Source organism: Eriocheir sinensis, chromosome 33 (genome assembly GCF_024679095.1).
Source record: "Eriocheir sinensis breed Jianghai 21 chromosome 33, ASM2467909v1, whole genome shotgun sequence".
In the NCBI taxonomy this organism is placed as follows: domain Eukaryota; kingdom Metazoa; phylum Arthropoda; class Malacostraca; order Decapoda; family Varunidae; genus Eriocheir; species Eriocheir sinensis.
Genome location: NC_066541.1, coordinates 7,969,318 through 8,040,921, shown reverse-complemented (window position 1 = coordinate 8,040,921; position 71,604 = coordinate 7,969,318). Strand labels below are relative to the sequence as shown.

At 43.7% G+C, this 71,604-nt stretch overlaps 3 protein-coding genes and 1 long non-coding RNA gene across 5 annotated transcripts in view; 2 read left to right on the top strand and 2 right to left on the bottom strand.

Annotated features, from left to right (window-relative positions):
• LOC127006677 (uncharacterized) overlaps nt 1-1,161 on the top strand; it is a 21,647-nt gene extending 20,486 nt beyond the window's left edge. The window contains exons 16-17 of one of the 2 annotated variants that reach the window (XM_050876867.1): nt 242-419; nt 732-1,161. In XM_050876867.1, coding sequence (XP_050732824.1) covers nt 242-415 — 174 coding nt within the window. In that variant the 3' untranslated portion in view covers nt 416-419; nt 732-1,161. Of the gene's footprint in view, nt 1-241; nt 535-731 lie in introns of those variants that run through there. The other variant, XM_050876866.1, reaches the window with a different exon arrangement.
• A 5,053-nt stretch (nt 1,162-6,214) lies between these two features.
• On the bottom strand, nt 6,215-17,848 carry LOC127006678 (uncharacterized). The gene is made up of 16 exons (XM_050876868.1): nt 17,682-17,848; nt 17,295-17,490; nt 16,191-16,328; nt 14,991-15,122; nt 14,472-14,714; nt 13,946-14,106; nt 13,318-13,485; nt 12,796-12,910; nt 12,117-12,280; nt 11,684-11,779; nt 11,200-11,382; nt 9,984-10,085; nt 9,459-9,596; nt 8,995-9,183; nt 8,218-8,314; nt 6,215-6,872 (listed from the first exon to the last, which is right to left on the bottom strand). The coding sequence occupies exons 1-16, from the start codon at nt 17,682-17,684 to the stop codon at nt 6,682-6,684; spliced, it is 2,316 nt and encodes a 771-aa protein (XP_050732825.1). The 5' UTR covers nt 17,685-17,848; the 3' UTR covers nt 6,215-6,681.
• A 1,835-nt stretch (nt 17,849-19,683) lies between these two features.
• LOC127006676 (uncharacterized) lies at nt 19,684-38,260 on the top strand. The gene is made up of 16 exons (XM_050876865.1): nt 19,684-19,833; nt 20,416-20,676; nt 21,892-22,029; nt 22,794-22,928; nt 23,949-24,009; nt 25,185-25,369; nt 25,976-26,109; nt 26,799-26,966; nt 27,868-27,982; nt 28,667-28,830; nt 29,662-29,757; nt 30,712-30,813; nt 32,247-32,486; nt 34,644-34,826; nt 36,756-36,867; nt 37,797-38,260. The coding sequence occupies exons 2-16, from the start codon at nt 20,442-20,444 to the stop codon at nt 37,889-37,891; spliced, it is 2,163 nt and encodes a 720-aa protein (XP_050732822.1). The 5' UTR covers nt 19,684-19,833; nt 20,416-20,441; the 3' UTR covers nt 37,892-38,260.
• A 4,902-nt stretch (nt 38,261-43,162) lies between these two features.
• Nucleotides 43,163-59,377, bottom strand: LOC127006675 (uncharacterized). The gene is made up of 2 exons (XR_007759692.1): nt 59,216-59,377; nt 43,163-51,581 (listed from the first exon to the last, which is right to left on the bottom strand). It is a non-coding gene; the product is annotated as an uncharacterized LOC127006675 (long non-coding RNA).
• Between the last annotated feature and the right edge of the window lie 12,227 nt (nt 59,378-71,604).

The following is a 71,604-nucleotide window of genomic DNA, read 5'->3' as shown; positions in this document are numbered from 1 at the left end:
GGAAGTCTGATTTTACTCACCCTTCAATCAGCTTAAAAAAAAAGGTGAGGTGAGCAATGCTTTCTTCAAGGTATATTTTCATACAAAATTATTTGAATGTAAAATAGTACAGTTTCACACCTCTTACAGAAAAGTAAATGAAAGGTATATTACATTCCTTTCTCTCACACCGGGGGACTGGACGACACTGTGCTGCCCCATACAGTTTAGTAAATTCTCCATTGTCTTGCTTACTTCATAGATCATTATGTGCGGCGGACCCACGATGGCCATCTCCTGCCTCCACTCCCTCCGCACACTTGGCTATGGCTCTGACAGCATGTTCATCTATGGCCCATTTGGAACTGCACAAGTGCAGACTGTGTACGGGCAGAACGTGAAGCTGTCCTCTCACTCCTGCGACAACGTCCTCTGATGTGGTATCTCATGTCTTGAGATCACTTTGCAAAGGGAACTACATTACTTTTTAACCTTGAAAAAATGTTTCCCTTCCTAATGGAAAAAATAAATAAATAAATAAAAAAAAAAAAAAAATTCAAGTTGTAAGAGGCACACCACTTGTATTATTTAGATTGAGTATTTCTGTTCTGGATATAATATTCTCCCAATCCTGCCCTGCCTGCTCCTTGAGACATTTCATATTCATAGCCTGTGTTTTAAACATTTAGATTGTTTACCATATTAACCCCTTGACTGCATACTTCCTACCTGAAGACCTCACCAATCTACAGGAATGGATCAAAAAGTGGCTGCTACAACTCAATGAAGAAAAATGTAAAGTCCTGCATCTTGGGAGGGAATATCCAGCATACCAGTACCACATGGGAAACACTCCACCACAGAGGCAGAGGAAAACCTGGGACTATATTATGTTACCAGGCTACCAGTGAAAGCCAAATCCATGCCAAACGCAGAGGACGGATTAATCATATCTACAGTAAACCCAAGCCACTCACAATAATAGGCTAACATTTACCGGACCTAACAGTAGATTTTATGATTTTCATTGTCAAACAATGCAAAAGATAAATTTACATATTACACATATATTTATAAATTTTACTTTAATCTCTTGGTTAGTTAAGGCATGATATTAGTTACTCATCAGCATCTAAATTTTTCACCAATTTGTAATTATTAAATATAATAATCCTTTAAGAAGTATGTTTATTTATCCTTTGATTATTTATTATAATTTTTTTGTTCACTTGGCACAAAGTGTAATACTGAAATATCTTCACTCTGTATTGTCCCTTGGTAGTATATACAGCAACCACACCAGAGCGACTGGACACACCTGATATTAACACAATCACAGACGAGGAGAAAGCATAACACACAATATAAGAGTTTTAGAAAAGGGAAAATATTGAAAAGTTATGCAGAAACAGGCTGGAAAGAGGCAAAAGTGCATGCCATAATGGAGCAAGGATGACAAGTTTTCAAGGAACCTGCAGGCTCCATAATGTGTGTGATGATTATAAGGGTGCCAGGGCTTTTGCAGGCCCCCTGCCCAAAATATTTTATCTGACAAAAAGCTTCCTCACCATGACATGGAGGCTGTTAATGTCTCCACATTACCTACATTGTAGTGCAGCTGACTTGCCTGATGGGCGAGCCTCCCGTAACTCACTCTGCGATTGGGGTACCTCTTTGGCCGACTGGTTAAGGAGTGGCTCCTGTCTTGGTGGTCTCGGGTTCGATCCCTGGCGCCGGCAAACTTTTCCTTGTCTGGATTAATTCCTCGTGTGTTTCCTTACACGCTGTGGTTGTGTTGGAGTATAGCAAAGAGTAAATTTTTGGCGTTTCAACATTACACTGCATACCGTAAGAAAACTGACCTGCAAAACCTCCTCAATAACCACTGGGGCCTCCTTGAGCTCTACAAACTCGTCAACCCAAAACTTCCTTCTCGACCTCCAGAATTAACTTTCACCTTGACCTCCATAGCCTCTTCCTTGGCTGCCACCATCTCTTCAACCTAAAGACAAAGGACCTATTCCAGAAAATAGATTTATGTAAGAAAAACACTTTTCAAATAATAAGTCACAACCCACAATGCATGGCAAAGGAAGGAAAAGAGGGTTTTATTAGACTTAATTGTCAGTGCCAGACAGATAAACGCTTGCAAGGAAATTTAAGATTAGGAATTGAGGAGTGTGGCAGGGCAAGTAGACTAGGGAAGCTGTGAAGAGAGGACAATAGTGACTGGCATGGATATCTGACTGAATGAACCGCAGAACAAAAATAAAACAAAAAAAAGTTAATAAAAAAAATGTGGCAGAAAAGAAAGGGCGATGCAAATTTTTTAAAAGACAAACTGCAATATGTTTCTAGGGCAGAAAAACGTATAGATGACAGGCGAGTCTTTTAATTACTATTGGCGGTGAAACAACAACTGATACAAGTGCAGTGCCAGATCAAGATGTTAACACTATATAGCGTAACCCAAACGACTATAAAACCGGTCCTTAGCCACAATCAGTCCTTTACAGAGCAATAGATGCTTAATCCTCTTGGCCAAAAAAACAAAAAAAAAAGAATAGTACCCACCGCAGAACACAAGTCACAAAAACAATGGTCATAAAAACAATACCCACATAAACAATACCCACATAAACAATAGCCACAATAACAACAGCCACATATACAATAGCCACAAAAACGACAGCCACAAAACAACACCCACATAAACAATAACCACAAAAACAACAGCCACAAAAACAACACCCACATAATCAATAGCCACAAAAACAATAGCCACAAAAACAACAGCCACAAAGCAACAGCCACAAAAACAACAGCCACAAAGCAACAGCCACAAAAACAACAGCCACAAAAACAACAGCCACAAAACAACAGCCACAAAAACAGCCACAAAAACAACAGCCACAAAGAAACAGCCACAAAAACAACAGCAAAAAAAAAAACAGCAACAAAACAACAGCCACAAAACAACAGCCACAAAAACAACAGCCACAAAGCAACAGCCACAAAACAACAGCCACAAAACAACAGCCACAAAACAACAGCCACAAAAACAACAGCCACAAAACAACAGCCACAAAAACAACAGCCACAAAACAACAGCCACAAAACAACAGCCACAAAACAACAGCCACAAAAACAACAGCCACAAAGCAACAGCCACAAAGCAACAGCCACAAAAACAACAGCCACAAAGCAACAGCCACAAAAACAGCCACAAAAACAACAGCCACAAAGCAACAGCCACAAAAACAGCCACAAAAACAACAGCCACAAAGCAACAGCCACAAAACAACAGCCACAAAAACAACAGCCACAAAACAACAGCCACAAAACAACAGCCACAAAACAACAGCCACAAAAACAACAGCCACAAAACAACAGCCACAAAAACAACAGCCACAAAACAACAGCCACAAAACAACAGCCACAAAAACAACAGCCACAAAGCAACAGCCACAAAACAACAGCCACAAAACAACAGCCACAAAAACAACAGCCACAAAGCAACAGCCACAAAACAACAGCCACAAAAACAACAGCCACAAAACAACAGCCACAAAACAACAGCCACAAAAACAACAGCCACAAAACAACAGCCACAAAACAACAGCCACAAAACAACAGCCACAAAACAACAGCCACAAAAACAACAGCCACATAAACAAGTCATCAAAACAATAGCCACTGAATAGCCACAAAACAACAGCCATAAATACAATAGCTACAATATATGATAGCCACAAAATAGCCCTAAATCAATAGCAACAAATACAAGTCACAAAAAACAATAGTCTCAAAAACAATAGCAGTAATAAGTCACTTTTAAATTACCTTTAACAATATCACTAATTATTATTATTATTTTTTCTGGGGACATCAGCCCCCTTGAACAAAGGGACCGTCTCTCTCTCTCTCTCTCTCTCTCTCTCTCTCTCTCTCTCTCTCTCTCTCTCAAAAAATCTGGAAATCACCACAACCAGTCTGAGCTTTGAGAGAAGACACATGGTAAGGTTGGGGGCCTACACTAGAGGTGCGCGTGGCCTCGGTGCTCATCTCTGTCGAATTAGCCCTTGAGGCTGTGGTGGGTGAGAGCCCATCACCCTGGAACAGGGCCAGTGTGACATCCGGATTGCCACAGTTTACCTTCACCTGGTGTCCCAGACACCCATTTATTGACCAGTCCGAAAGGGAGGATGAATAGCAGGGTGAGCTGTACGCCGACTGCCCAGGTCGGGATTCGAACCCGGAGTAGTGCAGGAAACCGATCGAGTTGTTACTGAAAACGGATACTTTCGGAGGGTAGCGGAGTGTGTGAGTTACATTCCGAGACCAAGAAACAGGGAGATAAGCTCTTGTGGTATATCCTGCACATAAAAACTCCCTAGTTAGCAAGAGTGCTGTAAAATCAAACCAGAGCAAGGATAACTCCACTGTAAAGGAACAATGATGATAATGACTGTGCGCCAGTCTCACAATCCAATGCTGGTTAACGATGTGTTTTAAAGGTTAAAGGCATTTTTTAAAGTTAATTAAATATTTTCGAAGGTTAACGATGCGCTTAGAAGTTAAGGGCATGGAAAAATAATACTATGGTGGAATTTTGAGTTTAACGATTTAATTAACTGTTTTAACGTAAACTGCCGACAATTGATCCGTAAAATTAACGGCTTAAACTGTGTTAGCCTAGCCATTAATGATTTGTTGGTTGACGTTTTGGTTAACGATGCTCAACATTGGATTCCTTGTTCGTCATTGATGCAATGAAGGATCTGAAAATGACTCATAATTCGTGTCTTAGCGTTGACTGAAATGAAACGTGAACTTGCTGAGGTAACGCCAAGGAGGCTATACCGTTAACTACCGACGTGTCAGGGCCCATAAATTATCTCAAACACCTTATAATCCTTTTCCCAAGCTTAAAAAACAGCATTACCACCCGGACACGCACCGAAAACCCATTTACCACGTACCGCGAATTACCGGCGTGTCAATAATATCCATAATAATTGTCTAATACCTCTCTCTCTCTCTCAAAAAAAAAAAACGCCAGGACACGTACCGAAAACACGAGTCTATCAAGAGCCAAGTACCGATAACTGCCGACGTGTCAGTCACTGCCCATAATTACTCTACCTCTAATACTTTATAATCCTTCCCCGACGCATAAATAAACAGCATTATTATTCAAAACACGCCAAAAACATAGATGCACATTACTCTCATATTACTACTATTCAATATTTTCTTACCTTTTTTTCCCAGCCGATCTGCGTGGCCCATCCGTCTCCGCTGCTGCCGTGGGCGTCTCTGAGCCTGATTGAGGTTCCCGGTGTCTTGTTTCTCCGCGTCCTTCTATTTCTGGCAGTCCGTTTTGTTTACTAACCAAAAGGCGGATTGCTATGAACACGGAACCATGTGCTCAGCTGGTCGCGTAAGACAATTTTGTTTTTAGAAAATAGCAAGATGCTATTTCCCGTAAATTTACTGATGAATTACTGCATGAAGGCTATTTATTGGTCCTTTACTTCAGTTATTACAAAACAGAGCGTTGTACTGGATTCATTGATGTTTTCCAATGAAAGAATAAAACTAAGCCATTCCGTGCTTGAAAACACTGGAGGGACAGCCATGTATACCCGACCAGCTGTGTACACGGATCCGTACGTGTTCATAGAAGGTTTGTAAACAAAACGGACGGCCAGAAATAGGAGGACGCGGAGAAACACAACACCGGGTCCCCGGCAGCGCGTGAGGAACGAACCCTGAACCCTCAAAACATATCTGCTGCCTCGAATTCGTGAACCAGTGACTCGGCGGGAGCTTAGAATACGAGAGCAAAATTTGAGGTGTCTTTACTGTGATGTGCTGGGTGAATAGTGCACTGTGATTTATGAGGTCGTAGTCTATACAGCTAAAGCATATGCCCCCAACTTCACCTTTAGTCAATACATCTGAATGGAAAAGGTAAATTGCAAGGAATCCGGACAGCATGAAACCTTAACTGGTGCTTCGCCGCGTGACTGTCGCTGTGTAGGCTACTAGTGGTTGTTGTTTAGTTCCTCGCCTCAAATTCTTTCTCATTACCTTCCAAAGGGGAATGTATTGCGCCCTAGTCCCCCGCCCCCGAGATGGCAAACACACACACACACAAAAAAAAAGAAAAAAAAAAAGAAAAAATAAATAAATAAATAAAATAAATAAATAACGCATTAAAACCTTCACGTCTACTATGGGTATTTATTATGTCTTAGTACAATATTTTATCAGATCTACAATAAGACGTGAACTCATGAATTTGCCGAAACATTTGATTATGTGACCTGAAGTGAATTTATAGAAAATATCAGAGAAATACTTCGGGCAACAAGACAGCTTTCACATACATAAACTAAAAAAAAGCGTATATTAAGTACTATAATAACTAGACTAGAAATATAATGTTGACTTGCAAATTAATTGTGATGTATGTGGCCTTAATTAACATATTACACACATACATCAGGGCCTTGAGTTGGGAGGGCTAACGGAGGTATTAACAGTTTTATCCGTATTGGTGATGTTACTTACTAGTATTATAATATTAACACCTCCATGAGACGGTCCCTTATCACCTACTGGCCACCTATTTACGGTTCACACACACACACACACACACACACACACACACGCACGTCAAACTCAGAACCGCCACTAAATATCAGATGCCGTCATGTCCGAGTTGATGTTGATGGTGTTGGAGGGCGAGAGTGGCGACTTGCGAGCCATGGTGACCCTGGGCAGGCCCGACTGGGTCCCCTCGCGTCGCTGCCACGCCATGCACACCACCACGCCCACCAGCACGCCCACCACCAGAAGCCCGATCGCCAGCCCGGCCATGTCCCCTGCGAGGCAAGACGCGGTATACACTACGAACTGATGACGACTTAGGAGCCACACTCAGCTGCTACTGCTATTACCACCACTACTACTACTACTACTACTACAACTATTTCTACTATTATTACTACTACTACCAATCCTCCTCCTCCTCCTCCTACTACTACTACTACTACTACTACTACTATACTCCTCCTCCTCCTACTACTACAACTCCTCCTCCTCCTGCTACTACTACTATTACTGCGGCTACACTATAAAAAAATATTACACCCAGCTGGCATCACTTAACACAGTTCATACCAACTCAGGAGCTAAACACGTGTCACTAAATTATCGTACTCAGAACATTGCATTTATGGGTTTCAGGCCCTAAACTGTCATACCAGCACAATAACGATATTCAGTTAGTTATTATTAAAACCGTTGATCACTGAAGTTTTTTTTTTTGCGATATTTATTAGTCAAAAACCGGAAAATACAATGTGGTGAGTACTAGAATCTGGTAACGCTGGTCCTCAGTATGAAGTTGACTGTCGTTTTGCGCGCTCAAGCGAACACAAGGAGGTCTTCACCATGACCTAGAAAGCACCTCATCTAGCACTATTATCAGGGTAAAGAGGCAGGTCATGTGCGTGTAAGTTAATTGAAAGGTTTGAGTTTTGACGGAGAGGAATCTTTCTAAATACAAATCCTACCTCGTGAGACAGAGAGGGATTTCGTGTTTTAAACCAAATTTATTCAAACGTTAAAGCTAGAATTTTGTTGCCTCTGTCAAGGTCATTAACAGAGTAGACTTGGATATACGTTCCTGGGGATCTCATTGTCTCTCTGAGAATATGGGTTTGAGCGGTGTTTTGATACTGTTTGAATAGTTCTTGACCTCATCCTATTTTTTTTCTTTTGCAGTAACGGAAGCAGCTCGAAAAAAAGAAAAAAAAGCCAAGCGCTGCTCCTTTAATAAGAAAAAGCTAAGCGCTGGTCGTCTAAAAATAAAAAAAAGCCAAGCGCTGCTCCTTTAATCAGAAAAAGCTAAGCGCTGGTCGTCTAAAAATAAAAAAAAAGCTAAGCGCTGCTCTTCTAAAAAAAAAAAAAAAAAAAAAAAAAAAAATGGCCAGAAGAGAAGGGCAATTTCGCGGGGACAAGAAATGCATGAAGCCTCTTTGCCATCACGAAGTCTTAGATTCTCCTTGCGTCATCAACATGATTATAAACTCTACATAAAAGATTCCACACCCTCCAAACTCTCAAAACTCTGATGCATCTTACACGGACACGAAGGAGAGCTCGTCTGGCTCCCTGAGTGGCGTGACTACAGCACAGCCAAGGCAAGGGCGAAGAGAGACTCACCTGGGCCATAGCCTTGGTCAGTGGTGAAGGTGTAGGTGTCGTCTTCGGCCCTCGTCACCTCTCTGATCGACTTGGCGTGCAGGATGACGTACACCGGCTGCAAGACGGACAGGAATGCGAAGAAAAGGAGGAAAGCGATGTAAAAAAAGGTGGTGAGAGTTAAGAACACAGAAAATTAGAAGAAGAAAAAGAAGAGAAGAAGACTTACCCTACAACCCTACACCCCTTGTCATCGCTTCCTTTCCTTTTCTACTTTATTTGTCACATTCGTACCACTTCCTTCGTTCCTCTTCTTTCTCCACACTTTTTTTTTCAGCAGGAGAGGCGGCTCAAGGGAGGAAAACACAACTATGCGCTGCTCCAGTAACAGAAAAAAGAATGAAAGGCTAGAAGAGAGGCGTTAGTCACTGGCGTATAACTTCCTTTCCTCCTCCTCCTCTGCACTCATCGCTATCTATGTATGACTTCTCCTTCCTCTCTTCGTTCTCTCCACAGCTAATCGTTTCAGCATTCCACGGTTTCCCTGTCCTCGTCATTATCTTCACCTTAACTATCTACTTTTATTATTCCTTCCCACTCCCCAACTTATTTCAGTAACTATTTTCATGCTTTCCAACCCTCGTTATTGCTTACTTATTTGCTTGATTTAGATTCATCTAAATCAACTTCCCCCCCTCATTATTGCTTACTTATTTACATGTTTCTTCTCTTCATCTAAGCTAAGTCGCACCAACCCGCCCCCGAGGTCAAAGAACAAGTACCCACAAAACATCTCACCTCCACCGATTGGTAGATCCCTTCGAGGTGGACGATGATGATCATCTTCGAGCTGGCGACGGTGGAGACGATGAGGTTGGCGGCCGTGTCGAGGTCATTCTCAAGCTTGGCCCCGGGCGCGTCGCCGACCACACTGGGCAGCGGCAGGATGGTGAAGAGCACGTACGTCTTGCCGTTCCTGTACTCCATCTGGCGAGGGCAAGGGGAGAGGGATGAACAGGAGCCACGGATGGAAGGGAGAGAGAGGAACAGGCGCCACGGAGAAGGAAGAGGGAGGAACAGGACCCACGCAGAGGCGGGAGAGGGATGAACAAAAAGCCAGAGAGAGAAGGGAGAGGGATAAACAAAAGTCTGAGAGAAAAGGCAAAAGGGAGAGGGGTGAGCAAAACAACTGCGGCCGTGAACATACATGGAAAAGCGGTGGAGGAATGCAACGTTGGGCCAAAGCAGTAACAGTACCTTACCACTTCTTTGTTTATCCTGAGCGGCGAGACCACCCCCACCTCCGCCAAGGCCAACTGCGTGGCGTGAAGGAGGTTGTCTTCCAGGCCCTTCACCTGCTCCATGGCGTCTGAAGGCAACTCCATCAGGAAATCTCTCTTCTGAAAGGAACAAAACATGTGTTGTAGGAATACACTAAATTGTTGCCATAGATATCTGAGGAATACTTTTTTCTTGAAACATAATTATCACAATATTTATCTGTTGTACCTGTGTATCTGTAATCAGTAAAGACAACATGATTTTTATCCCGTTTAAGAAAAGAATCTTGCTGTTCGCTATATATACTTAATAAATTTTGTATATTTTTTGGAGGGCATACTTTGAGAATGAACTTTCTGGTGAATCTGAGAAATCAGGAGAAAAGTCATTGACGTTTCACACTCATACAATTCGATTGTTACCAAGTTTTGCACCACTTCAATAAACAGATACAACGAGCATCTAAACCAGTACAGCACCACGAGAGGGGACATGGCGTCACTGACCCTGGCGCCTTTGTAGCAGAGGGAGATGTCGATGGAATGCGTGAAGGGTGGCTGCGTCTGGTAGTCGAAGATGTTGCTGATGAGATGGGGAAGACCCGCTGCCTGAGGGAAAAAAAAAAAACACCAATGCTTTCAATAGGAGTAATGGTGATGGTGACGGTGGTGGTAATGGTGATGGTAGTGGTGGTGATGGTGGTGGTAATGGTGACGGTGGTGGTAATGGTGATGGTAGTGGTGGTGATGGTGGTGGTAGTGATGGTGACGGTGGTGGTAATGGTGAATTTTTTTTTACATCCCCGTCTAAAGCGCCGGTAGGCTTTCTTCAGGGGCCAGATGGTCGGCCCAAGCCCGTCATGGCGCAGGCAATTTTTATAGTGGCGCCAGTTATGTTTTGGCTCATGCTGCCCCCGGAACTCATTCTTGGTTCACTGGCCGGGTTCTTCTAGAGTCCGGGTTGATGGGTGGTCTTCTGGACAGCATGTGGGTAATCTTAGGCCACTCGGCGGTGACTGAAAAATCCCAGGTGGTAGCGTGGGGACTCGAACCGACGTTGTCCATGGCGTGGTGAATGTGAGCCCAGCACGGTGGTGGTAATGGTGATGGTGACGGTGGTGGTGATGGTGACGGTGGGAGTAATAGTGATTGTGGTGGTGGTGGTGGTGGTAGTGTGGCGGTGGGTATACGGTGCCCAATAACACAGAACATGTGTGATGCGAATGGATAATGGAGACAGTATGAAGGAGGAGCTAGTGGTACGATATATCATAAGTGCCGTGCATAATTTCAGTGTTTGCAGAGCAGGTGTTTGATATCTTGTTCCAAGATATCAAATTTAGGGTAGGCGGTGGCTGAGTGGTTAGCGTGCTGGGGTCACATTCACCGCGCCATGGACAACGTCGGTTCGAATCTCCACGCTACCACCTGAGATTTTTCAGTCACCGCCGAGTGGCCTAAGACTACCCACATGCTGTCCAGAAGACCACACATCAACCGTCCAGTGAATCAAGAATGAGCTCCGGGGAGCAGCATGAGTCAAGCAGAACTGGGGCCACTATAAAAATTGCCTGCGCCATGACGGGCTTGGGCCGACCATCTGGCCCCTGAAGAAAACCTATCGGCGCTATAGTCGGGAATGTAAAAAAAAAAAAAAAAAAAAAAAAAAAAAATGCTTGGGCAAACCGGTAGTCCCCAAACTGAATCGTGAAGACTGACTTACGATGTTGAGGTACCGCTCAAGCTTCATGGGAACCGAGTCCAGGGACACATAATCACGAGCAGTTTTCTTCCTGGTTTGCCCCGCCCCTGGCATCTCGCCGGCCCCGCCCTTCATTGCCCCTGGCCCCCGGGTGTCCTGGGCAGTGCCTAACGGACTCCTGATGGGCTCGTCAAACACCAGAGGCTGTGAGACAGAAGGAAAACAGAAGCATACACATTACTATTTTTTTTAACTCAAAATCAACTATAATTAACGGTACTTGTTATTCCTGCCTGCATATTATTGACACTGATGACTGTTTACTATGCGAAAGCTACCATAGGTACAGTATCCACGAAATCGGACACGCGTGTGGCTGCAGGTTGCCGTTGCGCGATAATGCACACTTCAGACTCGGGTGAACCGACTATAGTACCACAACATGCACGAGCGAGGTGGCACGTGACACAACCAACACTCGGGGTCCTGAGGTGTCAGTACTTACGGAGGCGTAGTAGGCGACGTAGTTTTCCTTTAGCAGGAAGCCCAGGAGCTCCTTCTGGCCCACCCACACGTCGGCATCCAACCCTCGCGCATCGTGCTGCTCCACGCACAGAGACAGATAGGTATAGATAAATACGGATATATAGATTATTGACAGCAGGAAATATCGCCCAAAATAAGTATAATGAACAATACAATAATAATGACCTAAATAAATCACACACACACACACACACACACACACACACACACACACACGAAAACAAATGACACGAATATAACAAACAAACAAACAAACAACAACAATAGTAACATAAGGCTCATCTATCGGTCAGTGAAGAATAAAATAACGCAAAACAGTCCACAAAAAAATATCTCCACCAAACCAAAGAAACACGCAGGAGGAAACACAAGCACTCCTGGCGGCGCCTCACCAATCCGTTGTACTGCCACGGCTCGTCCAGGTCCACGAAGAGCCATGGCGGGAGCAGACTGACGGTGCCGTTCTCGCCCACCATCACGTCCCCGATGTTCGTGAAGTTCTCGATGGGGTGCATGTCGCAGACCCTCAGGTGCTTGTACACGTCGTAGGTCAGGCCTGGAACGATAGAATGGAATGTCGGGAGAATGGAGGATAGTGAGGAGGCATGTTTCTGTTTCTGTCGTCTCCGATGATAGAATGTGCTTGAGTTCATGTCCGGTAAGGTGGACATGAGCTGCATCAATGTTTCGTTTTTTATAGTGGAATGAGAATAAATGCTCTCTCTCTCTCTCTCTCTCTCTCTCTCTCTCTCTCTCTCTCTCTCTCTGGTTCAGAAACTGGTTGCACAACACAAGTAAAATGATGGTGGAATGTGGTTAAAGTTTTGTCCAATAGGTGGATATGAGTTAGGTGAATGTTTCGTCTATTAGTGGAATAATAATCAATGCTTCTTTAGTCATTTAGCAACCCGACAGCACAACACAGGTAACATGTTGTAGGTGGAATGAGGTGAATTAAGATTTTGTTCATAAAGGTGGAAATTAACTGTATGCATGTTTTGTCTTTTTGGTGGAATAAAACAGAATGCTTTATTAGACTCTTCACAACCTGGCAGCACATAACATGCTCACCTTGGGTGAAGTCTTGAATGCGTCTCGTCTCAAGCTCGTAACGGTACTCCTGGCCGAAGATGTACCACGGCACGAAATCGATCATGGAGATTTTCGAATCCCAGTCGTAGTAACCCTGAGGAGGAGGAGGAGGAAAGATTGATGGGATAGCAACTTTTGGTTTTAGACATTTTTAACTAGTAGGAAAACAGAGAAGTGAAAACAACAATTACGAAACACGGATTGAAAAGAATAAGAAGGAAACAATACAATATAGAGGGTGAAGGCAACTGATGACAAACAAACACAGACATAAAGAAGTGAGCAAAAGGAGAAATCAGTCAAAGAGAACAGGATATCCATCACTATAACAAACACAATGAGCTAAACAGAGAATAAACAAATGAGAAGCGAATATGAACAGGAGGAGGAGCAAGACCAGTAACATAAGGGATGAAGACGATTGAGACAAAGAAAATGAGATAGGCGAATATGAGCAGAAGGAGAAACCAATTAAGAAAACTGAATAACACTAAGACTGACGTAGTGGGTGAAGGCGACGGTGAACTCCACGTTATGGGTCTGGTTTTCGCCGTTGGGGAGGGAGAGAGTGAAGGGCGTGACGGTCTCGGAGTTGTAGGAGAAGAAACGCGGCATCTTGGGCGGCTCGTACTGGCTGACGCGGCCCTTGCAATACACGTCTGCGGGAGGCTGGAGGGAGGCAGGGTGGGTTAGAGGAAGGTCGATGTTGAAAGCTCCTCCGGCCATTTACGATCTCGGGGTCATATTCTCAAGCATTCCTGTCCCCAAGCACACACACATTTGACAAGGATTTCGTAGGAGCTGTGAGCTTTTCCATGGGTAGTTTTGTGACCCTGGTGGTAATTTGCTGAAGATTCTGTACCATGAACGTATAAAAAATACTCCTGAGTAAGCAATCAATCTCATTTTTGGCCTCTGGAATGAGATGATGTGAGAGGCAAGAGCGTCTGAGAATATTGACCCTGGGCTTACATAACGTCATCACACATTCTCATGGGAACTATAGTATGAGAACTTGTAACTAACTGCCTAACTATAAATCATTTGACAGGTAGGAACAATAGTAACGAGGCCAAACGGTTGTCACTTTAAGCAACTTTCACTTAGCATGCACGGGTGGCAGACTCACCTCGAGGATGTCGATGCTGGGCCGAATGTTGCTGTAGAACTCGTAGAAGTCGTAGCGCTGCATGACGCTCCTCGTGAAGTAAGGTTCCACCCTGCCGTCGGATATGACTTCGATGGCGAGGGGCACCTGACCGTCGTTGCCGTCTATGGTCCATTTGGCCACTGTAAGGCACACCAACACTCAAGATGAAGATTCAATTGCACATAAATCGTCTCTATCAATGTACAGCTCGCACGCATACAAGCATAACTACTCTTGCAATACACAACTCTTACACACCATAATTCTTACCTAATACGGATTATCTAACCTTCGACTTTACCTAAAACGATTAATCTACTCATTGACTTTACCTAATACTAATAGCCTAACAGTTGGCTTAACCTGATATCAATAACCTAACCGACGACTTTACCTAATATGGATAACCTAACTTTTGCCTTTACCTAATACACAAAACCTAACCGCCGACTTTACCTAACCCTCGGGGACCAGCCACCCTCCCTCCCTTATCCCTGCCACTCACATGGCCAGTAGTAGGTGATGAGCGCCGTGTTGCCCTCCTTGCTCTTGATGCACACGTCGAACTTTTCGCAATCTATGCCGCGGCAACTCGTCCTGCCGCTGTACTCGTAGGTGTTCTGCGTCGCCCACTCCAGGATGCCGCTGATGCCGTAGTAGCCCGTGTTGCCGTCCGCCTCGCCCAGGCCAAAGAGCTGCCACAACTCCACGTGGATTGCGTCGAGTGTTTTGGCCTTACACGACTTCTCTGAAGGGAAAAATGATAGTTATATATATATATATATATATATATATATATATATATATATATATATATATATATATATATATATATATATATCTATATATATAAAACCTATTCGTGGACAGCTGAAATTTGAATCTTTGAAGAACAGGATGGAATACAACACAAGGAACACACAAAGAAAAGAAGACCACAATGTGAAGACTAGTTATCCTGTACTAAACTTTAAAAAAAGAGATAATGATGATGTATTAAATGGGTCTGTCTCCCCCGTCTTACTTGGGTCGCAGTTGCCGGCGCCTTCGTCCTCGCAGGTGGTGTCTGTGGTGATGATGAGCGCCTCGTCCTTGGTCAGGCTGTAGTGGATGATCTCCTGCTTATCGTACGGCCGGTCGGCGACGATTCCCTCCCCTGGGCAGGGATAGACTCGCTGACTGGTGGCTCACGAGGTGGATATTCTAAGAGCTTCAGCACATAAATAGTTAGGCCGCTGACTGGAAAATGAATTGACTGAAACATAGACGCCTCCAACAGATGATTAGATAGATACACGTAGATACTCAGACAGATAGACTTGTTGGTTAGTGGGTGAAGAAAAGGCTACACAAAACTCTATCAGATAAGTAAACAGTAACGCAAGTTGATATTCAAATGGAAGTTAGATGAAAAGCTGAGAGATAAAAAAAAACCTGTAACAAAAGCTAAAAGATAATTAAAGAGAGATAATTTGATAAACGTGTGAGCTTATCAATCACGCATCACACACTGCCAGCATAGAAATCAGGAGTTTGTTACCAGAGAATAGAGAGAAATTAAAAGAGTAGTTTTTTTTATTTAATTCAATATTGATCCCATACCAGCGTAACTAGGAACATTATGAAAGACTGATAGAAGTCGGTCTGTCCTCACTGATATTAATAAAAAAAAAAAAAAAAACGAAACTGCAGAAAGACGAAAAACATCCCACTTCACGAGGAACAGAAAATAAAACGTAATAGTAATGGCGATGATTTCGTTTGATATCATGAGCACCAGCCAATTTTTATTATACGTATATCACCTTTATCTGTTTGTCTGTTGTCTGATAATTGCTGCTCTCTCTCTCTCTCTCTCTCTCTCTCTCTCTCTCTCTCTCTCTCTCTCATATCCCTTTTCCTTGCTCTCTCTACCCATGAATTCCCCTTTTCTTTCTCTAATACACTCCTGTAACCTCACTTTTTCCCTTTTTTTACCCCATTTTCCTTTTTTTCCCTTTTCTCTGCAACCTCCCTCTTTTCACCTCCTTCTCCCTTCTCCCTCTTTTTCCCTTTTTCTTTCCATTACTGCACTCCTTACTCTCGCTCTTTGTACCAACCGTCTCTTTCTTTCTGTCTCTCCCTCTTTGTTACTCCAATCCCTCCCTCCCTTCCATTTCGTTCCTCCCTCTTTGTCAACCCATTCCCTTCCTCCCTCCCTTCCCCTTCTGTGTCTCCGCCTTACTCAGCTCATAACGCAAGATGCCCATGTTGAGCTTCCTGTCGAAGGCCTCGGCGCCGTACAGCACCTTTTGCTTATCCTCCTCCTGGTGAGTCAGCTCGAGCTCCGTAGTGAAGGAGTGGGGAAGCGTTGGCAGCGGCACTGTCGGCGGGGAGGGAAAAAAAATAGGGTTATAAAGGGATGCAACTGAGTGGGAAAATGGAAATAAATGGAGGGATAGGTAGTGGGTAATGGAAATAATGAGTGGAGGAAAAAATACATAAACGGAGGGAAGGTTAGTGGGAAATGTAAATGGAGGGATAGGTAGTGGGTAATGGAAATAATGAGTGGAGGAAAAAATACATAAACGGAGGGAAGGTTAGTGGGAAATGTAAATGCACAGTGGGAGAAATAGATAGACGAAAGGGAAATGTAAATGAAAGGAGGAAAGGAAAATGCTTATAAAGGGATGAATCGGAGTGGAGTAATGGAAATAAACGGAGGAATGCTGAGTGGGAAATGTGAATAAACCGAGGGAAGTATAGATAAACAGAAGAAAATGTATGATATCAGAAAAAAAAATCTGAAAAAATATAAAGAAAACTTCCTGTTTCGAAATTACAGAAAAAAGTTCAAACAAATGAAAAACAACAACAGTACTTATCAAGGTGGGAAATGTGAATAAACCGAGGGAGGTATAGATAAACAGAAGAAAATGTAAATAAACGGAGGAATGCTGAGTGGGAAAATGTGAATAACAGAGAGCGATGCACGGGAGGACAGGGAAATGATGGAACAAAGGCTGGAGAAGGATAGGGTAGGCAGAGGATACTGGAGACAAGGTATTTAAACAATCAACACAACTGTAACTCCGTGATTCGAAACACCATGAAGCAACTGACTATAATCATGAATCATTTGACCGAGTGACATCATACGCTTGCTTCATCATCAAAATCACCGTAATAAATGACTTCTTGAGCCATCCTGAAGCACCACTCTTGCGTAAAATAAATATGAATCAAACAGTCGTGATGTCTTCCACACTTAACAACGGGATCAAGTTTTTTTTTGCTGCGGGCACTTCTCACCTCCGTTTCCCTCACCTCACTGCAAGGGGTCACTTACTGGTCGGGGGATTCTCGGGGGGTATGCACGGCGGGACTTTACTGCTGTGGTCCCTCTGTAGCCTCTCCATCACAGCCTTCCGCTCCTCGGGTGTCATTCGTCTCTCCTTCCACGTCTCTGCATCTGACGCCGTCGCCGCCGCCACCATCACCACCACCGCCGCCACCACCGCTAACCGCAACACAAATTCTTCACGCTGTTAAATGAGGAATGTTACGTAGTTTTGTGCTTACACCTTTTAGCATAAGTTCACTCACGTAAGTTCCTCATAAACACACTAAACCCCATATACCATTAATCTTTGATCTCATGATTCCCCGCAACAACACAAATCTACGAATCTCACTGGATTGAAGGGACAAAACTGAGCAAAATCACGACCCTCACCATCCTCGCTATGACAGCCGTCCTCTGGGATGTGGAGGAAACAAAAATACGATAATCTGATGTGGGCGGGAGAGTTTAGGCAACAGAAACGCTGCCGCCGCCACCACCGCCACAAGCGCCACGACCGCCTGTAGTGGATACGGGTGAGGACCGCCAGCCAGTGCCCTGCCCGACGCCCCGCCCCCCACGCCCCCCAAGTGGAAACAATGGCTGTGTCCCGCAGCCACTGATAACACACGGGGGTGATGCTCTCTACACAATGAAAAAAACTGTGTTGCATAAAGAGTACAGTAATCAGCGATGTAACGTGGAAAGTCTCTATCAACGTGGTTACATTGTTGCATCAGCAAACACAAAGCGACGAGAAAAAAATATTATGAAACTATGATACATATCAGAAAAAAAATATATCAGAAAAAATATGAAGAAAAATTCCTGTTTCGAAATTAAAGAAAAAAGTTCAAACATATGAAAAACAACAACAGTACTGATCAAGGTAAACATTGTCGCTATTAGTCCGTGCCAGCCAGGTGAGCCGCGGGGCAGGTGAGGCTGGGCCGCGTGCCCCATGAGCCGCGGCGCAGCAAGACCCTCGCGGCCACACAATGGCACACAAACCACAGCGACGCAGTCACTGTTATCAGATGGAAATAAAGGCAAAGTTGCTCCTCTGCCTCTTCGTGCCAGTAGCTTCGTGCCAGTTCCTCCACTACTCAGGATCTTGATAACGTGCAGAGAACATTACTGAGACGATTATTGTTGTTGTTGTTGTTGTTGTTGTGTACACAGCTGGAGTCAAGCAGACCCATATGTAAGGAGCAGATTCCCATATGTGCCTCTTCACGAGGATAAAATCAAGATTATCATTAAAGTCCTTTTGTTTACTGTGAAACGATGCTCCTTTTTAGGAATGTTCAATGAATGTGGAAAATCAAAACTTGTAAATTTGCAATAAATTTCGGTATGAATAAGATGTAGGTGACATCACAGCCACTGCTGACGATCACTATAAAGAAAACGAACTGCAGTAATATTTTCGGTTCAATGACGCAGTACTAGAGTGAGGAAATTGTTGGTCACCTGGCTTTCCAGGTAGTGCTGAGGAATACTTCAGGCCTTCGCGAAGGATTGTTACTTGTATAACTCTTATCAAAAGGTCAATTTTCACGTGCCTCGTTCGCCTCGAGTGTTTTGTGTCCAGTGTGACAATGGAGTTGTTTTGAACGATAAGTGGTCACGTTTACTTATTATTCACCCCTATTATCCTCATGTTAGGCCTATGAAGAAGCTGGAAAATAGTAATCATGAAGGAAAAAAGTGGTTTAATGAACGCCAAATATATTAATTATCACCATTCTCTCTCTTGCACTCTGATATCAGCCCTAAAGACGCATGGTGACCTTTGCAATGAATAATAAGGGAGCACTACATTGATGGAGGTAACATTAGACTGTAGGACATGAACCAACAACTTTGCATATTGTTTTCATTCAGAACACTCGTAGAAACACATATCCAGAGACTTCTATAAAACAACGCAGTTCTTGTTAATCTTACATCTATCATGACTTTTTTCTCTTTAAGTGATATTTAAAGAGAAAACTGCCATTTCGAGAGTTTTGTAGATTTCGATTCATTCAGCACTAAGCGAAAATGAGTTATGGTAGAGTTGACAGTGTTCGGATAATGGAGAATGATGACCCGTATTAGAGAAACGAAAATTGTCACCAAGAAATTTCAAAGTTAAATTTCAATTCCTTTAGCATCAAGGGAAAATGAGCTATAATGGCAGTAATAGTTTTCCGATACTGGAGTTTGATGTCCTTACTAGAAAAACGAAGTGAAAGATCAAAGTACCAATCATTATTTACGTAACGAGGAGCTGGGAACAAAAGTGGAGGTCAGTGATGGTGGCGGCGATGATGAAGCAACTTGATAAACGAGGGAGGCGTGTCTGATTGTGTGATACTGATAACTTTACTCACACGGGGGACACGAGCTTGGTGGGGGTCCCTTGCTAATGGCGTGGAGGGGGCGGACGTGGGGCAGGGAGGGGGCGTTGCAGGTACCGAGAGCGGGCACGCAATCAGTAGCAGGTGAGGCGTGAACAGGTGAACACAAGGTAGCCCAGGTGTTATCCACGGCACTACAGGTGAGTAATGCGTTTTCTGTTAACTCTTAATTTATCGATCTGTTTAGTCATTCAATCATTTCGGACTTTCTAATTTTCTTTTTTTGATTTATAGTTGCTCATTTATCGTTTTTCATTTTTTTTCATATGAGTAAGTTTCTTTCGCGCTGGGTAAAAAAAAAAAAAAGTAGATAAATGTGTAAAAAAAAGATCAGGGGATACAATGAAAATTTCTGGACATGGTGAAAATACGTATAATGGTGTGTGTGTGTGTGTGTGTGTGTGTGTGTGTGTGTGTGTGTGTGTGTGTGTGTGTGTGTGTGTGTGTGTGTGTGTGTGTGTGTGTGTGTGTGTGTGTGTGTGTGTGTGTGTGTGTGTGTGTGTGTGTGTGTGTGTGTGTGTGTGTGTGTGTGTGTGTGTGTGTGTGTGTGTGTGTGTGTGTGTGTGTATGTGTGTGTGTGTGTGTGTGTGTGTGTAACCATACTAACAAAACAACACACACAACTAAAATAACACCACTCAAAACAACGTAAGAAAACACCAAAACAAAACAAAACTAAATCCACACACCTGTACACAACCAAACCTTCCACACACCTGCAGCAGTCACCATCGAGGAACCCGACAAGATGGTGACTCGTGGCGGAGGGACCGTGACGGGGGTGGTGACGGTGACGGTGGCGGTGGTGGTGGTGGTGGCGGCGCTGGTGGGGGCGGCTGAGGGGATGGACCGAGGACCCGCCGCCAGGGAAAACCGGATGAAGAATCTGAAGAGCTCGAACGAGGACCTGAAGGCGCTGAGGGAGAAGTACAAGAGTAGGATCGATATTGACTGTAAAGGATACGGGCCGTCACCTTCAGACCGTGAGTGTTGTGGTGATGATGATGATGATGATGATGATGATGAGGAGGAGGAGGAAGAGGAGGATGAGGGTCTGGTGTGACTGGAGTAGTGAGGGTGATGGTAAAGATTGTGATTAAAAAAGAGAGGGAAAGGAGAATGAGGATGAGGAAGTGGAAGAGGATGGAGAGTTTTTAGTAGTATTTATAGTTGAAAATGAGAAGCAGGAGGATGAAGGGGAGAAGAAGAAAGAAGAGGAAGAAGATGAGTAGTAGTAGTAGTAGTAGTAGTAGTAGTAGTAGTAGTAGCAAGGGTGGGTGTGGAAGAGGACTCATGCACAAAATCTATAACAGCATTAAAAAGTTAGGCGACCATCAAGAATAGTTATGCATGAAGGTGGAACATCCGTAGAGTCCCTCCTTTCTTCCTTCCTTCTTCTTTAAAGCTCTAACCCCTTTTTATCACTCCTTAGACTCCAACCTTTCCTCCTTCCTTCCGTATTATTCATTTCAAAATCTTATCCTTCCTTTATACAGCCTCCCATTTTCCCTTTATTACTCCGCCTTTTCCTTCCTCCTTTTTCATTTTCATCTTCAACCTTCTTACCCCCCTCCCCTTTCACTATTCCATCCTATCATTCCTCCTTTTTTTAGCCTCCTACTCCCCTTTCATCACTTCATTTTATCCTCCTTTCTTCTTCAAGTCCCCTGTCCTCCCCTCTCACTCCATTTTATCCTTCCTGGAGAAAAGACGCCTACGAGGGGATATGATTCAAGTTTTCAAGTACCTGAAAAAGTTCAACAACGTCGATCACTCAAAGTTCTTTGAACCGCAAACAAACTCAAAAACTAGAAATATCCGTTTACCCATTCAAGTACACTGAATACCGAGGTGCTTTCATCTGTTCTGCGGGCACCAAGTGGCTGTCGGGCAGATTAGATCAAAAGAGTGGGCAACCTCGTAATAGGCAATAGGCTTTCTGTTGCCTGCATTTCCATGTTTCCATGTTTCTTCTTTCCATCCTGCCTCTCTAATCTCTCATTGTCCTCCTTTTTCTTCTCCTCATTCCAGTCCTTAAAAACCTATCCACATTTTCTTCCTCCTCCTTCAATTCTATCTTCCAAACGTTTTCTTCGCCTCCTCTTCCTTCTTCTTTCATCCTACCTTCCTAACCTTTCCTCCCTTCCCTCCTCCTCCTCCTACCCTCCTCCCTCCCTAACACTCCCCCTCTCCCCCAGCCCCCCTGCCCACCGTGCCGGAGTCCTTCATGACACAGGTGGAGTACGCGTTCCTGGAAGACGACCTGTTCCGGGTCATCCACGGCGTCGAGATGTACGACAGCTCCAGCAGGCGCGGCGTCAACGACTACGACCTCTGTGAGACCTCGTTCCGTCTTCCTTCTGCGTCAGGGTGTTTGTGTTGGTCTGGTTTTGTTTGTCTTGCTGTTTGATGGTGTTTGTGTTGTCTGTGCTTGTGTGTTTGTCTTTTTCAGTCTTTGTGTATGTTTGTTTGTCTGTGTTTCATTGTTTGCCTAATCTTTATTTGTCTGTGTTAGTATGCTTGTCTTTCTCATTTTGCCTGTCTGTTTCTATGTCTCTTTGTGCCTGTATCTATGTTTCTGTCTGTTTTGCTGTTTATCCGTGTCCGTGTTTGCCTGTTTTTCTCTCTCGATCTCTAGTAATTTGTTTGTTTGTCTCTCACTGTCTGTTTGTGGTGCCTGCATTTCTGTCTGTCTGTCTGCGTATGTGTTTGTTTGTCTAGCTGTCTTTCTCACTGTGTCTATGTATACTTATTTGGTTGCCTGCCTCACTATCTGTTTGTGCCTGTATTTCTCTTTTTGTCTGTCTGTCTGTTTTGCTGTTTGTATGTGTTTGTCTGTTTATTTTTTGTATGCATCTTTCTCACTCTCTGTCTGTCTTGCTGTTTATTTGTTTGCTTGTATGTCTGTTTTTCTCACTGATTGTGTTTGTCTGTCTGTCTTTGTCAGTTTTTGTCTATTTCTGTCCGTCTGTCTGTCTTTGTGTCTGTCTGTCTGTCTCTGCCTGAACTTGTCTGTCTGTGCCTGTATTTGCCTGTCTTCTGTCGTGTGGCGCATCTCTCAACACTCTCGTGACGCCCCTGTGCCCCTCCCGCCCCTCAGCGGCCGGCGTGGGGGCTAACAGCAGTACGTATCTGGTGCGGGAGGCGATGCACTACAACCACTACATCGACGAGGCGCTCTTCATCCGCGAGGAAGACCCGTGCATCATCACGGGCGAAGAAGACTGCACCGCCAGTGAGCATCTTTTTCTTTCTTGTCTCGGTTCTGACGATATTTCCTAACCAGTCAAGCGTCATGTCAAGCTGTCGCCCATTTAGGTAGAAACAATATATGATATTTCTTTCCTATAATATTTCCTTCCTTGCTCCTTTTACTCCCCTTTACGACTTCCCTCGCTCACTTTCCCTTACTTTCCGTCCTTTCCCGCTTACTATTCCTCGCCTAACCAGACAAGTACAACATTGTATGAACTTAATTTTCTTCTCTGACCACAAAAGAAAAACTGTAAACATTGTATGAACTCAATTTTCTTCTCTGACCACAAGAGAAAAACTGTAAACATTGTAGGAACTCAATTTTCTTCTCTGACCACAAAAGAAAAACTGTAAACATTGTATGAACTCAATTTTCTTCTCTGACCACAAAAGAAAAACTGTAAACATTGTAGGAACTCAATTTTCTTCTCTGACCACAAAAGAAAAACTGTAAACATTGTATGAACTTTGCGTATTTCTTCTCTGATCTCCCAAACCAGACAAGAAAAAGACGGGCACATGATACAAACTTTACTCATTACTTTTGTCTTCCTGCTCAAACCAAACTGGCATATAACTGGAAACACTGTATGAACTTAGATTTTCCTCTCTGACTCTCCTGAGATTGTCGGTATTATGACACTTTCGGTTCTTACATCAACTATTTCTAAAGGTAAAAGAGGGGGACAATCGGGTTCTAATGGGTGTTTCTTTGAGTTCATGGTACAGAAGAAGGGTCAAACTACCACCAGGCTTATATGATCGGGCCGTATTACTAAACATTTCGTCGCCCAAGTACACATATTTGACAAGGCTTTCGTAGGAGGTGTGGGCATTTCCAGGAGTAGGTTTATGAGCCTGGTGGTAGTCTGACCCTTCTTCTTTACCGTGAACCTGAAGAAACACTCATTAGAACCCGACTGACCCCCCCTTTGACCTTTAGAAATGGTTGATGTGAGAAGCGAAAGTGTCTTTTAATACCGATCTCTTCCCTGGCCAGAGAAGGAATGCCAGGCGGGGAAGATTGACGACCTCCGCGCCGAGATTCAGGAACTGTTCGGGTGAGTAGCAGCAAGCAGGCGAGTCATTGATTAAAGTGAGTAAAGGAATGGGAACAAAAAATGCGCTTCAGGTAAAACAAAAAAAAGTCATTCATTACGATTCGATAAGTTAGTAACACAGTAATACGTATCTCTCTTTTAGTTAGTAAGTGTGGTAAAGGAACCTTGATGAAAGTGATTAAAGGAAGGGGTACAAAAAATGCGCTTCAGGTAAAACAAAAAAGTCATTCATTACGATTCGATAAGTTAGTAATACAGTAATACGTATCTCTCTTTTAGTTAGTAAGTGTGGTAAAGGAACATTGATTAAAGTGATTAAAGGAAGCGGTCCAAAAAATGCGCTTCAGGTAAAAAAAGTCATTCATTACGATTCGATAAGTTAGAAATAAAGTAATATGTATCTCTTTTTTAGTTAGTAAGTGTGGTAAAGCAACATGTTTAATGGAGCAAATTTAAATGGTAGCAAATGAAAACGTGAGTGAGCGCTTTAATGGGAGAATAAGACGGGCCAGGAAGGAGAATTAGTAGATCTTCACCTTAAATGTCTCTTCTATCCTTTCCAATCACTCAACTTCTTTCCTTTCTTTCCGATTTTTTCTACTCTATTCTTTCCTCTCTTCTTACTCATTCCCTTTTTGCTCCACCCGATTACTCTCTTCTATCCTTTCCAACCATTCCACTTCTTTCCTCTTCTTTCGCTTCTTTCTATCAATTCACTTTCTTTCCTCCCTTTCCGCTTTTGTCTGCCTTATCCTTTCCCCTTTTCTATCCTTTCTTACATTCCACTTCTTTCCTTTCTTGTTTCCTTTCTACTCTAGCCGTTTCTCTAGCCTCAACCCTGTCCTTATATCTTATCTCTCCCACCCTTTGCAACATCTTCTCTCTATCTCCATCCTTTCATATCCTCTCAACTCCTTCCCATCCTTCTCACTCATTTCCACTCCATCATTTTCTATCATTCCACTTCTTCCCTCTATTCACTCACTCTACCTCCTTTTCCGTTCTTCTCTAGTTCTCACCTCCCTCCCTTTTCGTCCTTTCTTGCTCCATTTTCTTCCCTTTCCGTCTTCCCTCGTTCACTCTCCCTTCCTTTTCGTCCTTTCCCGCTTACTATTCCTCGCCGTTCCTCTCTTCTCAACCCAGTTCTCATGTCCTATCTTCCCCGACCTTGGCAGGAACGTGGACACCAACAGCGGAGCGGAGTTCTTGGGCGCGTCGGGCATACTGCAGTTCGGTCCCGAGTTCAACTATACCTACATGGGCACTCAGGCGTGTCGGGGGTTGCGCTGTAAGGTGTTCCAGACGTGCATGACCAAGCCCCACGAGAACACCAGTCTGCTCTACACTTATTACTGGTCAGGTGAGGAAGTGATTCTTTTTGCTTCTCCTCCTTCTCTTCCTCCTCCTAATTCTCTTCCTTTTATTTTTTTTAGCTGTGATTTTTTGTCTTCCTGATGTTGTTTTTCTTCTCATCTTTCCTTGTACTTGTCTCACATTTTTCCCTGCCTCTCTTTTCACGTTCCTTTTCTCTTTTCCTTCCTCCTTTTCCATCCTCCCTTACTCCCTTTCCCTCCTGTTCCATTCTTCCTCTTTCTCCCCTTCCTTCATTTTTGTTCTTTCTTGCTCCTTTTTCCTCCATTTCCGTCCTTCCTCTAAGTCCTTCCTACCTCCCCTTTCCTCCCTTTGTTTTCTTGCTCACCCTCCCTTCTTTTCTGTCTATCCTCGCTTACTATTCCTCCCTTTTCTCTATCCTTCTTAGCTCTCTTTTCCTCCCTTTCCGTTTTCTTGCTCACCCTTCTTTCCTTTCCGTCCTTCCTCGATCACTCTCCCTCCCATTTCGTCTCCCCTTGGCACCTTATCCTCCCTCACTCTTCCTCCCTCTCCTCTCCCTCCCTTTCTGTTCATCCAGCCTCGCTTACTCCCCCTTCCTCAACCCCTCCTCTTCCCTCCCTTTCCCCCGCCACAGATACGGACTGGGACGTGCAGAACAATGGCGACCAGGTACCCATTATGGTGGACATCGTGGGCGACAACATCATCAGGCACATTGCGTTCTTCGACTTCAGGAGGGACTGGATGCCGGCCCTGGACGAACTGGAGGTGTGGAGGGAAGGGTGGAGGTGGACGGGTGTGTGTGTGGGTGTGTGGGTGTGGGAGGGGTGGCGGTGAAGAGAAGGTGGGAAGTGTTGTAAGGAGCCTCTGTATGTCTGCCCGAGTTTTATGTTTGTCTGTTTTTTTTCTGTCTATTTAAAGCAACGTTCTTCAAATATCCTTACTGTCTGTCTATTTGTCACCGTGTCTACTTGTCTGTGTACGTGGCAGTCTGCGTGAGTATTCCCTGTACGTTTGTCTGTCTGTCTAAAACAACGTTCTTCATATATTGTTACTGTCTGTCTATCTATCAACCTGTCTACTTGCCTATCTATCTACCTATGTTTACCTGCCTATCCTTTTCCCTCTCCTCTGCCTGTCTATCTGTCTGCCTGTCTAGTTGCCTCTCTAAGTCCTTGTCCACCTATACTTATCTATACATACTTATACTTACTTATCTATACATACTTATACTCTACATATTTTAATCAGAGTAAGAAGTACATAAGTAAGAAGTAAGAAGAGGAAGTGGGTTAGTGGTGAAGGTACAGGTGGGGGGAAGGAGAGGCAATAAGAGAGTCCAGTTGTATGGCGTAGGTTCGTTAATTGTTCTGGTGTGGTTATTGTTCATCGGGCATCCTATTTGCATTATTCGTGCTGGGGGTGCATATATCTACCTACCTCTCCCTCCCCCGCAGCCTCCCGTCGACGTCTACTGCCACAACCGCGTTTCGTACATCAGCCAGCCGAGCATCGTCAGCAGGTTCTTCTACAGGTCGGAGCGGGTGGGCGGCGTGGACATCACCGTGCCCATCGGCGACAACGAGACGCTGCAAGACCACGCGCGAATTGTCTTCCCGCAGCAGGTGAAAGGGAGCGATGATCAGGCGTGGGACAGGTGTAAGACAGGTGTGGGACAGGCGTAGGACAGGTGTAGGACAGGTGTAGGACAGGCGTGGGGCAGGTGTGGGACAGGTGTAGGACAGGTGTGGGACAGGTGTGGGACAGGTGTAGGACAGGTGTGGGACAGGTGTAGGACAGGTGTGGGACAGGTGTAGGACAGGTGTGGTACAGGTGTGCAGGAAGGCTGGATGGCTGAAAGGGAGAATTTATTTATTTATTTATTTTTACAGAGGGGGAGAATAGATTATTTTTTACAGTGGGAGAGAAGAAATCATTACTATTTTTTTTTTACAGAAGAGTTTATCATTATTTTTTTTCTTACAGTAAAGGAAGCAGCTCAAGGGAAAAAAACAGATGAGAACAAAAAAGCCACCTAATCACTGGTCCTGTAAAAATACAAATATAAATGAGTGCCCCTCCCCGAAAAAAAAAGGTCAATTTCGGGTGCAACTTTTTTTTCTATACCTGGTCATGTTTGTTGGGTTAATATTGCTACTCATGGTATTGGTGTAGTTATTATTATTATTATCACAAGAAGTAGTAGTAGTAGTAGTAGTAGTAGTAGTAGTAGTATATTAGAAGTAGTAGTAGTAGTAGTAGTAGTAGTAGTAGCAGTAGTACCAGTATTGTTTATTTTTAACTGCAACATGAAAATTCTCTATGTGTTATAACTCTTCTGATTTCGTTTAATATATAAAAAAAAAACATACACCAGTAGATGAAGTTCCTTAAAGCCAAGCTATCTTATGTTTAAGTTATTTTTCTGTTCTAAGACATTCGAACCGTCTTATAAGTAGTTGTAGTAGTATTAAAACCCCTCCACTCATTCCCTTATCCTTCCTTTCACTATTTTCCTTCCTTCAGGAGTGGTACGACTGGGACAGAAGGATCTCCCGGACGGACTACATGCCCTTCTTCCTCTTCAACGCCGAGAGACGCTTCGAAAACCTGACCCAGGACATCATGGAGTTTAATCAAGGTCAGAAAACATGACTTTGCAGCCTTTCCTCTGTATGCATTATTCTGTCATTTGTCATTTTCTTTCATGTCTTCGTACTTATTTTTTTTATCATCTGTACATGTCTAGCTTCTTATCTACCTTTATCTGAACTGTTCTTTCTTCATTTAAACAGCTGTCATGTATACTGCTCTTGCCTCCTCTATACTCCTTCTTGTCATCCATACTCCTCTTTCTTCATCTATGCACCTTCTGTCCTCAATGATCTTACTTCATCAATACACATTCTTCTCTCATCCATATTTCTTTTCCTTCGTCTATACACCTTCTATCTTCTATATTTCTCTTCTTTCAACTAAAAACCTTCTTCTGTCTTCCATACTACTTTTTCTTCATCTGTACAACTCCTTCTCGTATCCATATTTCTCTTCTTTCATCAATACTCCTTCTGTCATCAATATTTCTCTTCCTTCGACTAAAAACCTTCTTCTGTCATCGACACTACTTTTTCCTCATCTGTGCAACTCCTCGCGTCCATGTTCATTTTCCTGCATCAATACACCTTCCGTCATCCTTGTTACTCCTCTTTCGTCTATACATACTTTTCTGTCGTCAACATCCCTCTTCCTTCATCTATATACCAACACCTCCTCTTTCCTTCCTCCCATATACTCCAGCACCTCTTCCCTCCCTCTCCTCCGCCAGGGCTGAACTACAAGGTGCTTCCAAGGCTCGGCACCTGCAAGATCGCGCCCATCAACTACAACGTCACGTGGGGGGACGTGGAGGTGGGGCCGGACGGCTCCATACACATGATGAGCCCCTGGAACTTCGAGGACCTGGCGGAACCCATGCAGTACAACGGGCTGGTGAGGGGCGAAAGGCCACTTGCTTGCTTCGTCTGGTCTTCATACTTGTACAGAACTTAATGAACACGTAGACCATGTTTTACCATTTTTCCTCGAACAGCACTTCACTCTTTATCCCCCCCTTTTTTTTACAGCAGAGGAGTCACTTCAAGGGTATAAAAAAGTAAAATATGTAAAAAATAAGGCCCGATACTCACTGCTCCTAAAAAGAGTTAGAGGAGTGGCCGAAAGATAGGTCAATTTCGGGAGGAGAGGTGTCCTGATACCCTACCCCTAGTGCTATTGTCTGTATCTAAACTTAACACGCAGTCACGAAGATAATGTTCTATTTTCGTTGTCTGGTTGTCCTGAGCATAATGCACACACATATAGATATTTAGTTCTCTCATATTCCAGGACTACACTCTTTAGCTCCCCATTTCTATTCCTATTGCAAGAACCTTATACGCGGTCACATATTTATCATATTACTTTTATATATAGTTTGCATTGAATATTGACTCTACTTGTACTGAACATGATGCGTGTGCACTTAAGATCATCTATTTCATCATTTCCTCGGACTGCACTTCAATTTTTACTTCTGTTCCTATTGCCAGGATCGAAACATTACACACGGTCACGTACTTAACATTTTACTTACACATGTAATTCATATCTAACATTTAGCTTCTGCCACTGTTCCTCCCCTTGCTCTGCTCCACCCCTTTCCGCCTCAGTAACTAGAGCACGAGAGAGAACGTTCCACAATATACAGTTTATGTAGTAATGTAACACCATACCTTGCGTCCCCTCCTGTGCCGCCGTCTCCGCCACCTGCGCCGCCGCCAGCACTGGGAGCGCGGCATGCAGGCGGACGTGTGGGTCGGCGTGAAGCTCAACCCGACCATCAAGATGAATGAGACGATCGTGTGGTACTTCGCCTCGGTGAGTCACTTGAAGGGTTGTGTGGCGTCTTCGCGTGTCTGGAGGAGAGAACCAGGAGGGGAAACAATGAGGGAAACTATATATGATATTTGCTTCACTATAATATGTGACTTTTAATTTAAAGAAGGGAGGAAGGAATGAATATGTTGCTTTCATTTCTTATATCTGAGCCAACTTGCAGAAGGGAGGAACGATTTTATGCTTTTTCTGTCTTTATGCCTGACCTAACTTCCAATAGACAGATGGTGAATTTTTTTTTATGAAAACAAGTGCTGATTTTTTATTCTAGTTATTTTATCAAACTCTAAAAAAAAGAACCAATTAGTCTTGACAAATATAGAAGCCCAGGGGAAAAAATGAAGGGAGTAGATAGTATTTTTCCACTCCCTACATTTGATTTAAGTTGCAATAGATAGAAGGTGAAAAAAAAAAGTATGAAAATAGGGTTTGTTTTTATTCAAGTTATTTGATTGAACGTTCAGAATGGCGTAGTTAGCCTTGGAAATAATAAAAATATCTAAAGTGCAAGATACAATTCTATAGGCCTACTTGAGTTTTATTTCGTTTTGGTAAAGTCTTCAGCTGTGCGTTAAGGGGTTATTACACTGGGCAAATTTTCCGTGAATCTTCAGTCAAACCACGATTTCCGCTAGCGTTGTTTTCATTTGTTTCTTGTTATTGTTGCTGCTGCTGATGGTGAGTAAAACCGTCGTCCTTCGGTGAAATCTACCGTAGCTTTGGAAGATCGTGGACACGTCAGAAAACCACAGAAATATGAGAACCACGCCAGCGGAAAATCATGGTTTGACTGAAGATCCACGGAAAATTTGCCCAGTGTGATAGCCCCTTTAGTCGGTCAATGTTTCTGCAGTAAGTCCCCGTCATCAATAATACGTTTTCTTCGTCACATACTTCCGTTCTCTCTCTCTCTGACCCCTTTCCCCCCTCCCGCAGCCCTTCTTCACGGCCGACATCCAAGGGAGGGACGGACGAGACAATCCGCAGCTCCCGACCCTCGACAAGGTTCCCATCAAGCTGGAGAGATATCTAAATAGGGTGAGGAGACACTTCGGGGGTGGAAGGGGGTTGATGGGGGGGGAAAAGATGGGGGGTGAAATGGCCACCTTGGGTAATTAATAAATACTCTCTTGCTTCATACAATTCGTTGATCATCCATTACACTTCAGTACACTTCTAAGTCATTCTCCCTCCATGGTTAACTTTTCCTCTCCCCTTCACTCTCTTATTCGTTTAGTTTACCTCCCCTTCTTAAAACTTAACTGATCACTTCTACTCTCAACCATTTCCTCGTTCCTCCTCCTCCTCCAATTCTTCCCATCATTCTCCTACATCATCCTTCCTTCCACTGCTCTCCATTCCCTTATTTATCTCCCCCTTCTTGCTTCAGTTTACTCACTTCATCTCTCATCTTTCTTCCACTGATTTCGCTTCCTCTTCATCCTCCCATTCCCTGTCACAATTCTTTTCTTTCCACATTTCCCTCTTTCAAACATCCGCTGAACCTCCCATTCATCGAAATATCCCTTTATTCTCTGTTCTTTTAATCACTATCTACTCTTCTTCCACATCCTTCCTTTCATTCTCCAGTTCTTTCAATCATTCATGAACTCTCTCCTCTTCCCTTCTTCCCTATCGTTCCTTCCATTTTCCTGGTCTTTCACGCATTCAGTCACTCTGTCTTCTCTTCTTCCTCATCCTTCCTCTTATCCCTCCTGTTCTTTCATTCATTTAATCACACTTAATCGCCTACAGCCTTCTCTTCAACGCTTCTCTTCATCCCTAACAGGGCAACCATTTAATCAGTATCTGCTCTTCTTCCACATCCTTCCTTCTCTTCCTTCTCTTAACAGACCGATCAGTCAATCACTCTCTCCTCTCCTCTTCTCTTCTTCCACATCCTTCTCTTTAGCGCTCCTCTGCATCCCTAACAGGCCAACCACTTAATCACGGTCTCCTCCAATATCCTTCCTTCTATTCTTTCATTCTTCCTTCTCTTAACAGGCAAGTCAATCAATCACTCTGTCTCGTCTCCTCTTCTTCCACATCCTTCCTTCTCTTCCTTTTTTCCTTCTCTTAACAGGAAAATCAGTCAATCACTCTGTCTCCTCTTCTCTTCTTCCACATCCTTCCTTCTCTTCCTTCTTTCCTTCTCTTAACAGGCCAATCATTCAAACACTCTGTCTCCTCTTCTCTTCTTCCACATCCTTCCTTCTCTTCCTTCTTTCCTTCTCTTAACAGGCAAATCAATCAATCACTCTGTCTCCTCTTCTCTTCTTCCACATCCTTCCTTCTCTTCCTTCTTTCCTTCTCTTAACAGGCAAATCAATCAATCACTCTGTCTCCTCTTCTCTTCTTCCACATCCTTCCTTCTTTCCTTCTCTTAACAGGCCGATCATTCGAACACTCTGTCTCCTCTCCTCTCCTCTTCTTCCATATCCCTTAACGCCCACCTACATCCCTTTCAACAGGCCGAGGGGATTCCCCATCTCGTCTACCACATCTACTCCTACGAGAGCCTCATCCCGCTGACACATAATCACGACATCTCCATCTGCTACGACCCCAGCCAGATGCGCCACTTTATCTTCGACCTCCCGCCCTACGCCCTCAACAACAGTCGCTACCTCCGCGAGAACCTCAAGTACGCCATCCAAGGGTCGCTGCAGGAGGCTGGCAACCTCTCGCCCCTCAGGATCAACAGACTGGAGGTGAGGACGAAGGTGGATGGGTAAGGACGTTTGGTGGAGTTGGGTTATTTTTTAGGTAGGAAAAGAAGAGATTGGTGGAAGAGGAAAGGTGAAGGGAAGGGAATGTGTGATTGGAGGGCAAGTGTAAGGGTTAAGTAAGGTGAGGAAGAGAAGAAAAAAGAGTAGAGTGGGTGGAGTCTGGTTTAGCTAGGAAAAGAAAAGGTTAGAAGTGGTAAAGGGAAGGGAAGTGTTTGGTGGGGCTGTGTGTGCGAGAAAGAGAAGAATGCAGAGCAGGTTGGATGATGATGGGTTAAGTTAGGTTAGAAAAGAAAGCCTGATGGGGGTACTAAGAGGAGAAAGAAGAGAGGAAAAAAAGGGAAATGAGAAGAAGGAAAGAAAGACAGAGGAAGAGATAAGAGGAGAAAGAAGAGAAGAAAAAAGGGAAAGGAGATGAGGGAAAGAAAGACAGAGGAAGAGTTAAGAGGAGAAATAAGAGAAGAAAAAAAGGAAAAAGATGAGGGAAAGAAAGCCTGTAGAAGAGCTAAGAGGAGAAAGAGGAGGAAGAATAAGGGAAAGGAGATGAGGGAAGGAAAGCCTGTAGAAGAGCTAATAGGGAAAAGAGGAAAAAATAAAGGAAAGGAGATGGAGGAAAGAAAGGCTAAAGGAAGCTGAGGGGAGAATATGTAAGATGGATAGGAAGGGGAGATCAAGAGAGAGGGGAAAATGAAGGTAGAGGGGAATGTGCAGTTCAAAGAGAGGAACATGAGAATGGGAGTAAGTGTTTGCCGGGGAATGAGAGTGCGAGTCAGAGGAGAAAGGAAACTATAGGGAGAATGTTTTAGTATTAGGTAACAAGTGGGAAGATGAGGGGAAGGGATGGTGTGTTGGGGAAGTGCAGGGAGGAACGAGGAACTGGTTGAGAGTAGAAGTAATCAGTTAAGTTTTAGGAAAGGGACGTAAACTAAAGAAATAAAAGAATGAAGGGGAGAGGAAAAGTAACCATGGAGGGAGAATGACTTAGAAGTGGATTGAAGTGTAATGGATGATCAACGAAGTGTATGAAGCAAGAGAGTATTTATTCACTACCCAAGAGGTAAACTAAAGGAATAAAAGAATGAAGGGGAGAGGAAAAGTAACCATGGAGGGAGAATGACTTAGAAGTGTACTGAAGTGTAATGGATGATCAACGAAGTGTATGAAGCAAGAGAGTATTTATTAATTACCCAAGGTGGCCCATTTACGAGAATGTAGGAGTCTAGGAAGAGGAAGGTTTATAGTGAGGAAATGAAGGGTTGAGGTGGAAAAGGAAGACAATGAAACATGAGAGGGATAAGGAGGCGGAGGAATGAAGTGAGAATCAAGAACGATGAAATGGAAAGAAAGGAATATGCGAAAAAGGAAATTAAGAAAAGATATTAGAAAGGGAGAAAGGGGAAGAAGGATGTGGGATAAATGCAGGATTATAGGGTAGTGAGAGTGAGAGGAGAGGGGAAACGAGGACGGGACGGAGGGAGGGAGGGAGGGAGGGAGGTGGCATTTTTTCCCATGCTTAACATTTAACTAATCTCAAACAACGTCCTACGATAACGATACAACACGAAAACACCTCACACGAAACATCATAACCTTTACCAGCTCGACGACACTGGTGCTGTTTTCTCTTTTCCGCAGATACACATACGGTCAACGCCAACATAATGAAAACAAAACAAAATCCTTCACCAAGACATACAAACCCAATTATGTCATGACTTAAGACGTGACACTAACACAATGCCATCTCTCTCTCTCTCTCTCTCTCTCTCTCTCTCTCTCTCTCTCTCTCTCTCTCTCTCTCTCTCTCTCTCTCTCTCTCTCTCTCTCTCTCTCTCTCTCTCTCTCTCTCTCTCTCTCTCTCTCTCTCTCTATCTCACTCTCTCTCTCTCTCTCTCATCATACTTGCCTACTTCATTCTCTCACTTCAACTTTTTTCCTTCTTTCTCTTTTTCACAACCAAATTGACGCTCTCCATTCACGTTCCTTCTTTCCATCCTTCTCCTTTCCTCCATTCTCTCCTCTCTCCCTCCTCTTCTATGCCTCCTTCCTTTACTGAATGGAAAAGACACACCTCAAGAACTGTTATGTGTGGATCGACTGCCCTCTTCTATCTTCCCTTCATCCTTGCGTGTCCTCGAACAGCTCAACCAAACGGACAAGGCTGTGACGGTCCTCTTCACGCTGCTGGAGAAGCCGTCGCGCATTGCTGACGTGAGCGGCGACGAGAGTGAAAACTACCTGGACGACGCCGTGAACGCCATCCGCTCCACCATCGACGACTCGCAGCTCATCATCCAGGTCGAGTACGGCAACTCAGTGGACAACGTGAGTAGCTCGTGCAGTCCAGTTCATTGCAGGTCAGGTAAGGTCAGGCCAGGTCAAGTTAGATCAGTTCAATACGCTCACATGAACGTGAAAACACCCGATTAATCTTCATTCTGGCCTTTGGAAATAGTGGATGTGAGAGGTGGAAGGGGCTGATAATACGGACCCTGGTGCGGTGCCTTGGAAGTGGTACAAGCGTGACTGCAATCTTGGAGCACTAGAGACACAAGATGACGACCCCGCCCCGTAGCCAGTGACACGACTACTACTTGTCTTGTCAGCGCTGTAATAAATGATGCGGTAATCTTGGTCCATGAACGTTTTTTTTTCTTTACAACAAAGGATACAGCTCAAGTGCACAAAAAAAGGAAACGATAAAAAAAAAGCCCGCTACTCGCTGCTCCTAAAAAGAATCCAAGGAGGTGGCCGAAAGAGGCGTCAATTTCGGGAGAGGTGTCTTGATCTTTTTAATAGCCAGTTGTACGATTATTACTCTCCTCGCATGATAAAGTATAAACCAAACAAGTAACCATAATTCGCAGTGGTACGATAGTTAATGTCCTCCTACGATTCTAAAAGTATGTAAAGAAAGCTAGAATATAACTCTATACCACACTAACCCTCTTAAACACACACACACACACACACACACACACACACACACACACACACGAACTGGAAAAACTGGACAGATACAGATATGGAGACGGGGCCACACGAGCGTAAGCCCAGGCCCTGTAAAACTACAACTTGGTAAATACAACTAGGTAAAAATAAATACACACACACACACACACACACACACACACACACACACACACACACACACACACACACACACACACACACACACACACACACACACACACACACACACACACACTTCTCCGGGACAGTTAAAGTAGTCTAGTAACAGTTAAGAGGAACGACAAACAGAATAATAAAGAGAGGAGAAAAGGTACTGCGGCAGCCAGACTCAGGGAGCGAGAGAACCAGAAGCAGCAGCAGTAGTAGTAGTAGTAGTAGTAGTAGGAGGAGGAGGAGTAAAAGTAGGAATGTAAAGCCAGAAGCAGGCCAAGTATAGCAGGAGGACATAAGTAAAGGCGAGTGCAGGAGTAAGCCAGGCAGGACACACATGTAGTCGGTATTAGAAGACACTTTCAGTTCTCACATCAGCTATTTCTAAAGGTCAAAGAGGGGGTCAGTCGGGTTCTAATGAGTGTTTCTTTAGGTTCATTGTACAGAAGAAGGGTCAAACTACCACCAGGGACATAAAACTAATCCTGGAAGTACCCCAAACTCCCACGAAAGCCTTGTCAAATATGTGAACTTGTCTTGACTAAATGTTTAGCAATACGGCCCACTGTGACAGACTTCACGAGGAGGCGGCGGCGGCGGGGATGTACTGTGACGGCTGAACCTTGAACTCTCCGCACCTGGGCTTTGATCACCTGTCTTGCGTCCCCTCCCCTAATAGACTTGAGAGTCAGGATGAAAGGTGCTCGGCGTCTTAGAATTCACTTTCCCTGTTGGAGATTTAGATGACGGTGATTCCTTTAAGAGCTTAACATGACATGGACGAAGGGAAGGAGGAGGAGTCATGGAAACATGGAAAGACGGTCAACAACAAGCCTATCGACTCATTACGATGTTGCCCGATTTTTTTTAAGAAGTTGATGGTTTTTGCACTAACTACTTCAGAAGAAAAATTGCTCCATTGACAGATTACTCGGGTTGAAAAGAAGCTCCTGCCAATGTCTGTATCAAGTCATCTCGCTCGAATAGATAGACCTGAATCTACCTCCTCGCTTCCTGAACCCTCCTTTATCCTCACCTTACCCTCCTCCACATTGCCCCACTACTACGCTCTCTTCCCAATCCCTCCCTCACCCCACCCTCATAACCACCTGAATCTACCTCTGCACACAGGGAAGAAAAGTGACCTTCCCCCCAATGACTGCTCGCCCGGGGACCATGAAGGAGGTGAACCGGGGGAGCGGGCAGCCCCAGCCGAACGAGGTGCTCACAGGGTTCTCCTCAGGTAAGGGAGACAGAGGGACAGGTAAGGGGGGAAGTGGGACAGGTAAAGGGAAAGGAGGGATAGACGGGGTAAAGGGGGGAAGGGGAGGGAAATGGGGGAATAGTAAGGAGAAGGGAACTAAAGAGAGAAAAAATGAATGGAGGAGGAGGAGAAGGAGGCCCAATGATGAGAGAGGAAGATAGATAGCTATTTAGAGTGAATTCTACAAAAGTACATAAAGTAAAAAAAAAATCTATATACAAAACTCATTCATAGAAAATCAACATTAAAAAAAATCAGCCTCACTTTCAATCTCATTCTCCCTTTCAAATTCCTTTCTTTGTCATCTCTCAGGTACACTTTCACTTTCAACTTCACTTTCACTTCTTACACCTTCCACCTCTTAAACGCTCACTTTCAATTTTTATGGATTCCCTTTCTCTTTTTCGTGTACTCTATCTTCACTTTCATTCTTCCGTTCTCTTTCTGCTGCACTTTTCCTCTCACCTTCACTTGCACCTTTTCTTTCATACTGAGCTGATCTTTACTTGCCATGTTCTTTTACATCGGCTCATCTTCACTTTTATCTCTTGCACTTTCATTTTTAATTCACTACTACTTTCATCTGACCTTCCATTTCACCGTTTCACCGTCTCTTACACATTCATCTTCATCTTTTCTTGAACTTTCAACTTCATTTTCATGCTCACTTTTACCGTCTCAACTTCGGCTCACTTTCACAACCTTCTCATGGACATGCATTTCAATTTTTTTTGCACTTTTCGCCTTCACATTCATTCTCACCTTCAGTTCATCTTCATCTCACTTTCACCTTCACTTTCATTCTCACCTTCGGCTCACTTTCATCACCTCATACTCCGTCATTCTAACCTTTCCATGCTCGTTCACCTCCATTCTCACGTTCGGCTCACATTCACCGCCTTCTGCAGGAGACATGGCGGGCTTGGCGGTGGGCATGATCATCCTCGGGTGTCTGCTGGGCTTCGGCGGGATGTACGGATACGTCGTCTATAGCAAGAAGTAAAGAGGGGGAGGAGGAGGAGGAGGAGAAGGAAGACGAGGAGGAGGAGAAGAAAATGCAGGACAATGACGACGATGATGACGAAACAGGTACAAAATCTCACCTTGCATCCGTCACAGGTGAAGTAATTACCTACAAAGAAGAGATTTAATCAGTTTCTTATGCTTAATGAATCCTCTGTGTGTGCTTTGTTTCTGTTTAGTTATCATTGTGTCTACGGAAGGAGGGGAAGGAGGAGGAAGGAGGAAGGTCAACGTATGTTTATAAGATAGTAAATACTGTACGTGAATCTTTATATATGTACGATGTTCTTAGGCTTACGGATAATTAAAGAAGACCTGATCTGAGTACGGGAATAAAAGTTAAACAATCCCTTATAGATTATTTAATGGTGATTGTCCTTGAAGAAAGTATATACAAGTCGTTATGAACACACACACACACACACACACACACACACACACACACACACACACACGCACACACACACACACACACACACACACACACAGGATAAATACAACCCGATGCTAAACCTCATATCCCACCCATTGATAAATCACACGAATCATAAACGAAATTAACACCAATATCACACACACACAAAAAAAAAAAAAATCCCACGACGAAAACTATTTAAAGAAACCTGTAAAAAAAAAGGTAAAAAAGACCACAATGAGGAGATAAAAATAACGAAGGAGGAACATTGAACACCAGAAAAGGGGAGAGAGAGAGAGAGAGAGAGAGAGAGAGAGAGAGAGAGAGAGAGAGAGAGAGAGAGAGAGAGAGAGAGAGAGAGAGAGAGAGAGAGAGAGAGAGAGAGAGAGAGAGAGAGAGAGAGAGAGAGAGAGAGAGAGAGAGAGAGAGAGAGAGAGAGAGAGAGAGAGAGAGAGAGAGAGAGAGAGAGAGAGAGAGAGAGAGAGAGAGAGAGAGAGAGAGAGAGAGAGAGAGAGAGAGAGAGAGAGAGAGAGAGAGAGAGAGAGAGAGAGAGAGAGAGAGAGAGAGAGAGAGAGAGAGAGAGAGAGAGAGAGAGAGAGAGAGAGAGAGAGAGAGAGAGAGAGAGAGAGGAGGAGAGGAAAAAGGGGCAAGAGAGACGAAAGATACCAAGAGGAGGAGGAGGAGGAGGAGGGTGAGTGCGTGAGTGTGTGGAGGGAGATAGAGCAAAGCAAGTCGTGATTTGTGATTGATAGTCCCCGGCGTGTGCCCTCCTCCATAAAGTCTCTATCTGCTCTTACACTCTCAAGGGCGTACCGACATCATTAATTAGACAGCCACGGCCACCGACACACGCGGGCGGGTTGGTGAAAGGAATTAGTTTATTGAAGAGACAAGACGTGGAGTGGGGAGGAGCCTGGTGCGTGGAAGCCTGACCGAGCGAACGAGGGACGGAGGGAGGGAGGGAGTGTGCGTGTGTGTGTGAGAGAGGGAGAAAAAATGATCAAGAACGTTTTGTGAACATTGAGACTGATACAGCACGGCGTGGGAATGGAGGAGTGAGGGAGAGAAAGAATGAGAAAGGGAGGAGTGAGGAAGGCAGGGAGAAAGGGCGGAAGTAAGAGATGGAATGGAAAGTAAGAAGGGTTTGGAAGGTTTGGCATGAAAGAGAGAAGGAAGGGATGAAAAAACAGGTGGATGCAGGAAGGAGGAAAGGAAGGAAAGATGAGGAAAAACGAAAGGAAGGAAAGATGAGGAAAAATGAAAGGAAGGAAGGAAAGATGAGGAAAAACGAAAGTAAGGAAGGAAGGAAGGAAGGAACAGATGAATAGGGAAAGGAAGGGAAGAGGGAAGCAGGCAAGCAATCAAGTAAGGAGAGAAGGGAAGATACCGGAGATGAAGGAAGCGAAAAAAGAAAAGTAATGAAAGCAGAGAAAACGCAAAAAAAGAAAAGAAAACAGAGAATGAGGTTGATGAAGATGAAGTCGGAGGCAAACCAAGCTAAAAACAAACACGAAAAGCAAAAATAAAAACAAAAGAAAACAGACATGCATATTGCGATGATTGGAATACCGGTTTGTCTATGCCTCCCCAAAAAGAAAGATTGACAAGTGATCTCAAGAAGAGCCGAGTGAGCGTAGACCTTCCCGGAAAGACGAAAACGGGCGAGAAATCAACGCTGAACTCTGAAGGCGAATCAATGTGGGCGGGAGAGACGGGGCGGCGGATGGGGGGTAGGGGGGTAGGGGTAGGGGGGAAGCCTCGACGGACAGGCAGTTGAGTTTCCAGTAAGTTTCTCTGTTTACGCTCGCTCGTGCAGGCGTTACGCAGACGTCCTCCTCTGAATTTGAGTATCCCTTCATTTTTCAAAGTCTGGAAAATTAGCTTCCTTCTGTATCGCCTCGTTAAGCAGCCATTCAGGAAGGACACGCGACCGGCGGCCAAATTGCAGGTCTCGGGGCAATACGGAGGAACAGTGATTTTCCTGAAGGCGACCACACCGCCGCTCCCCCTCCTGCCTCCCCCCCCCCGCTCTCCTATCCTCTCCACACACACACACACACACACACACACACACACACACACACACACTCAAACGTTAGCTCGTGCGGAGGAGGAGGAGGAGGAGGAAGAGTGGGAGATGAGCGAGGAGGAGGACGAGTATGGAAAGGAGGAAGATGGAGAGGAAAAAACGTGAAACATGGAAAGGCAGGCAACAGAAAGCCTGTTGGCTAATAACACGGTTGCCTGCTACAGTGATTTAATTACTACTTTAGGCACTTCAGTGACCTGCAAAGTTGATAAAAGCACTTGCTGTACGTGCGCATGAGTACGTTCAATCCACTTCTGACAAAACAAAGCAGCGATCAGAGCAATTTTTAGAGTTGACGGTGTTTGCATCGATTACCCTCGCAGGAAGATTTTTTCCACTGACAGATGACTTGCCTTGTAGAAGAAAAAGCTCCCGCCGAAGTCTGCACTACATCTCTTCCATTGAATCAGTGGACCAATATTTCTGGTTCTCGAATTAGTTTGGAGCTCAAAAAGCTTGGAGTAATTGACTTTACTGGACTTGTTGAAGTACTCGAAGACCTGTGATCTTTCCAAAACCAAAGGCGTTATTCAAGTCTAAAGACGTTATTACAATATATAAAAAATATTAAGAAGTTATTCTATTCCATTCAAAAGGTAAATACGTTGTCAAAAGATGATTTGATATGAAAAGACTGGGCAATTATAAAATAATGATAAAAAGCTGAATGGGATGTGGGGAAAAACTGAAGGAATTAAAAAAAAAACTACCGGAATGGAATGGAAAAAAGTATTGATAAAAGGAGAGCAAATCAATAAGAGGAACGTGACAGCGGAAAACAAGGTTAATAAACGATACGCCATGAAACGAAAACAAAACAAAACAATGAATACCGTACGTAGCAGAGAAACGATACATTATGACAAGATCAAATATGGAGAAGGAAACACTAACAAACAAGGAAGACGAAACAACAATCAAACAAAAAACAAAACAAAAAGAATGAAGGGCAATTTATCACCATCACGAAAAAATAAAATGTCGGAAAAAAATGAAAACCTTAATTCTTATTCACGACTATTTCCATTCAAACGCGATGGGCAAAGGAAGGGAACCGAAGGGAACGAAGGGGAGGGGAAGCGAAGGGAACGAAGGGGAAGGGAAGGGAAGGGACGTGAAGGGAAGGGAAGGGAAGCGAAGGGAACGAAGGGGAAGGGAAGGGAAGGGACGTGAAGGGAAGGGAAGGAAGGGGAGGAGTACAGCATTATATCCACACCATTTATTCATATATTCATTCACTTTGTTGGCCTAGATTCTAGAAACATACCTGAGAGAAAATGGACGGCGGGGCGAGGCGATTGAAGGGGAAACGCGCGTGGAATGACAGGTGTGTTGAATGTAGGGGACAGGTGTAAGGATGTGAAGAGGAGCAGGTGTATTGAGTTATGTGATAGTGACAGGTGTAGAATGTGTCGTGGAGCAGGTGTAAACAAGCCGAGGCAGGTGTGCAGTCAGGTGTAAAGGGGAACAGTTATGTGATGGAAGGTGTGTGAGGGAGACAAATGTTGGGGAGCAGATGTGTGTCAGGTAGAGGTGTGTGGAGACAGCAGGTGTAGGACATATGTGTATGGGGTGAAGGAGATGTGTTTCTGCAGGTGTATGGGGACAGGTATGGTGTGAATGATTTAAAGTGTGGCAATGTGGAAACAGGAGTAAAGGAAAAGGTGGTGACAGATGTGCAGGCAGATATGTGGACGACGCAGGTCTGTGTGGACACTTGTATCAAGGTTAAGGCTGCAGGTGTGGACTAGTATTAAAGGGGGTGAGTTAAGTATGGGAACAGGTGTGGAAGGAAAGGTGTGTAGTGTTGCAGACATGGAGACAGGTGTGAAGAATGCAGGTGTATCGCCCCCACAACTGGCTCTTGAACATTTCCTGAACTAATAAGTGGAATTAAAATATGAAAATAATAATTATATATAAAACTCTTTAATGGAAAATCATTCTTACCTTATCTTGTCAAGAGTAGTTATCTTGTGAAACGCAAAGGAGTTGTAAATCCTGTGACTTAAAAAGAAAGTTTATTACCATAGCCATTACTGTTGGTATTACTTCAATGACTATTTCTCCTCTTCCTCCTACTACTATACTAAAGCTACTTCTACACCTACACCTACTGCTACTACTACTACTACTACTACTACTACTACTACTACTACTACTACTACTATTACTACTCCTACTACTACTACTACTACTACTACTACTACTACTACTACTACTACTACTTCTACCACTACTACTATTATTATTGCTACTACTACTACAACAACTATTTGTCCAACAACAACAATAATTACTACTACTACTACAACAACTATTTGTCCAACAACAACAATAATTACTACTACTACTACTACTACTACTAATGCTTACATACCTAATCCCATAGCCGCTTTCAGCGCCGCTAACACAACTACTAAGGTAACATATACTTTTACAGTTGCTGTTACTGCTGCTGCTACTACTACTACTACTATTACTACTACTACTACTACTACTACTACTACTACTACTACTACTACTACTACTACTACTACTACTACTACTACTACTACTACTACTGCTACTACTACTATTATTACTATTACTACCACTACTACTACTACTACTACTACTACTACTACTATTACTACAACTACTACTGCACACACACACACACACACACGCGCGAAAGCAGCAACGTAAAAAGAAAATAATAAAAACAATCCAAAAGGCAAAAGGGGCACAAATTAACATCACTCGAGTTAATCTGTTAAAATTCTCTTTATTTCTCAACTGTCCTATCAACAACATTTATATTTGTTCTATGTACAGATCTATATGTACGTACAAAACAAATGTCATGGGTATGTTACAAGACAGAGCTGGTGATGCCACAAGTGGGTCCCACAGTCAGGTAACAGGGGGGGGAGGGTAACAAGTCCCCGGGGCCCCAACAAAACGTCCCCCTCCGTCACACACGCCCTGGGGATGCCTTGAGGGTGCCGTGGGGGGCCTAGGGTGAGGAGTGTCTGTTGGTGTCTGGGGGTCATAAAGAGTACTGTGGGGTGAACCTAACTCCCAAAAGCAGGGTGAAAGGTGTGTCTTGGGGTGTTTAATGGTTTTCTGGGGGTGTCTAAGGGTGCTGTGGGGGACCTAGGCTGAGAGGTGTGTGTGGGTATCTGAAAGAGTACTGTGGGGGTGAACTAAACTCCTCAAAACGGGGTGAAACGTGTGGTTGGGGTTTTAAAGGTGCTTTGGGGCGATCTGGGTCCCCCTAGCAAGGTCTGAGAGTGTCTTAGAGTGCTGTGGGGAAACCTGAGCCTCCCACAGCAGGGTGAAGTGTCTTTGGTTGTCTTAAGATGCTGTAGAGAGACGAGGATATTCTTTGTGGTCTGTGAGTGTCTCGAGTTGTGTGGGTGAGTTAAGCTTCCCACAGCAAGGTGAAGAGAGTCCAAAGGGTGTGTGTAAGGGCTGTGGGGTGATCTTAGCCTCCCACAGCAGTATGAAGTGTCTTGGGGTGTCTAAGATGTTGTGGGGTAACCTAACCTCCACAGCAGAGTGAAGAATGTCTGTGGTGTTTAAAGGTACTGTGGGGTGACATAAGCACCCACAGCAAGGCGAAGATTGTTTCGGGTTAAGTACTGTTGGGTAACGTAAGCCTCCACAGCAAGCATAATGGTGTTTGGGGGTGTCTGTGGGGTGACCTTAAGCCCCCCGAAGCAGTAAAGGGGGTCCCGGGGGCGCGTTCGAGGCAGGGGTGTTCTGTGGGGGCCGTGGGGTGAGTGAGACTGAGCTCGGTTTAACCAGAGATACACTGTGCGTTATGTGTCACTTTCATCGACTAGGAAAGTTAGTTGTTCTTCTTCAGGACATGATAGTATAGTAACTGAGGATGTGTACAATGAGTCTTTCGGAACATTAATATATAGTATTTCGGAAGGATTTATCTGCGCTTTATGCTAAAAAATGTCCTTGATCACTTGAGCCCTAGGTAGGTAGGTAGGTAGGTAAGTAGGTATATAGTTTCTGCTTTTCTTAACACCTCAGTAACACAAAATGGAAATGAAGGAGATTACGGTGAGACATTTTGAATTGAGTCAGATTACAACCCTCGTATACTCCACTGTCGTCTGTACACCAGAACACAAGCGATGACGGACACCTGAACCCCGACGAGAGGCTTAGAGGGCCGGGAACGTAAGCCAAGTCCCTAATCTTTGTGGTGCTTTTGAATAAGAAGGCAAACAGAAGTAATGGCGATTTGTATGTTGTAAGCCAATGGTTGTAAAGAAGGAGTAAAATACATCATAATAGAAGACTCGAATCATCACTGCACTTTTAAGCTCAAAGACATTTAAACAAAAGTAAGGATGATTTGTATGTTACGAGCCAGTGTTTATTTGGGTGGCGTAAGATGTATTCTGAAACTCAAATAATCACGGTACTTTGGAGAAAAAAGATAAACCAACACAAGTAAAGGTGCTTTGTATGTTATGAACCAATGTTTTGCACGGGAGGAGAAAATGTATAAGCGAAGACCCGAATCATCATAGAGTTTTGAAAGTATAGACGAAGAAACAACAGTAATGATGCTTTAGAGGTTGTGAGCCAATGATGAAATAGGAGGAGAAAAATATATCATAAGCGAAGACCCGAATCATCACGAGACCTTTGAGAGTTAAAACAATCAAACAAACAACAACAGTAGTGATGCTTTGGAGGTTGAGAGCCAATGGTTGCACGTGGGGAGAAATAAAAGTGAAGTCCACGCGAGGGGCGACAACTGAACAGACGATTTTTCTTTACTTCATTTTATTTTTTATTTTACTTTGATTTGAAGAACGGATGTCCACGGCAGCGTCTTTTTTTCTTCTTTTCTTCAATTTTCTTTAGGCCTGAGGTAACAACACGTGGTTTGAGAGGAAGGAACGCCGACGTGACTTTGAGTTGGGGACATTCGCCAACTCGTACGCACAATTCCAATTCGTCCACGCATCAGGGAAGAAAACATACCTCAACTAAATTTCGAGCCGAGGAATAAAAACTAACCGTTGTCAAATCGAAACGGACTGACAGCCATTCCTTTAGTTCTGACAGGAGGAAACTTTTACACCCCAACTCAATTTACTGATGTTTTCTTTCCTCTTAGGGTGAGTACGAATATATATGGTGCGTGCGGTTTGGTAAATGTGCCCACGTCAGGATGCGTTGACCTGCCGAGCCCCATTGGTAGCCCGCGGTCTGTGTTTCACCCACACGCTTTGGTTTCCTTTGACGTTGCTGCTACAATGACGTATCACGACTGAGAGGGACCTAGTGGGCGACTTCGACTATGTATACCCAGCGAAGTCGAGAGTCTTGCGCAGTCTTGGAATCCCCGGTATATGCGCTGCGCTTCTACGTGATGAGCTATTGGTGGTGGTGGTGGTGGTGTTAGTGGTGGTGATGCGGTTTTGGTATGGTTTGCCCAGTGATCGTGGTGGTGGTGGTGGTGGTGATGGGGGAGAAGGAAGACGTGGAGGAGATGTGGGTGTGGCGAAGATGATGGTGATTGTGGTGATGGGAGTGCTCGTGTGGTGGTGGTGGAGGTGTGGGGGGGGAGTGGTGGTATTGGAGGAGGTGGTGGTGGTGCTGGTGGTGAATGTTGTGCTTGTGGAAGTGATGTTGGTGGTGTTGGGGGTGGAAATGGAAGTAGTGGCGGGTGGTTGTAATGTAGGTAGTGGTGGTGGGGGTGGTGGCGGGGGTGGTGGCGGGGGTGGTGGTGGTAGTGGTGGTGGTGGTAGTGGTGGTGGTGGTGGTAGTGGTGGTGGTGGCGGTGGTGGTGGTGGAGCATCCCAAGACTGCCAAAGCTCAAGGGTCGATAGGAGGGTGATGTTAAGGTATCTGTTACTTTAATGAATTAGATGTATAAAATATAGCATTATGAAGCCACTGCTTAGAGTAACTGGCAACCCACGCACGCACGCATGCACGCACTCTCTCACGCACTCGCTCAAGAATATACCACTAGCTTATTTGGATCAAGTGAACCTTCAATGGAATAGCGAAGGTGTGGGGTGATGATGAATATATAATACTCGCTTCTGTAACTGTATATAAACATTTTATTCATATATTAACGAACTTATTTTCTTTTCTTATATAAGGAAACCATTGACGGACGAAATAAAACAAACTCATTGCGGAAATAGGGATTCATAAGGAAAATTATGGCGTGTTGCACATGAAATAGACACGGGTGGGGGCGAGGGGGAGGGAGGCGGAGAGAAGGGAGGCAGGCGAGGGAGGAAGAGGAGGCAGGATGGGTGGGGGGCGGAGGGGATGGTGAGGATGGGGATTGTGAGGTAATGGTCGATACTCCCCCACCCCGGCCCGGCATCTTCCCCTACTCGGTGCCTGCCCAGGGGAGGCCGCGCTCCTCCCGCCCCTTTTCTCCCTCCGCCCCGTCTGCGTCGCCGGCGGGATGTTGCTCACCGGCGAGGCGGCTCCCAGGGTGCGCGAGGACGGGGCCGGGGGTAACGGCGGCGGCGGCGGCGGGGACGCCGGCCTCCCGAACTAAACGTACACAACACAGGTCTTGAGGGACTGAGGCAACAAAAGGTTTTGACTCTGGCTGAGGAGGAGCCTTGGGCCGCGGCGGCAACGAGCGGTGGTGGTGGAGGGGGGGCAGGGGAGCGGCGGCCCGAAGCAATAGACTCAGCCATCCCTACTGCGACTAGGCCGGGAGGGGGCGTGATCTGAGGCTGCGGCCCCCCGGCGAAGACAAGATTGGTAAGGCACTCAGTGGCTGGTCAGTAAGCTTCGGGCGTTTTGATAAAGAGCGACTTGCGTCCCTTCTGCATTCCTCCCTCCATCTCTTTCTCGCTACTCTCTTGTCTTTCTCTGTGTCTCTTTCACACACACATACACACACAAACACTCTCTCCGCGCCGCCTCTTTGGAGCACCGCGACAGCACGTCTCACGCAGGTGATTACAGGAGATGGAAATAAAACGCTTCTGGACACAACACCTCATCCTACGCCACTTCAAACTGGCTTTAGTTGACTCCCTTTCCCTCCACGTGCCCCTTCTCTTGCCCCCCGAGGCGCACGAGCAGTGGGCGCCGGAGTGGCCACGCCGGAGGAGGGTTTCTCTGGACAACATATTTCTGTCGGACGGCCTCGAGTCACTTTTGATCATGGTTGTGTTTAGGTGGCGGTCGGTGGTCCATGGAGAACAGCGCCGCGACGATGAGGGTGCGTGATTGGACATGACTTGGAGAAAGGAATGAATTATTCACCGTGACTCGCTCTACCACAGCGGCGGGCGGCGAGCACATCGCTGGCCACCACTCGTTCGTTCGTTCACGTGTTTTGATTATCAATCAGACGACGTGTCCAGCCGGCGGGCGGGCGGCCCTGGACGCTGCCTTCACGATGAGGGACACTTGGACACCATTAATGTAATAGTTAATTACTCGAGAACCAAAGTCTCAGGTACGACAATATTTTAGGTAAAGTTTCCCTTCCCATCAGGATGGCCCATAACGCTGTGCTTGTGGCCGAGCCGCGGCCTGGGAGGCAAACGAAAGACTGATGACGTGAGTGTTACAAGCAGGCAACCACAGTTGTCTTGAAGAAGCTGCTGTGTTGACCCACTCGTCCCGGCGCGCCTCGCTGCTCCGCACACTCCAGGCGATGAAATGATGCAGATTTGATAACATGCGTTTTAGTCAACAAACAAAAGGGTGGAAGAGATGGTCCCTGAGTTGCCAACATTCTTCTGTGTGTCAATTTGGCACCTCTTGTCTCTCTCTGACTGATGCCACGTCCTGGTGCCCCGGAAGCCTGAGGTGACCCTCGCGCCAGCCGTCCGGGATGACTGCCGCGCGTCCTGTGTTCAAGGAAGGACTCGAGGGACAACACACCGATGGTTAAATTTACTTGATGACGTCAGGAAAGAGGAAGGCGCAGCTACTTGTTCTGAGCCTCCGCCGCTCTTACGTGACGAGCTTCAACTCTTTCCTGCGAACACCTGCCTCGAGGCGTGACGGTTTAACTTTCAGGCTTTGTTCCCAGGAATAAGCCTGACAATCTATACGCCTGCTTGCTGCTTGCCTGACTGCTGCCTACCTGCTACTTGTTGCCTGTTGCCTGCTGTCCGTCCACAAGTCTTGGCTTGTGCTTCCCTCCGCCGCCGAGCAGCACACGAAGAGAGGAAGTGTCACGAGTGTGATGGCGATAATCAGCGACACAAGACAACAATGCTAAGGGTGGTGAGGGTAAGGGAAGGGAAGGGTGACCCTCGACGAGCCCCAAGGGGCGGGCTGGGCTGGGCAGGGTGTATAGGAGAGGGGGGTCAGCCGCCAACACTGAGGGCAGGGTCCGGGAGGCAGCTCTGGACAGCACCAAGAGTGACGCTGAACTCAGCACAACATCCCAACATGACTGCTTTCTCTCCCCTGAATATAATTTCATAAATATGCCTGACACGCAGAACAATAAAACATGTTATACCATGACTTGTGTCGATGATGGAGTTAATACAATGAGTAGTAATACCTTAAAATGCCTAAAAAATACACAAGACTTCAAACTGTTGACCAGAAAAGTAACACTTCGTTTAAAATCAAGTCTACGGGATAGTGCGATAATAGCTTCTTCCTGGAAGAATCTATCAAAAATATTTTATAGCTTATACAGTACATCTTTTAGGAAAAATATTGAGTTATAAATTGCCACAACTCTATTCCTATTGAAAGATGTATCGTGTGCGTACGATTGGCAAGCCTTCCCGGGCAGGGCCGGCCCTCACGCCGCGCCGGCCGGCCACTCACCCTCAACGTGACTTATCCGACGCCTCTACCGGTCTAAAAATATATCTGGGAGCATAACAAACGGTGGGAGGTGTGGAGTGAGTGGGCGGGAGGGGGATGAAGCGTGTGGGACCTGATGCTCTCTCTCCTGGGCACCGTGATTGTCTGCCTGTCTGGCCGGCCACCCACCGCCGCCTCCGCTCCGGGGCAGCGCCTCCACCTTCCACCCTGCGGCGGCGGCCTCGTCCAAACCACGCTGGAGGAACACTCGACTGCAATTTTGACATCGCTGACGACACAGCTCATCTCCCTCTCTTTCTCTCTCTATCTCCCTCGCTTTCTATCTCTCGCTCTTCTCTCTTTCCCTCGTCTTCTCGGTGTTCCTGGACTGCTCGTGCTGCCCGTGGTGAATCAGTGCGTGAGGGCCGCCGCCTCGCCGGCTCGGCCCCGCGTGTGCGGTGCTGTGGCGGGAAGGCTCGGGGCTGTGGCGTGGCGGAGTGATGCCGCGAGAGAGAGAAAGATCTTGAAGGATATGTTACATTTTATATCTTTTATGTCATAGTGATAATATTTCCTTTTTCTTTCCTTTTCCGAAAAAGCTTTGAATGATAATATTTTGTATTTGTTTTCTTTCCTCTTAGATAAACAGATAAAAACTCTTTGGTTAAAGATAATCTCGTTTATACGTTTTAAATATATACTTTCTTGTTTTTTTTGTGTGGGGAAAAGGGTATGGGGAGGGAGGGAGGGAGGGGCGGCGGGGAGAGAGGAAAGACGAGGAGGAAAGATTTTGTTTATTTTTCACACCTTGCAAGGGGTGGGGTGAGGGGGTGAGGAAGGGGTGAAGGTGTTTGGACGCACTCACAGATACTCTTGTTTGACTTTAATTCATCACAAACAAAGTACTAAGGTCACCCATCCTGGGACGTCCCCTCAATGTCACACTCGGGGCGGGGTGGGGGGTGGGGGTGGGGAGGATGAAGAGTGTATGTGGAGGTGAAGGGGGGGGGGGAAGGTTAGGCGCGAGGTTTGGGATGGTGATGGGGGCGTGTAAAGAGAAAAAGAGATTATGAGGCAGAAGAAAAAGAATGAAAGTTGGCGGAGTGAAGTGGAAGAGTTAGTGATAGTAAGAGTTGGAGAACGAGGATAAAGGAAGGCGTGAGGGAGGGAGGCGAGGGTGTGGGTGTGGGTGAGGGGAAGGGAGGGAATGAGTGAGGGAAATAAGTGAGGGGAATGATACAGTTCTGTGCATTCGTGTAATAACAAATACAAATCAGCGATAACAACACATACTCTTCCCAGGGACGAGGGTAACTTGACGTGGCGGTGGAGGTGATTGTGGTGGAGGTGGTGGAGGTTGTGGAGGTTGTGGTGGAGGTGGTGGTGGTGGTGGTGGCGGTGGAGGTTAAAGGGGCAGAGGAAAGAAAATGGGAGTGGCAGAGTAGAGGAAATGATAATAAAAAAAAGAAAAAGGGGAACGGAGCAAATGCCGAGTGTTGATCCTAATAGATGAAAAGCTTGAACGGAGACTTTAGAGAAGTGATGGGGAAAAGAAAACGAGGAGGAAATAGCAATATGAGAAATTAGTGGGAAGATGAGGCGTAGGAATAGTAGTAGGAGGAGGAAGAAGGAAGAGGAGGAGGAGGAGTGTAGGCGAGGCCGCTTGAGGCACCAGCTCAGTGAGTGGAAGGTAACTCATGAGTCGGGAGGGACAGGCGGGTGAGTGAGGCGCGGAGTGGCGGGGCGACGCGATGAGTGATGACGTGAGGGAAGGAGAGAGAGGCTGGGTGTGTGTGAGGGGCAAGGAGGGGAGGGGGGGCAGGGGGAGGAGGGCGTGGGGCATGGGGGGTGGGGGAGGGAAGAGGGGAACGCGCAGTCTCCCCACAACACTCAACATGGACGTTAGTCACTAGGTGAACCCCCTCGGCAGCCAGAGATCAGTCCGCACTAGATATAACAACAATATATATAACGCTTTAGGAGTCCAACAATGTTTTCTCAGTACAAAGGGGCAGCCGGAGCTGCTTAACGGGGGGGTGGGGCCGGGACCAGAGGGAAGTGAACAATTATCCGTGGCTGAAAGACACTTTAAGTTGGCCTCTGACGGGTCAGGAGCGAGGGGCGACAGGCTCCCGCCGGCACTGGGGGCGGCGGCGGAGGCGGTAGCGGCGGAGGAGGTGGTGGAGGTGGAGGCGGTAGTGATGGTGGAGGTGGTGGCGGGGCTGGTGAAGTTGCAGGTGGGTTTGGAGCAGAGGGTCGGGGAAGGCAGCTGGTCGTAGGACTCCAGCAGATGGCCCATCCGTTCTTCGTGGGAGCACGGGTAGTAACAACACGAGTCGCTGCCGTACGAAGACTCCTGCTCCGCCAACTCGCCGATGTTTGGGTCTGAAAACACAAGGGGACGTTAGGCCTCGTGTGGGGCGGCGGGAGGGAGCAAGGGAAGGACAGGAGGGACTGCTGGAGAGATGATAGCATAAGGAAGGAGAGGGAGAGATCAAGAGAAGGAAAGAAGGACGATGAGCAGAATGAGGGCAGGAGAAAGGGAAAGAATGTAAAGTGAGAAAGAAAAAAAATCACGAGAAGGAGAGATCACGAGAGGAAAGAAAAGAAGGATGATGAAAAGAATGAAAGCAGGAGAAAGGGAAAGAATGAAAAGAAAAAAAGATAGGCGCAAGGGAAATTATGAGAACCAAAGATCACGAGGAAAGAAAAAAAGTAAGACGAGGGGAATGAAAGGAGGAGAAAAGGAAGGAGTGAAAAGAAAAAGAGAGCGGGAAGGGAAATCACGAGAAGGAGAGATCACGAGAGAAAAGAAAAAATGAGAGAAAGAGGATGAAGGGAGGAGAACGAGAAGGAAAGAAAACCAAGAGAAGAGGAAGGGAAATAAATAAAAAGGGAAAAGAAAGGAAGAACTGTTTGAGAAATAGAAGAAGGAAGGAAGTAGAGGAGAGATCAAGAAGGGAGAGAAGGAAGGGATTCTAAGTGGTGTGGAAGCTCGGTCTCTGATAAAGGAGGAAGGGGATAAGTGGAAGAGATGGGAGGAGAAGCGGAACTAAGGAAAGAAGAAAGGAGAGAGAAAGGTGGAAAAGGAGAGACACTGAGGGGAAGGAGACCAGCCTATTCCCTACGTTATTATGATATCTTCCCAGCCGTGTTCTGCGTCGGCGTGGGGGCAAAGCCTGTTATTGGGTTAAGCCGAGTTGTGATAAAGGTCAGAGGATGCTTTGGTCTGAGTCATCGGCGCTTCGAAAGGCTCTGTTTGTGCACGTGTGGAAGATGAAGAAAAAGTGAAAGAAGAAAAAAGAAGAAGAGGGAGAAAAGAAGAAGAAAAAGAAGAAGAAGAAGCAGAAGAAGAAGAAGAAGAAGAAGAAGAAGAAGAAAGAAAAAGAAAAAGAAGAAAAAGAAGCATAAATCATGAAGCAAGAAACATTGTGCATATGTGGAAGAAGAAGGAGAAGAAGAAGGAGAAAAGGAAGAGAAGAAAATGAGAGGACAAAAAATCTTCCTGCCAGTGCACAGATTTGTCACGTGTGTGTGTGTGTGTGTGTGTGTGTGTGTGTGTGTGTGTTTCCACCGCAGTATGAGAGGTAAGGGTTGTTTACTGCTATTTTTTCCTCTCTCACCTGATTCACTGTCTTCTTTGAATCTCTCTAATTAGACTCTCTCTCTCTCTCTCTCTCTCTCTCTCTCTCTCTCTCTCTCTCTCTCTCTCGAGGAGGTTATGACGTCAATGAAAGGAAAGAAAAAAGTAAGAAAACAGGATGAAGGACTGATAGATAATGTGAACAAAAAAGAGAAAAAAGGAGAATGCTAAAAGTAATGAAAGGAAGAGTAGGGGATGAAAGAGGAGATAAAAAGAAAGGAAGGGAGGACCAGAGAGAAGGAAAATGGATAGAGCAAAAGAAGTTATGACATCGAGAGAGAAAGGGACAAGAAAGGGTATATAGGAAAGGAAAAAAAATGGTACTGGTAAGAAGGACGACGAACATACAGGATTAAAAATATGAGAAAATCAGATAAAACAGTAAAATAAAAAAAGGAAGTAAACTCCAAATTAAGGGCAAACGAGAAAATAATAAAAGGAAATATGTAAAAAGAGAAAGACAAGGAGATGGAAGCAAACGACAGTAACAAAAGAACTAAGAAAAAGAAAAAAACAATGTATACGAGAAAGGAGATGAAAGCGAACGACACATCAACGAGAATCAACGAAAAGGAGAAAATGATAAGAAAATAAGATAAAATAGACGAGAAAAAAAACAATGGAAGCTAATGACACGCTGAGAAGTACAAACAAAAATATGAAAATAACAAAAGAAAAGCGCTGATATAGCACAGAGAAGCAAGAGGGAGCAAGAGATGGAGTGGGAGGACCAAAAGAGAGGGGGGGGGGGGGGGGAAGTGTTATGCCGATGGAGGAAGTGGACTAAAGGCGATGAAAATTATTAACGCTTTGTGAATAACGCAACACTTCACACTCTAGTGGTGTGAGCAAGTATTAAAAAGTTTACTAAGACGTCTGTTGGGCTGAACAAGTAATTAGTGTCTCTTATAAAAAAAAAGTTTCTTTGATATAAATAGGCCTAATACCACAGTAATTATTATTATTATTATTATTATTATTATTATTATTATTATTATTATTATTATTATTATTATTATTATTATTATTATTATTATTATTATTATTATTATTATTATTATTATTATTATTATTATTATTATTATTATTATTATTATTATTATTATCATTATTATTATAAGTAGTAGTAGTAGTAGTAGTAGTAGTAGTATTGGGAGTAACATCGTTATTATTACTTTTATTATTATTATTATTATTATTATTATTATTATCATTATTATTATTATTTTTTTTTTTTATTATTATTATTATCATTATTATTTTTGTTATTATTATTATTATTATTATTATTATTATTATTATTATTATTATTATTATTATTATTATTATTATAAGTAGTAGTAGTAGTAGTAGTAGTAGTATTGGGAGTAGCATCGTTATTATTACTTTTATTATTATTATTATTTTTTTTTTAATTATTATTATCATTATTTTTGTTATTATTATTATTATTATTATTATTATTATTATTATTATTATTATTATTATTATTATTATTATTATTATCATTATTATTATAATTACATTATGAACATTGTTTTTACTATTATTATCATTACTATCATTGCTACCATCATTCACATTTATTAATAAGCGTGTTTACTTTTGTTTATTCAAAGAAAGTATTATTTCGACGGCCTGGCAGTGTTTGCCAGGCCTTTCTTGATTGGCTGGATTCCACTCTGGGTTTCATGGAGGTTATTTGTCAATTAAACATGGTCTCGGTCTTTCTATGTTATTTGCCTCAGCGCACCTCTTGTACAAGATAGACTGTTTTGGTTGATACTGTTATACATAAAAAGTTAACAATTACGTAGTTCATCAACACTAAGTCTTAGTAAATTTCTTGCCAAATTCAGCATCGGCAAGCTAATCACCAGAGGGTTTTTCAGCAAGATTTCCAACAGACTGCGATGGCTTTCCAACGCCTGCAAGAAAACAGTGTGTTACGGGCGAGCCGTTACCAACGCTGTGACGCAAAAACTCTACGGACACAACCAACCACGTTTACATTACTTGACGGCTCCCGTGATGGGTAATGACAACATTCCAGGGTGTCAAAACATGCCTCATTCCATGCCCATACATTTAGTTTTACTTTTGAGTCACTACTTAAGCTTCTATCTGAAGTGTTACGTGGTTCATTTAAGTTTATTTCAGCCAGAGAGGAAGCCAGGCAATCAGGAGAGGCCTGACAAATGCAGACTAACCGCCAGAGGAACATTTCGTTTGAAGACCTACTACTACTACTACTACTACTACTACTACTACTATCACTACAACAACTACTACTACTACTACTACTACTACTACTACTACTACTATCACTACAACAACTACTACTACTACTACTACTACTACTACCACTACAACAACTACTACTACTACTACTACTATCATTACAACTACTACTACTACTACTATTACTACTACTACTACTACTACTACTACTACTACTACTACTACTACTACTACTACTATCACTACAACAACTACTACTACTACTACTACTATCATTACAACTACTACTACTACTACTACTATTACTACTACTACTACTACTACTACTACTACTACTACTACTACTACTACTACTACTATTACTACGACTACTACTACTACAACTACTGCCATCTCCACTATCGTCTTTGTCACAAACATATATGCACGTACATCTTACTTGTCTTTCGTTAAAATAAAACAAGTATTTGCCATAGAAGTAATTATTCTTACCTGTTTGGCTGATACTGAAGACCAAAAACATACGCACTCACATATAAAACCTTCCCACGAACATCAACCAGCTAATATTCTGCTTTTAACACATGCCTCGGGTAAGAAATAAAGGGTAAAAGGACAGGTTTATAAATGAGACAAAATTATGACCGTAAAGTGTTGGGGAAAATAGAGAACAAACAGGATGCAAAAAAAAGGACATGAATAAAGAGGACATAAGCATAAAAAGTGTGAAAAAAACGAATATACATAGAGATAGAGAGAGAGAGAGAGAGAGAGAGAGAGAGAGAGAGAGAGAGAGAGAGAGAGAGAGAGAGAGAGAGAGAGAGAGAGAGAGAGAGAGAGAGAGAGAGAGAGAGAGAGAGAGAGAGAGAGAGAGAGAGAGAGAGAGAGAGAGAGAGAGAGACGTGTGTTCGTGAGTCTCCTTGACCGACACACTGAGCCTGATCACAGAGATATCCCACACCCCTGCGATATGCGACCCCTCCCCCCCTCTCCTTCTCTTCCTCCTCCTCTTCTCTTCCTATTGCTCTTCTTCTTTCGCCTCCTTTTCCTCCTATTTCTCCTTCTTCGTCCTCCCCTTTACCTTCGACTTTCTCTTTTTCTTCCTCCTCCTCCTCCTCCTCATTCTCTTCCACCTCCACCAATTCCTTACTCTCTTCCTTCTTGTCTTCATTTTCTTTCTCCTTTATTTTTATTCTCTCTCTCTCTCTCTCTCTCTCTCTCTCCCACTTCATGTACCTCCTTTTCCTCCTCCCCTCCTTTATCTCCTCCTCTTTTTCTTCGGTTCTTTCTTGTTCTGCTTCTCCTTGGTTTTATTCAAGTATTTCTCCGATTTCTCTTTCTTTCACTGTCCTTTTCGTTCTCATATTCCTTCTATTTCTCCTTCTACACAAAGTCCCTCCTTTCTCCTTCTTTTTCTCTTCTTTTTCATCGTCTTTGTTCCATTTATTTTCGTTCGTTTTATATTTTTTGTTTAGTTTTTTGCTTTTTCCTGTTCTCGTCTTTTTCTGCTATTTGGAATATCTTTTCTCTCTCTCTTTTTATGCGTATTCACTATATTAGTCATCATTCTCTCTCTCTCTCTCTCTCTCTCTCTCTCTCTCTCTCTCTCTCTCTCTTGTCATCGATGTACTCAGTTGTTATTATAGAAACATTTGAACCTTCGCCATCCTCCTTCTCCTTGCCGAAGACTAAGAACGTGAAAGAGGTTGGGGACGTTATCGAACAGCAAAAACCCTCTTCCTATTCTTCTTCTTTTCCTCCTCCACCTCTTTCTTCTCTTTTCTTTTTCTTCTCTTGTTCTTGTCCTGCTATTTCTCTCTTCATTCTATTTTCGTCTAGTCCCGTTTCTCCTCACTCTGTATCATATTCCATCTTTCTTTTTCATAACTGTTCTTTCCTTGTTACGGTTTTCATTCTACTTTCCTCTATATAGTCACGTTTTTTTCCTTCACACTCATACTCTACCTTTCGCCATAGTTTTTTTTCTTCGTCTTCCTATTTCTTTTGTCCTATTAACACACTATCCTTTAAAACTTTCCCATTAGCTAGATTCCTTTCCCTTCCTTTCCTAAAACTTCATACTTTCCTTCTGCTATTCCATTATTTTCACCTTATATGTATTTTCCTGTTTTTTCTTTCATAACACTGACAACATTATTTATGACATTCCCTCTTACTCTTTACCCTCACCCTAAACCTTTCACCCTTCCTCACCCTTGCGTCACCCATTCCTGCTGCTGCCACATCCTGACCCTGTGACTTTTCCGCCAACCATTTACTCTCACCCTTCACTCTTCATCTCCCTTACGCCACCCCTACCCTTCCTCTATGACTTTTCTCACCCTACTCCTTTCACCCTTCCTCTCCCTTGTATCACCCTACTTTCCTGTGGCTGCCATACCCTTCCTCTATGATTTTTCTCACCCTTCTTCCTTCACTCTTCCTCTTCCTTACTTCATCCTTCTCTTCTACTTCCGTACTCTTCCTCTGATATTTCTCACCCTGAACCTTTCCTCTCCCTTACGTCACCCTTCTCTGCTACTCCCGTACTTTTCCTCTGACCTTTCTCACCCTTAACCCTTCCTCTCTCTTACGTCACCCTTTTCTTCTACTCCCGTACTCTTCCTCTGACTTTTCTCACCCTTAACCCTTCCTCTCCCTTCCGTCACCCTTCTCTGCTGCTGCCCCACTCTTCCCCTTTGACTTTTCCGCTACCATTTATTTTCACCCTGTGCCCTTCCACTCTCCTCCCTGCCGCCGCCCCTCCCTTCCTGCTCCCCTCCTGTTGCTGCCCCCGTTGTTAACAAGGACACACACGCACGGGCGCAGCTGTCTAGGGAGAGCGCGAGGCAGCAGCATACCCTCTAATGATATATGAGCATTGTGTTTACGGCTTAATTGACGTAGTGCTTAACGCAGCCTCGTCCGTGCTCGCTAATGACCTGTCGACTTTGGTGGTGGTGGTGGTGGTGGTGGTGACGATGGGAGGAATATCGATAGTATGATTTTGATAAACGGTAAATACATCAGCATGAATAGGAAGAGGAGGAGGAAGAGGAAGAGGAAGAGAAAGAGGAAGTAGTAGTAGTAGTAGTAGTAGTAGTAGTAGTAGTAGTAGTAGTAGTAGAAGTAGAAGTAGAAGAAGAAGAAGAAGAAGAAGATTAAAAATAACAATAACGAAAAAGTAAGACGAAGAAAAAGGAAAAGAAGGACACAAAGTAGAAGAAAAGAACAAAATTCTACTATCACTACTACTACTACTACTACTACTACTGCTACTACTGTTACTACCACACCACGCAGCGTACCTTAACTAATTAGCAGGTGACATCCTCCAGCAGGTGACACAGCAGGCAGGTGAGACAGGCAAGCAGGCAAATTAACGCGGGCAACGGAAATCAGGTGACGGCGGCAGGCAGGTAAAAATTGGGATACAGGTAAGAATCAATTAACGAGAACGAGCAGAAGGTGAACATAAACCAGGCAACAAAATTCAGGTGACACAAGACAACGGGTAACACGTAACAAACTCAGGTGAGAACATAATACAGTGATGGAGGTTTAACTATGGCAAGGATATATTTTTTTTCTTTACGAGCAAAGGTGGCAGACAAAAGAATAAAGAAAACGTGCTATGATGCTGCTACGAATAGAAGGGGAGTTGTCAAAGAGCTCCATCGAGTTTTGGACCAGAAGTGCTTTAATACTCCTCTCCTCCGAAAAGGGTTCAAGTCATAGGAAGGAGAATGTACACTTGAGGGAAGACGGTAACAGGGGTCATAGGAAGGAGAATGTACACTTGAGGGAAGACGGTAACAGGGTAGGAGTTAACACAAAGGGGAAGAATTATTGTTTTGATACTTTCCTCCGAAAAGAGTTTAAGTCATAGGAAGGAGAATGTACACTTGAGGGAAGACGGTAACAAGGTAGAAGTTAAATAGTTCATGTCATAGCAAGGAGGAAAGTCAATTAAAAGACGACTGTGAAGGTACTAGTAGATGACACAGAGGAGTAGACACAGACAACACACCTGGCAAAGGAAGCGATGAAATACATAATAAAGACAATAACTACAAGAAAATAAAAGAAAACAAAGCCTCCCCAGTTGAAATCCCAGTCCCCGTCGAGTCCTCACCTTGACAGAGGAAGGTTGGTTCTCCGGCCACAGGTTTATACTTGGGCAGGAAGTAAGGACACTTCTGCTCCACAGCATGGCAGAAACTTCGGCAAGGCTTCACCCTCTCCCCATTCTCGTAGTAAGGAAAGAGTTGAGAGCACACCCAGTACCTATACGCTTCCTGCCGGGGAGAGAATTGGAGGGTGTGAGTAACGGGGCTGGTCTTTGGAGTGCAGGAAAATAGTCGTTAAGATGTAAATATTATGAGCTACAATAGAATGTAAATAATCGTTAAGGTTGGCAGTTACAAGTTATGAGATACAAGAGTGGACATTTGAGTGTATGCATAAAATTAGCGCTAAAGTAAGATGCAAATAGTAAAGTTAGGAACACACACAACACCAGTACTGTTCCTGTGAAAGAGAGAAAGGATATTATGAGTTACGGATATGGACTGATGAGTGAATAGGAAAATATAATCAATATGGTAAGATGCAAATAGCAGAGTTGTGGGGACGTTCCGTAGTGCCAATACCTGTGGACGAGAAAAAGGAAATTGTAAGTTACAGAAAGGGATGGATAAGTGTATGGAGAAACTAATAAATAAGTCAAGGTGCAAATATTACGAGTTAGAAAAGTGGACTGATGAGAGAATGAAGAAACTAATGATTACGCTCAGATACAAAGAGAGAGTCGCGAACACATCCAGCACACACACGCTTCAGAGGTAGTAGTAGTAGTAGTAGTAGTAGTAGTAGTAGTAGTAGTAGTAGTGATAGTAGTATTTTGTTCTTTTCTTCTACTTCGTGTCCTTTTCCTTTTTCCTCGTCTTATTTCTTCGCTATTGTTATTTTTTTATTATCTTCTTTTCTTCTTCTTCTTCTTTTTTTTCTTCTACTTCTACTACTACTACTACCAGATGCTTCCACCTCACACATCACCTATTTCCAAAGGTCAAAAAGGAGAGTAACTTGGTTTTCATGAGAGTTTCCTTAGGTTCATGGTACAGACGAAGGGTCAAACTACCACCAGAGCCATTACACTACCCCTGGAAATGCCTAAAACTCCTACGAAAGCCTTGTGTGCTGGAGGGCCGAAAGGTTTGAAACTATGGAAGATAAAGGAGGGAAGGTACGTATGAGTTACTGGGATGGGGGAAAAAGGTTATGATGCGGAGATAAGGTGATCAGTAAATAGAGAAAACAATGAGGGAGGAAAGACACAAATGGTAGAGTTCCGAGCACGGCCATTTAATGCACGCTTCTTGTGGGCGGGAGTGAGCGAAAATTGTGGTTATAAGAATGTTTTTTTTCAGTAAAGGAAGAAGCTCAAGGGCAAAAAAAGGAATAATGAGAAAAAAGACCGCTAAACACTGCCCCTATAAAGTTAACTATACGTATCAAGTGGATACAGAGACGATAGGAAGTGAGGAGAACAATTTTTAATTTTTTTTACAGCAAAGGAGGCATTTCAAGGGTGTAAAAAAGTGGATTAAAATAAATACGAAGCAGAAAGATAAGTGAGAAAAGTTAAGCTCTATTTGTTATCTGAAGGGCGGAGAGAGAAGGGAATGATAGGAATGTGTAACAGACTGATAAGGATAATTAGTGAATGTTATATAGATACGAAACACAATATTGGATGTCTGTGCTTCCGTAGGGGTGAGGTTGATATTATCAGACGCTTCTATTCCTCTCATTAACTATTTCCGAAGGCCAAAAAGAAGATCAATTCGGTTCTAATGAGTGTTTTTCACGTTCATGGCACAGAGGAAGGGTCAGACTACCACCAGGGTCATTAAGCTATCCATGGAAATGGCCGAAACTTCGACGAAAGCCTTGTCAAATAAGTGTGATTGGGAACCGAAACGTTTAAGGATACGGCCTTATATAAGAGTTTGTGTGACTATACTTACAGGGAGGAAGTGATAGGTATAGATGGACGTATAAACAATTCTTTGATGTCTGTACTTTTGACAGGGCGAGGGACAAGAGGTTGACGAGCTGGTGAGGTAGACTGAAACGTAGAGGAAGGGAAGATAAGAAGATACACTAAGCATACCAAACATGATCAATCTTTTTTTTTACAACAAAAGAGACAGCTCAAGGGCACAAAAAAAGGAAACAATAATACAAAAAAAAAAGAAAAAGCCAGCTACTCGCTGCTCCTAAGAAGAATCCAAAGTGGTGGCCGAAAGAGGGGTCAATTTCGGGAGGAGAGGTGTCCTGATACCCTCCTGATACCCTGATACTTGTTCACTTCCCGTTGAGATGTAAGAGGGGAAAGGAAATATAAGTTAGCAATTACCTGAAACTGTGGAGCCATAGTAAGGAAGAAAACTGACAGATAAAAATGCAGACTGTCTAGCGAAGCGATGTTGAAATTTCGTTGATAAAACTCTTATTCTTATGCTTTTTTTTTGCAGGTAACATAGAGGAAAATATTACAGACTGTGAAATAGATTGTGCAATGTAATACAGACTCCGGTACGTAAACAAGACCAGGAAGATATCGAGTAGTAAATGTATAATACAGAAAATATGTAATACAGACTCCGGTAGGTAGACAAAACCAGGAAGATATCGAGAAGTAAATGTATAATACAGAAAATATGTAATACAGACACCGGTACGTAAACAAGACCAGGAAGATATCGAGTAGTAAATGTATAATACAGAAAATATGTAATACAGACTCCGGTACGTAGACAAGACCAGGAAGATATCGAGTAGTAAATGTATAATACAGAAAATATGTAATACAGACTCCGGTACGTAAACAAGACCAGGAAGATATCGAGAAGTAAATGTATAATACAGAAAATATGTAATACAGACACCGGTACGTAGACAAGACCAGGAAGATATCGAGAAGTAAAGGTATAATACAGATAATTCCCAGCTAATCCCGTACTTAAAGCGTTTCCTGAAGAGTAGCGATGGAGGAGGAGGAGGATCAAGGCCTAACGAGATATAATGACAGACTTAAAGATGGTTTATGAATGGCAGGGTGGACAAACAGACAAACCGACCGACAGACAGACAGACGTTGAAAGAGACACGAGCTGACTACCCAGGTGAGGAAGAGGAAATTAAGTGTTCGTGATTACATAATGAGATATATTGATTGAAGGTGAATAGAGGAGGTGATAGAGATAGAGACTGAGAAAGATTACGGCGGTGTGTGTGTGGGTGTGTGTGTGTGTGTGTGTTAGATAGATAGATTGATAGGAGGAAGAAAGCGAGAAATCAACAGGAAGGGAGAGCGAGGAAGAACGAAAGAAAGAATTAAAGAAAGAAACAAAGAGAAGCATGAAATAACACGACCAAGTAAACCAAGTGTGTGTGTGTGTGCCCCCCCCCCACAAACACACAAAAAAAAAAAAAAAAAAAATCCCACACAAAAAAAGACAGGAAAAAAAAGAAGAAATAAAAAAGGAAATAAGGAAAGGAGAAAAAAAAGAAAGAGAAAAAAACGAAAGCATCTGCTGACTCTCACATCAAAGTGGACGCTAATGAGATGAGTCGTTCACCTGCGCATCCAAAGGTATCTTATCAAGGTGTGACGGAGATAAGGCCGAGCACAACACCCTTATCTCGAGTACTGGGAGAGAGAGAGAGAGAGAGAGAGAGAGAGAGAGAGAGAGAGAGAGAGAGAGAGAGAGAGAGAGAGAGAGAGAGAGAGAGAGAGAGAGAGAGAGAGAGAGAGAGAGAGAGAGAGAGAGAGAGAGAGAGAGAGAGAGAGAGAGAGAATACACATCTAGATTCCGGCCTTGGTCAAAGTTTATACAATATTTATATCATATTTCCTACTAATGATTTATGTTTTTTTTTTTTTTATCTCACATCACCTTCATAATGTTTCCTGTTGTTTTTATTTATCTTCTTTTTCCTATATTTTTTTCCCTTGACTTTTTTTCCCTCCTGCGTGATCTATGTATTCCATTTTGTTTTTGTTTTTTCCTTTTTTTTTTAACTCTGGTCTTCTACTTAAGTCGTATATTTTCTCCTCTTTTTCTTACTCCTCCTTTTCTTCTTCTTCCTGTTTCTGAATCTTTATCACCAGAACAACTGAACATTCACACAGTCACCACGTCTTTCTCCTCCTCCTCCATCTACATTTTTCCCTCCTTCTTCCTCATCAACATCGTCTTTTTTCTTTTGTTCTTGTGTCCTCCTTCTTCACCGACATCATAACTCTTCCATTTTTCATTCTCTTCTTTTTCCTCTTGTTCATTTTCTTACTCTTCATTATCATTACCCTTATCACCTTTATTGTCGTCTACCTCTTGTTCTTCTTCGTCATCGTCCTCTCCTTCTCCAGCATTTCCTACCTGACAGTCCTCCTGCTCCTCCTCCTCCTCTTCTTCCAACTCTTCGTCAATGTCCTCTCCTTCTTCAGCTTCTCCTTCTACTTTATTCTCCTGCTCCTATTCCTCCTCTTCTTCCAAATCTTCGTCACCGTTCTCTCATTCTCCAGCATCTCCTACCTGACCATCCTCCTGCTCCTCCTCCTCCTCCTCTTCTTCCAACTCTCAAATGACACACTCCGAGCAAACATTACAAAGCACATAACTCGGACGCCGTAACATTGGCTTCCTGAATGTTGCCCCGTAAAGCACGCCAAGGAATCAGAGCATCGGAGGAACACTAAGACGAGGCACGGATCGAGGAATAACGGTAAATATGAGCCAAGGGGAAGGGGACGTAACGAAAGCATAATGAGGAAAAGAGTCTTAGGAAGGAATGGCAGGGAGCAATAAAAGAAAACAACGATAGATAACGATAAATATAAGCCATGGGGAAGACGCCATAACGTAAGCATAATGATGAAGAGAGAGAGAGAGAGAGAGAGAGAGAGAGAGAGAGAGAGAGAGAGAGAGAGAGAGAGAGAGAGAGAGAGAGAGAGAGAGAGAGAGAGAGAGAGCGTAAAGAAGGAATAACGGGGGATAATAAAAGGAAATGTGATGAATGATGATGATGAGACACTGAAACTTGAAATAAATAAATGATAAGGAATATAATGCATGGAAAAGTTACAAATCAATCAATCAATGAGGGCAACGATACGAGGAATAATGACAAATTAAAAAAAAAAAAAATCAGTATATATGAAGTAATAATTAAAACAAATATATAGAACAAACTAACAACGAGCCCTAAGCATAAACAGACTGACACTCACATAAGGAAACAACAACGCCGATTAATATAAGCCTTCCTAATATAAAGAGTTGTTGTTATTTTGCGTTGTACTGTTTTGATGATTGTGGTGAAAACGGTGGTGTCAGTGATGGACTTAAACGTGTTGGCGACGGTGAGGTAATGATGACAGGAGGTGGTGGTGATGATGGTGGTGGTGGTGATGGTGGTGGTGGTGGTGGCGGTAAAGGTGATGCTAGCAGGAACGGTGGTGATGGTAGTCGTGTGATAGTCGTGGTGGTGGAGGTGGAGGTAAAAGTAGTAGAAGTAGTAGTAGTAGTAGTAGTAGCAGTGGTAGAAGGAGCAGTGGAGTAGTGAAACCTTGGTGGTGACGGTGGAGGCGGTGGTGGTGATACTGGTGGTGGTAGTGGTGGTGATGCTAACCTACACACCAATACGTAAAAGGAGAAGGTGGAGCAGTAGTAGCAATAGTAGTAGTAGTAGTAGTGGAAGAGACAGCAGTGACGGTAGTGGTAATGGTGGTGGTAGTGGAGGTGGAGGTGTTGGTGGTGGTGTATTTGACGCTTACAATTTGAGGTCAGAAGAAATGAATGACTTCGGTATGGCGGCGGTAACCATGGTAACGCGTCTCAGGTTGTCGTGTATGTCTGGATGAGGCCGGCGCAAGCTTCCACCAGGCCCTCTCCCAACCCTCCTTCTGGCCCTCAACCGTACCCTCGGAGCCTAAAAGATAGTCAGGACACTCCACAAGACACCCATCCCTTCATACACAGCGAGGGAGAGCGAGGAAGCGCAGAAAAAAGGGGAAAAAGAAAGGCCCGGAGGGGTGTTGAGATAGCTAGTCAGGGTGAGCGATGGATTGTGGGAGGAAAGACACAGACAGCCCGACGCACGATGCCAGAGACGTGGAGAGGGTCATGGCGGCTCTCTGTGCATCCTCCTCCTTCGCCCTTACCGTGGGAGGCCGTGGAGGGGCAGAGCAAGGGAAAGGAGAGAGAGGGTGTGTAAGAGGTGGCGTCGAGGAGGCTAGTCAGTGAGCGATGGATTGTGGAGAGAAAAGCGACAGACAGACCCCCACGTAGGATGCCAAAGACTCGATTCCTCTTCATTCCTCTACATTTTCTCGCCGTGATGGAAGGGAGGGAAGAGACCGCCGACACTGCCTCCGCCGCCGCCACACAGCTTCCACCGCCACCAAAGCCGCCTCAACACAAGCACTACAGCAATACAAGCAACTTAACAACCATTTCTTTGCCGTGAAGGGGAATGAGAGACGAGAACACAACATGAACAAGACGAGACCCAACCTGAAGCTCAGCCTCCACACAGCCGCCTCAAAACACATCACCACATCAATGCAAGCAACTGAACATCCATTCCTTTGCAGTGAAGGGAGATGAGAGACGAGAACATAACATGAACAAGACGAGACTCAACCTGAAGCACCTCCACCGCACAGCCGCCGCTTCAGACACATCACCACATCAATGCAAGCAACTGAACAACCATTTCTCTGCAGCAAAGGGGGAATAGAAAACGTGAAGACAACATGGATAAGACGAGACCGAGGCGAAGCACCGTCACAGCCTCCGCACAGCCGCCGCCTCAGCACTAGCACCACAGCAAAGAAAACAACTGAACAACCATTTTTTTGCAGTGAGAGGAAATGGAAGACCTGAAGACAACATGAATAAGACACGACCCACCGTCACCGTCACAGCCTCCGCACAGCCACCGCCTAACACCACAGCAAAGAAAACAACTGAACAACCATTTCTTTGCAGTGAGAGGAAATGGGAGACGTGAAGATAACATAAATAGGACACGACCCAACCTGAAACACCGCAACCTTATTCGTGTTCCATTTTTGCGAGAATAAACGTTTGGAAGACGCAGATTTTTGGTTCTCAATTATCTTAAGACGAAACAAACAAACAAGAGAAGGTACATACAAGAAGCATCACAGTTTTCTTTAAGTCTATTTTTTGGGGGTATATACGTTTAAACCCCACAGATTTTTAGCCCTCAATATAGCTTTTGAGACACACACAGTAAAGACTTTTAGTAATATTTCCTTCAACTCTTATATACAACCACATTTTTATCGGTATATACGTTTTGACCCGCAGATTTTAAGCCCTCAATAGAGCTTTAATTTGAGACACACAGTAAAGACTTTTAGTAATATTTCGTTTTGACCCGCAGATTTTAAGCCCTCAATAGAGCTTTAATTTGAGACACACAGTAAAGACTTTTAGTAATATTTCTCTTAACCCTTATAAACAACCACATTTTTATCGGTCTATACGTTTTGACCCGCAGAATTTTAGTCCTCACTAGATCACAAATAACACAAAATAAGGACTTTTTGTAACACTTCCCCTAAATTTCCGATTCAAACACCTTTCACTGCTTGTATTTCCTTAGTCAACCTTGTGCCTTTCCCCGTGTAAGGATTTGACTATGGCTGTAAAGGGTTAAGGGGATGGGGGCTCGAAGGGGAGGGGAAGGGAGGGGAAATCACAAGCTTTTAAAGGACAGCCAGGTGATAAGGCGGAGTCATTAATTCCACACAAAGGTTAAGCACGTGAAGGTGTGCCTCGGGGGAAGGGTTGCTAAGGCCATTTGCATAGAGCCCGCGGCAACCTGATGGGGCCTCGATGGCTACATTTTATGCGCGTAAAGATATTTTTTTATGGTTTTCTAAGATTCATAAATTTTAGTATAAAGATTCGTGGGATTATCAAAAGAATGAAATGTTTTGGTTATATTTGAATGTATTACGAAAAAGAAGAAGAAGAAAGAAGAAGAAGAAGAAAAAGAAGAAAGAAAAGATAGAAAGAAAAAAGAAAAGAAAAAGAAGAAAGAAAAGCTAGAAAGAAAAAAATAAAGAAAGAAGAAAAAGAAGAAAATATAGAAAGAAAAAAGAAAGAAAGAAAAAGAAGAAAGAAAGAAAGAATAAAAGAAAGAATGAAAGACGAAAGAAAAGAAGAACAAGAAAAAAAACAAGAAGACAAATAAAAAAAGGAAAAGAAAGTGATGAAAGGAGCATAAAAGAAGAAACAAGAGCAGACAAACATGAAAACACAGACAGACACACAGAAAACCACCTCCTCAGTTAAAAGTAAAAGTAATTAGTGTGAGAAACAGAGTGAGAGAATTAACAACACAAATACAACACAATTCCAAGAAAATGGTGAGCGTTGACGAGTGTGTTTAAGAAGCTGCGTAAAGGTCTTGGGGTGACGTGTAGGTGTTGAGTGTGTGTGTGTGTGTGTGTGTGTGTGTGTGTGTGTGTGTGTGTGTGTGTGTGTGTGTGTGTGTGTGTGTGTACGTGCGGCAGACAGACAGGCGGCAGGTGTACACAGACAGGTGAAGGTAACAAGTTGGACAGGTGTGAAGGCGAATGATTTACTGCGCGTCATTATCAACAGGACACGCATAAACACACACACACACACACACACACACACACACACACACACACACACACACACACACACACACACACACATACACACACACACACACACACACACACACACACACACACACACACACACACACACACACACACACACACACACACACGCACACGGGATTAGGATTAAAGATAACCTGCAGTGTCTCAGTCATTCCCCTTTAGCTTCTCCTTCATTCCAGTCTGAGGAGGAGGAGGAGGAGGAGGAGGAGGAGGAGGAGGAGGAGGAGGAGGAGGAGGAGGAGGAGGAGGAGGAGGAGAATCTTGAAATGGAAATCGTACCTGGACTGAAGAGAAAAAAATGAATGGAAGGAGGAGGAGGAGGAGGAGGAGGAAAGGGTGGAACCGGAATGGGAATGTAGGGGGAAATCTTACCTGGATTGGTGGAAAAGAGGCAAGGGATAGAGGAGGAAAAGTAGAACGGGGAGGAGGAGGAGGATAAGAGGAGGAGGAAAACGATAGCTGAAAAACGGATAAAACAACAAGCCGACGAGGAAAGAAGAAAAAGAGAAGGAAGGAAAAGATGAGAAAAAGGGAAGAAAATGAAAAATAAAGGAAAAAGGGAGAGAAAAATGAATAAAACATCAGGGAAAATGGAGAAAAATGGACTACTGAGAGAGAGAGAGAGAGAGAGAGAGAGAGAGAGAGAGAGAGAGAGAGAGAGAGAGAGAGAGAGAGAGAGAGAGAGAGAGAGAGTCTACAAGAAGTCGGTTGGCCTGTTCAAATTAAACCCATTGTTACGTATCCAACCCGGCTCTATTACCGTCAAAACCCAATTAACATCCCCTTATTAAAGCCCTTCATCCATTTATAAACTCCAATCAAGTTTCCTCGGAACCCTCGCCTTTCCAGATACTGCCTCTTTAGATGCTTTGGTCTCTCTTCATAAGGCAAGTTTCTCACCCCTTGAATAATTTTTGTCATCCTCCTCCATGCTGATTTTAACATACTCCTCACATCAGCTATTTCCAAAGGCAGAAAAATAGATCAATCACGTTCTAATGAGTGTTTCTGTAGGTTCACGGCACAAAAGAATGATCAAATTACCAGAAGGGTCATAAAACTGCACCTGGAAATGCTCAAAACTCCTGCGAAAGTCTTGTCAATTACGTGAGCTTGGGCGCCTAAATGTTTAATAATACGCCCCTTTGTCCTAAAAGTAAAGGGAAAGAAGATAAAGTTTAAGAGCACGAAAAAAACCTGAATTATTACGAATGTTTGTAAATGAAAAATGTAAAAAAAATATATCTCTACCCTAAACAAGAGTAAAAATTACAGCCGGTATTTTCAAACGTATCGCCGCCTCAGTTTGCCTACTTGAAAAGCCTTAACCCGTCCGCTGCAATTGGAACGGATTCGGCTTTCACTGGTAGCCTGGTAATATATAGTCCCAGGTCTTTCTCTGTCTCTGTGGTGGATAGTGGAGTGTTTTCCATGTGGTACTGGTATGCTGGATATCCTCTCCCAAGGTGCAGGACTTTACATTTTTCTTCATTGAATTGTAGCAGCCACTTTTTGTTCCATTCCTGAAGCTTGGTGATGTCTTCTTGTAGGAAATCCGCGGTCAAGGGGTTAATTAGAAATGGCTGGGATTTTCATGGACTGTTTTGTGATCCTAGAGATAATTTTACACGCCTTTTGTACCTTGAACGAGAAAACCATCCATGAAAACTCGATTAATCTCCGCTGTGGCCTTGGAAAATAGTCGTCATGGGTCCCGATGCACTTAAAAATATGGGCATGCGTCTTTTATTTCTGCCCACCAGCGAACTCTTCTAATGAGGGAGACACGGCCGCTATTACTAACAGTCCCACCATACCTACCATTACCATCACGACCATAGCTACTTTTTAACGGCAAGAGAGGCAGTTCAAGGGCAAACTATGAAAGAATCAACAAATAAGCCCGCTAAACACAGCTCCGGCAAGACAAAAAGAACGAGAGGCTATTAAATTTACGATCATCACCATTGCTGCTGTCATTACCATCACCACACCATCATCACTATCACAACACCATCACCACCACCACCACCATCAACACACAACACCTCCATTGCAATCACCACCATCACCACCGTCACTACACCATGTTTATCATCACTAACACTATCACAACACCACCATCAATACAAGACACTACCACCATCACCATCAATACAAGACACACCACCACCACCACCACCACCACCATCAATACACAACACCATCACCACCACCACCAGCACCACCATCAATACACAACACCACCACCACCACCATCAATACACAACACCACCACCACCACCACCACCACCAATACAACAACACACCATCACCACCACCAAACAACCATCACCGGAGCCCCAGAATCCAGGTAAGCGTATCAAGTGTACGCCGTGGAAACATAATTGCCCCACGCAGGTATGGTGAGCCGCGGGAGAGCGAGGCGGAGGGAGCATTGCATGGCCTTGTGGCTGTTTCACGCTAACGGTTACACTATCTCTATTTCACTATTTCACTTTATTTTACTCCATTCCATTAAATTTTACTTGATATCATTTTATTTGACTGTTTTTCTCTCTTAAGAGCACTATTTTACTATTTTACTCTCATTCTATATCACTTTATTTCACCTATTTTAATCTGTTCACTTTAAAGACCATTCTATTTTACTTTATTTTACTCCATTTCATTTAATTTTACTTGATATCACTTTATTTGACTTTTTCATTCATCACTATTTCACTATTTTACTCTAAGTTTACTCTCTTTCATTCTATATCACTTTATTTCACCTATTTTAATCTGTTCACTCTAAAGATCATTCTATTTCACTCTATATTACTATTTCACATTGTTTGACTGTATTTCACTCTACTTTATTTTACTACTTCATTCTGTAAATCATATTATTTCACTGTGTTTTGCTCTATTTCACTCTAAAGACCATTCAATTTCTTTTTATTTTTCTCTAGTTTACTTTATTACAATTTTTTTTATTTACTCAATTTCTCTTTATTTTACTGTTTTACTTTATTTTACTTTAAAGCTATTCACTATATTTTTCTCTATTATACTCTAAAGATCATTCTGTTTCACTTTATTTTACCCTAGTTTACTCTAATACACTCTATTTCATTATATTTCACTAACTCCGTTTCACTTTAAAAATAACTTTCACAGAATTTTACGTTATTTAATCCATTTCACTGTAAAGGCCTCCTTCTGATGCTGTGTTTCGCTCTATTTCACTCTAAAGGTAATCCTATTTGACTTCATTTCACTCTATTTGTATAATATTTAACTATTTCAATCTAAACACTATGTACTCTATTTCACGCTGAAGGTTATGCACTTAAGTTGATTTCACTTTGCTTCACTCTAAAGGTCACAGTTTCATTTGATTTCCCTCTATTTCTGTTTTCTTTGCCGTAAAGGTCACTAAAAAAAAAATACTGGTCTAAAGGTTAAATCCTGAGTCGTAGTTATCACACAAATCTAAAAGTTCTTAGTCATTTATTTATTACATTCGAGACTGGACCCACCACTGCAGCCTCTTAACGTAGCAAAAAAATTTTCCTGGCCTATAATACAAAGAAAAAACAAAGCCGCACCCCGCTCAATATTCCTCTACAGCGATATTATTATTTTTATTTTATATTCTCTACTTTTATTCTATATACCCTACCATATTTAGGAGCAGCAAGTAGCGGGCTTTTTTTTTCATTATTATTATTATTATTATTATTTTTTTTACGCCCTTGCACAGTCTTCTCTGCTGT

Bases quoted from the DNA above. Each gene is read 5' to 3' on its own strand.
- LOC127006676 (XM_050876865.1), top strand. From the start codon at position 20,442: ATGGTGACTCGTGGCGGAGGGACCGTGACGGGGGTGGTGACGGTGACG. The intron at 32,487-34,643 runs GTGAGGACGAAG...GTCCTCGAACAG, and splicing joins TCAGGATCAACAGACTGGAG to CTCAACCAAACGGACAAGGC. The intron at 34,827-36,755 runs GTGAGTAGCTCG...CTCTGCACACAG, and splicing joins ACGGCAACTCAGTGGACAAC to GGAAGAAAAGTGACCTTCCC.
- LOC127006678 (XM_050876868.1), bottom strand. The intron at 12,911-13,317 runs GTCAGTCTTAGT...CCTCCTCCTCAG, and splicing joins CCGTCGCCTTCACCCACTAC to GGTTACTACGACTGGGATTC. The intron at 11,780-12,116 runs GTGAGGCGCCGC...TGCGTGGAGCAG, and splicing joins CGTGGCAGTACAACGGATTG to CACGATGCGCGAGGGTTGGA.